At 34.9% G+C, this 72,089-nt stretch overlaps 1 pseudogene; it reads left to right on the forward strand.

The window, feature by feature from the left end:
• The first annotated feature begins 22,058 nt into the window (after positions 1–22,058).
• Positions 22,059–42,593, forward strand: LOC141522852 (palmitoyltransferase ZDHHC3-A-like; annotated as a pseudogene).
• The last annotated feature ends 29,496 nt before the right edge of the window (positions 42,594–72,089 follow it).

A 72,089-nucleotide genomic window follows, 5' to 3' on the forward strand; every position in this document is an offset into this window, starting at 1 on the left:
AGTACTTAGAAGGAGTTGTTTTAGAGACCATTAGGATCAGTAGCTAGACTCCTATTATTGAAGCTTATTTTCTCCAAGGGGTAGAATTAATGCCTCTGAGACTTCTTCCAAAGTTCAACCAATACTGCCAGAAAACATTGGATCTCCAACTTTCTCAAAGGCAAGATTTTCTCCATAGCTGAAAATGTCTATATTAGAATCAGTGGTCTTTCATTAATGCTAAGAAAAGAAATATGTCAAATATGTGGTCTGTGGGTATCATTGTGTCACCCAACAGTACTGTGTGAGACTTGAACCAGATTAAAATGTAATTAGAAAATATTTAACAAAATTTTTAAAATTATATTGAATTATAGGTAATGCTAATTTGTGGTTTTCAAAGTCAATATTTGACTCACAGAAATTCTTATGTATGGTTTTTCTTATGTATGGTTTAGTAGGCCCCATTTCTATAAGTTTGACATATTGTTCTAAACCAACTTATGTATATTAGCTGTTATGTGCTTAAAGTTTACCTTTTCTACCAGGACAGTGGAAGGACCCCCTCTTATAGGTAAAGGCTCAAAGGGATCCCTTTGGGCAGAGGAGAACAGAGAGAGATCTAGAAGATTGGGCCACTCTTTTCAAGGTTCATTATATGGGTTCCTTGACTTAAAAGACAACCTTCCTGATGCAGCCAATCCTTGTCATTGTAACAGAAGCAAGAATAATAAGGAGTCCCTAAATCCTAAAATATTCAATTATGTCATGACAGGACCAAGGCATAGCCCTGGCCAGAAATATTCTATTACATATTCTATGACATATATTTTAATCCAACCACCACTATACCTATTAGTAAATGTCCTTCCATTCAGAGGTAATTAAGGAATTGTCACTTCAGCTTAAGTAAAACTTAATTCTAACTCTTGGACCTAGCTTATAATTATTTTATACAATGCCTTTCTTTGAATACTTGTCAATTCTTTTACATCTCAAAATTTGGAAATCAAATATAAGATGGGGTTTTGATAAGACCTTGATCAATTTTAAGTGGATTGAAGGAATTGCCTACTAGCTCTTAAAAATTTCATTCTTGTTAGTGAATAACAGTATGTGTAAAATACTGTTATAATAATTAGCTCATTTTAAGACTTTGATAAGGCCCTGATCAATTTTAAGTGGATTTAAATAATTACTTATAGTTCTTAAGTATTTCATTTTTGTTAGCAAATAAAGGTTCCATATTAGTATTTGTAAAGCCCTCTAATAATAACTAGCTCATTTTAAGTCTAGAAAGCAAAATAGGACTCTCAAAATACAAATGATTCTCTCCCCTTTGGCTTTGGAGAGTTTGTGAAAAGTTATGAGTTCAAACACCATTGCTCCAATTCCCCCAGGTTGGAAAGTTCCTGACATGTAAGCAGAGAAAGGACTCTGCCTAATTTTAGATCTATATCAATCTCTTTTTAAATCCTAGACATCTTCTCCTTCAAGTCAAATTGAGTTTACTGGAAACACTTGGGTGATTAAAAATATATTATAGTGTCTGAGGATAAAGCAGAAATTAGAAGTGGAAGCTGGGAGGGGGGAAAGATGACCTTTTCTTGGGCTTTCCCTTAACCTTGATATTTTGCTCTGAAATGCCTAGAGATCTGAAGAACTTCTTTAATATCTGAAATAAAGGGATGGCAGTGATTATAGAAATGCAATAGTAAATCTGAAAGCTATTTTTTTAATAAATGATTTTCTGAGAACATATAAGTAGAAAATAGAAAAAACTAAAATTTAAATTTTGACCATCTAATTCTAAACCACACTCTAGTTCAATTAAACCCAAGTATTAATGATGATTGGATAAGAAAAAGAGATATCATGTGCATGACAACATACATGTTCAAAGATTTTAGCATAGAATTCCCAGAAGAATCTTTCTAAAATCATTGCCTCCACTTTCTTACCAGCTACTATTTCTCAATCTTTTGTAATATGGCTTCTGCCATGATTACTTAACTGGAACTAATATTTCCAAAGTCAGCAATGATGCTTTTATTTCTAAACCTAGTGCTATTTTAAATTATTTTTTGACCCTCTGCAGCACGTAACATTGACAACTATCCCCTGACTCTTGATTGTTTCTCCTACCTGTGTTTACATGAAACTTTTCGATCATCAGTTTTCTTCCCACCTGAGTGATTCTTCTTAGCCATCATCCATAGCACATACTTTAGGTATGGATTTTCTCTTAGACTCTGTCCTGGGTCCCCTCTTTTTTTTCTCCATAACTTCTCTCTTAGGAATCACATTAATTCCTATGGATTTAACTATTATCTTTATAAAATCTATATATTCAACAGTCATTTCTTTCCTGAGATTCATTTCCTCCTCAACTGTTTCCAATATACCTCAACTTCAATGTTCCATAAGCACTTTAAATAATATATACAAAATATAACTCATTATCTTCTTATACTCACCCTTCTTCATAACTTCCTATTTTTCTCCAGGTCAATACAATTCTTCCAGCCATACAAGTTTGCAACCTAGAAATTATTATTGGCTCTTTTAAAAATTGTTTTATTTATTTTATATTATGAAATAACACACACATTTCCATAACAGTATAATAAAAAAGATGATTGCATATGAAATTGTGTCTATTATATACAACTTGTTGTTCCTTTTAAATATATAATGAAGTTATCATGTAAATTTTTTTTTTTTTCTTTTTTCCTTCTTCCCCCCCCCTCCACTCTAGAGGCCACCATTAGACACAAATGTGCGTGTGTGCGTGTGTGTGTGTGTGTGTGTGTGTATGTGTGTGTATGTGTATGTGTAAATCAATATATATATGCCTATTTATCAGTTCTTTGTCTGGATACAGGTAACATCTTCCTTATGTCTTTTTAAGTTATTTTGGTTATTTATAATGGTTAAAATTACTAAGTTGCTCAAAATTTTTCCTAAATCAATATTGCTTTTATTGTATACAGTGTTCTTCCGGTTCTTCTTATTATTAACTCTTACAGATCCTTCAACCTCCATTTCCAAATAGCTATCAAATATTATTAGTCATAGGATAATATCTCTCACACCTGTGAGTAAATGAACATACATTTATTAAGTTCTCTCTATAAGCCATAGACTATGCTAAGTTCTGGGAATACAAAGAAATCAATGAAACTGTCTTACCTTCAAGGAGCTTACACCCAATTTGTTAATAAATATTTAATAATCAGGCACTGTGCTAAGTACTAAGGATACAAAGAAAGATAAAAGACAATCCCTACTTTTAAGGAGCTCAGAATGTAATGGAGAGGGAATAACTATGCATATACAAGCTCTATTCAGAATACATTGGAAATAATCAATAGAGGGAAAGCATTAGATTTAAGAGGGATCATGAAAAGCTTCTTGTAGAAGGTGAGATTTGTAGCACAGTTTTGTAGGAAACTAGAAAAGCCAGCAGGCAGAGAAGAGGGGAGAGGGCATTTTAGTCATGGGAGACAACCTGTAAAAAAAAATGCCAGAGAAGAGAGGTGAAATGTCTTGTTTGAGGAATATCAATGAATCCAGTGTCACTGAATTGAAAAGTACATAATAGGGTATAAGGTGTAAGAAAATTAGAAAAGTAGAGGATGCAGATTTTGAAAGAATTCAACTTTGTTCACAAGGTCCTGTAATGAGTGAATAAGTATAGCAATAAGGAATTTAGGAATAATTGCAGTAAGCCTTCATTGTGCAGAAAAGAATGAAGCTTTGTGAAGGAAACCATTTTTATAGCCTCAGTTCTCAAATTTCAAAATCACCATCAGTCCCAGAAGTTTGCCATATTATTATATATTCCACCTAGATAACTTAATTACTTTCTTTTGAGGATGAGGTATGAACAAGAGAGGTTTGTAACATATCTTACTGACTTTAGAATGTAGCAAGGTCTACCTTGTTTCATTGAGTGCACAGTTGAGATTAAGTAACCTGAATTTGTAGTGAAACAGTTGACATGATTACATGACTCCATGCAACAGTGGATAGATATGAACAAAGGACTCAGGTGGTGGGAGTTCTCCAGGGTTGGAATTGGGAAGGTGTGAATAGTGAGGACAAGGGAACATGAAATTCAAGAATAAAAGCTAATATAAAGGGAAACTGTTTCTTTAAGAAATTGAGATTGGAAAGAAAGGATAGAATAGAGATGGTAACCTGGCAAAGTCCTAAGAGGTTAGTCACTTAATCAGCAAACATTTATTATGTACTTTCAATGTGGGAGGCACTGTGTTAAGTGCTTGGGATGCAAAGAAATGTATTAGTAGTTCCCTTTTCTCAAGTTGTTCTGAATGAAGATGATATTATACAAATAAGTATTAGAGGTAATGATAAATCTAAAGAATAGATTTAAGAGAAGTAAAGATTAGAAAATGAATAGAATGGTTTGAGATTATGAATAAAGGAGTTTCAGAGTCCTTAACTATGGAATAGAAGATTTCTGGGTGATCAAAGATGAAGGATATGATCTTTCTTATATGTAACTAGGGGCAACTAGGTGGTACAATGGATAGAACTTGGAATCAGGAAGACTCATCTTCTTCATGAGTTCAAATTAGATCTCAGATACTCATTAACTCTGTGTCCCTGGGCAAGTCCCTTATCCCTGTTTGTTTCAGTTTATTCATCTAAAAAAATGAACTGGAGAAGAAAATGGCAAACCACTCCAATATTTTTGCTAAGAAACCCCCAAATGGGGTCATGAAGAGTCAGACAAGACTAAAACAACTGAACAACAACAAAAGTGTGTAGCTGAGGTAGAATGGAGAAAGATCAAGGGAGTTAAATAGATTGAGGATCTTGAAGATTAGGGTATTGAAGGTAGTTTATTCAACATTGAAGTTCCCTAGAATGAGAGCAGAATATTGTGGTATCCCCTTTTACACCATTACTTGATTGAACAATTATAATAAATTTCTTATTGGTCTCCCTGCATCCAGATTCTCTCCACTAATCCTTTCTCTGCAAAGCTGTTTTTATCATGTCATTCATTCCTCTTCAAGAATTTCCTTTGGTTCCCTATTGCATCTAAAACAAATGCAAACTCTCAATTTGTTTTCAAGTACCTTTCTAGGGTGCTTGTGCATTATTTCACATCTCATATTTTTCATTCTCCACTTTTTCTCTCCTTACACAACATTTCTTCTGCCACCTTTATACCTTTGTGCAGATTGGAAAGTTAAAATCTGGAATATTCTTCTTTCTCATCTCTGCCTCTTACAACCTAGTTCCTCACTTCCTTTAAGGTACAGTGTCATTTTCTTCAAAACACCTGACAAAGTAGGTGGCCATTGAAGGAATGGCTAAGCAAAATGTAGTACATAAATATAATAGGATATTTCAGTGCAGTGAGAAATGATGACTATGATGAATACAGAGAAACATAGGGAGATTAAGATGAACTAAGGCAAAATCAAGTAAGAAAAACAATACAAATGAAAAGAATAACAACATAACAATTGTTGTGAATTAAAATGCCCAAATTTAAACCTAAAGAAGAGGTTTGACAAGGCATCATTCCTTCTTTGCCTTTGGGAGTGGGAGGAAAGGCAACAGGTATCATGTGGAACATTGTATATTTTGTCACACTATTTCAATATATTGGTTAATGTTGATATTCCCCCCCCCCCCATTTTTAATTCATTATAAAGAATGACTCTCTGGGATCAGGACAAGGAAGGAAAACATTGGAAAATGCAATTGATATAAAAACAAGCCTTGTCAATCAAAATACTTTTTTAAAGATCAGGTTTTTTCTAGACACTATTTGAATTTTGTCTAGTACCTAGCACAATGTCTGGCAAATATCAAGAAATTAATAAATGCTCTTGATTATTTGACAATCCCTGGAAAGAATAAGAAAAATCAAGGAAAGTTTTGTTTTTGCTTTTAAGGAATAAAGAAACATGAATATATTCTAATAGCAGAAGAAAAGGAGTCTATGGATTCATTATCAAATGAGATAATTAGTATGTATGGCTTTTTGTAAATTATAAAGTAAAAAAAAGAAATGTATTTATAAGTACTATAACTGTATAAGAATAAAAGAAGAAAAAAAGGTAAAGAAAATAGAGTCAAAGGTAGAGGCCTGTTTGAGTAGACCAGGATGGAGAAACAAGACAAAAGAATGTGCTTGTTTGTTGTTTAATTTATTCTAGTCAGCCTTGTGACAGGCTAAAGGTTTGGGGCAATATTTTGCTCCTTGTTTTTCTCTGATTTGATTTTTTTTTATTTTTGTTGCTGATGTTATTAAATTTATAATGAAAAAATTACACACACAAAACACATAATGAAGCAACTACGTAAATGTCAACTGTGATTATTTTTCTTTCACTAAAGTCTTGCTTCCAGCGCCTCATTGTGGTATGGAAGTGACCCTGGAGCCTCAAAGGCCAGGGCAGCACAAGCCCTGGAAAGCTGGAAAGCTTCCAGATCTGTTATCTGAGAACCAGTCCAGTTATATTCAGACTCATTATCAATTTGGTCTCAAATTGAGGAATTCATTGGCCATAACAACTCTAGAAGTCCATCTCCTAAGTTACTGAGGGATTGTGTTCTCTCTGTGTGTAAGGAGTAGCTATAATAATGAAATTATAGATCTTTTAAGTAGGTAAGAAATATTGTTTTTGTTGTTGTTACTCTTATTATTTCCATCACCATGTAAACTGATTTAATGACATGATGCATTTTGATAAAATGCCTTAGGAGAAAATGATTATTTGATTTGCTATCTGAAGTAGAATGAACTTTTTTTTGAGGGGGGAATCTAGTAAAGACAGTCCACAATTCTGACCTATAAGTGAAAAAATATGGAAAAATTAAATGTGGCCATATAAACCTATAATTAAAAAACTACCTACTACAGCTTAATTCTTGTTTGTTAGTTGATATTTCAACTATAACTTCTGCTGATCCTACCCAGTGCTACTATTTGCACACATATTTGTCCTTCCCTCACACAAACCCACTAGCATAGAAATGTTCAACAGAAATGAGGTATAGGATGAAACAGGTCTTATCTCAAGCACCCAATGGATCATTTTGTCTTATTTAATCAAACTTCTTTGGTACAAGATAGGGAAGAATCAGTGGGAACAATGAGAAATAAAGTGACATTTTCTTTAAAAATCAATAAAACATATAAACACACATACAATGTGTATATATATTCTCATATATATGCAAATCTATGCATAGATAAAGGTAAGAACAAGCACAGTGTGTTTCTTCATGGCTATACAACTCTTTTATAAGTACATCAAGGGATTTTTGAGACTTGTGCTGTATCTTAAAAAAAATTCCAAGAATTTTTATTTCTATAATATCTCTACAATCAAAAAAGCATAGTCATTCTGGACTTTTCCTTTAATAAAAGTATTCTTTTTGCACTGTATTTAGACATCTACTCTTGAGAGTTTTTCTGGCAATAGCTCAGGAAGTCAAAGTCAATGAATGACCTGACTTTCAGTGAGCACTGATCGCTTTCCCTTTTACCTGAGAGCTATAGAAATTGACAGGCTCTTCAATGAATGTACCTCTCAAATACTTCCAGCAGATGGCAGGTACAGTACTGCAAACCTCTCTACATGAAAAGAAACTCAATTTATTTTTTTTAAATAGAGCATTGCTATGTTTTTAATCCGAAGGAGAGAAGAAAGAACCAAAACTTATGTTTATTATGAATCTAGTATCCTATTACCATATAAACATCTTCTTATTTTTATCTTCCACTAAAAATACAAATGTAGCAAATGAAAATATGTCTTTATCAGAAAAATGCCCATGATTCCAGATTGCAAATTAAGCATTTAAACAGTGAATAATATAATCACCATGTTATAGATGTTAATTAAAGTGCTTAGTGAACAAAGATACATGTAACAATTTTTAAATATAATATTTTGGGGGATGAGAAACCATTGTTTCATAGGGATTGTGATTTAATATGCTTCCATTTACATTGTTCTTATTTTTTCCCCCAGAATCATACATGTCAGCGATGAAAAAGACCCATTCAATCTCTTATTTCATCTCTGTAATTGTTTTGTGTAAAACAGTTTTCTACTACTCCAGTTTTCTATAGGATTACTTCTATAAAAGGAAAACATATTCTGGTATTTGGAACTATTTGCTTCTTTATGCATAGAAACAAAATGTAATAATTAAAGGACATTAAATGCTCAGATTCTTAAAAGTGGAAAACTGATAGAAGTCATTTAGTTAGGCCATTTATCCTGCCTCTACCGCCTACCAGTGAAAATTATTTTCCTGAACTGAGATGGATGTGAGTTTTCCCAAGTAACCTGTTAAATATTCCTTTACACACACACACAAAATGTTTTACACAGGAAATGTGTGCATATGCATACTAAAACAGCTTAAGGGCCCCTTAACTAAGAAAATACTTTCCAAATCATTCAAAACACATTCACCTTTAGTATATTGTCAGGTAAACTGATTTCTGCCTGAAGAAACCATCTTCTTGGTGTCATATTCAAGACTTCCTTGACATGTCAATCATTTCAATGTTCAGTGTATTTTTGAAAAAAAATCTTTATTTTTGTATTGTGAACGAGTTGATTTCATTGGTAAGTATATACCCACATTCTTTTCATGACTTTCATTCTTTGAAATTCTAATCTATGTTTTGTATAAATCTTCCATGTGGTGACTCAGGGAAACTTTTAATCATGACTTTCTTAAGAATATTTGAAAAAATTTTAAGATTTCAACATTAGTTGGCAGTGTGATGAAATGGGATGAGCTCTGGACTTGAGTGTTGAACTGGGAGTGGCTAGTTGTTGTTCAGTCATTTCAGTCAAGTTCTGACCTGATTTGGGGTTTTCACAGCAAAGATACCATAATGACTTGCCATTTTCTTCTCCAACTCATTTTTCAGATGCAGAAACTGAGACCAACAGGATTAATTGATTTGCCCAGGGTTGCACTGCTAGTGAGGCACTGCTAGGTCCAGCACTTTATCCACTGCACCTAACTTCCCTGGAGTCTCTAGACTGAGGTCTCATCCCAGTTTTGCCCATTAATGCCTCAACAAGTCACTTAAAATCTATGGGCTACAATTTCCTTATCTGTAAAATGAAGAATTTGAACTTAGATGCCCACTGAAATCATTTCCAGTTCTAGATTCATAATGCTTTGAACTCCTTTCTAAAATTACCACACCTTTCAAACCAGATTTTTACTATCAAGAGCATCAATAATTTCAAACCTTATACTTTATATAGTATATGGTTAAGAAATTCTATAATATACCTGTCACGAAACACTGAGTATTAGAGTCATCTATGTCTTTGTTTATCACCCTGCTCAAAGTCTGAGACTATCAATCAACTCCATCCATGATCTAGATTGAGCACTGTAAAAATATACTCTCCTGGAGGCAATAACATTGTTTTTGTACAAAGAATTTGTTAGAGAGAAATGGATCATGGAAGCAGATATTGGAAAAACTTTAAACTTATTAATCTGTTAATCAATACTCTTTCCACCTTGAGGTTTATTTATTTATTTTTTTTGTTGAAAACTAGGTGGACTGAACTAATAAAGAAAAAGACAACCTTGCTTTAAAAAGATATATTTAGTTGTCACACCTAGCTAGCTTATAGATGTCCAAAAAGAAATTCCTGGTACAGCATACACATACAAATGCATGGTTTACATGAATATATTTGCAATGACAAAAATTAGAGTTTTATGTAATAATTCTAAAAATATGAGAATTATTTCTGATAAGATGATGGCAATGAATAATTCTCATTGGCCTACCTTGACAAAAACTATATGGCTCTCCCAGTTCTTATGAGGGAGAGAGAAAAGGAGAGAAAAAGATTGATGGTCGTTATTCCACAAGAATAGATTTCAATCTACTATTGACTACAGGGAAAGTCAAGAACTATGATCCTTTTTTTTGTTGTAGAAGAAAAGAAGGAATATAGAAAAAGCACAACTAAAAAAAAATCTCTGTCCTCTTGACTGCTGAAAAGAGAACAAGAGAATAGTGCCCATAAATTTCTACTTTCTTGCTTAGCCATTGGGGGCTGGGAGCAAGAAGTAATCTGAGAAAAAAACTGTCTTAAAACTCCAACTAGTACTTCTGTTTAAGTCAAGTCACCTGTTTCAAGTCATGTCTCCTCTTCAAGGCATGCTCAGCTCCCTCCTCTTAAGAGAGACAAAGTTGTCCTGGAGGATATATATACTTTACTAGCTCTGAAGGCCAAAACGAATGTACCTTTCAGAAAGATAAATTTTGAATAAAGTTTCCCTGTTCAGTTGTTTTAGTTGTTTATGACTCTTCATGCCCTTGTTTGGAGTTTTCTTGGCAAAGAAACTAGAATAATTTGCCATTTCCTTCTCCAGTGAATCCAGGGGGTCATTTTGCCAGGTCATCAGAAGTTGTGACTTGCTTAGGTGACAGAGAGACAGTATCTGAGGTTGTAATAGAGTTCAGGTCTTCTTGCCTTCAGGTACAGTACTCCTGAGCCAGCAGCTGCCTCTTAAATCAAAGTATTATCTTGTTCAAAAGGAGAAAACTACCTCCTCCCACTTTTCTTGGGATTTATTGGTGAGACTGAATCCAAGTTGGACCTCCTAGAACAAATAGCAAGAAGTTGTGTCAGCTGATAATTTATATATCGCCAAGGATGGTTGAATTGGCAGATTCCTAGCAGGAGCTTCATGAGGACAGAGAGCATAGCATATCTAAGCTCTCTATTATTATCAACACAGTTCAATTAGTCACCAAGTTGTCTGGATAGAGTGTGCTGGGCCTAGAGTCAAGAAATTTAAGTCCAAATATGTCCTTAGACACTTATTAACTGTTTGACTAAGGGTTGTTTACCTCAGTTTCCTCAACCGCCAATAATCATAGCACCTACACCACAGGGTTATTATGAGGAACAATAGAGATATTTGCAAAATATTTAACATAATGTATAGCATATCATAGGTCCTAAATAAATGGTTATTCTTTTCCCTTCTCTAGTATTCTGCACAAAGTAACTGTTTAATAAACCTTCGTTGAGTGACTGACTGAAAGAGTCTAGGTTTCTTAATAATAAGGATTAGGATTTATATTTTGTTCTTTAAGGTAACCAGTCTATTTCTCTTCTTTCAAACTCCTTCACCTGATCTGTTTGGATGGGGCTCCTGGAGGCCATCCCATGGAGCACGTGTATAGTTGAATACATGGCTTGATTTCTTGGGACCCTTGATAGGGTCATTTCCAGGGACAGATATGCTTTGGCACCTTTTTGAAAAGGTCCTGTATAAATAAGAGCTCTTGATTAATCTGTTTCTTGAATGCCCATCATAGTAAACTATATTGCAGAAGATTTGTAACTGAGTGGAAAGACCTTATTCACTAGACTTTAGGAGGAGTGATTCTGTATCTTCTCCCTATCCCCCATCCCCTGCTTCCTTTGTTCATCACTTGAGATCCAAGTAGCCCTTCTTGAAATTCCATTAAAGACAGGAAGAGGATCTCTCTTCTCTCCCCACCATAGCAATGGACTGCATAAACCACATGCATATGATTGAAGATCCAGGCATTTTCATATGTTCATCTTCAAGTCCCTCACTGCCTCTTCAGCTTTGTATTTCTTTCTCTGAACACAGATGATGGAACAGCAACATTAAAATGACTGTTTCTAACTTTGGTGACTACCTTATAATGCCAAGAATTCCTGACTATGGACTGGCAGCTGGGGGTGTTTTTGGCAGCCATACACTTTTGAGAAAAAATGACTACTACCAAGATGATGAGATATATATTAGGCAGTCCAGAAAACACGAACCTTGAGTAAGTTATTACTAAAATAGTCCAGACTTGCTGAAAGTGAGATCTATTCCACATTCCCATAAGTCCTATAAAAGTCTTTGCCTCTCAAATAAAGATGGTGGGTTTTTAGGAGTCCTTTGAGTACTTCATGTATTTCTACATCTAGTTAGGGACTCATTAGTGTATCCCTGGTGTTTCTTGTTTTAGATATTTTACTTGGTTTTTTTTGTTTGTTTGTTTTGGTTTTTGCAAGGCAAATGGGGTTAAGGGGCTTGCCCAAGGCCACACAGCTAGGTAATTATTAAGTGTCTGAGGCCAGATTTGAACTTAGGTACTCCTGACTTCAGGGCCGGTGCTCTATCCACTGCACCACCTAGCCGCCCTTTTTTTACTTGTTTTTCCAACAACATGCAATGATAGTTTTCACCTTTTTTTGCAAAGTATTGTTTTGCATTTTTCTCCCTCACTCCCATTTCCCCCTCCCTCCCATTTCCCCCCTCCTTCTGACAGAAATCAATCTAATATAAGCTCTATATATACAATCAAGCTAAACATAGATTCAGATTAGTCATGTTGTGAAAGCAGAATCAAAACTAAAAATAAAAAAAGAGAAAAAAGACATAAAACATAAGATAATTTTTAAAAACTGAGCATAGTGAGTTTTGGTCTGCATTTAAATTCCACAGTTCCCTCTCAGGATATGGATAATATTTTTCATCTCAGGTCTTTTAGATATGAGTTTGATTATTGTACTGCTGAAATGAACAAGTCCATCATAATTGATCATCACACAATGTTGTTTCTTTAGTATATATAATGTTCTTCTGGTTCTGCACACTTCATTCAGCATCAGGTTATGTCTTTTCAGGTTTTTGTGAAGTCCCATCCATCAGGATTTCTTATAGAACAATAGTGTTCCATCACACTAACATACCACAGTTTATTCAGTCACTTCCTAATTTGCTGAGAATTCCTTCAATTTCCAATTCTTTGCCATCACAAAAAAGAGCGGCTATGAATATTTTTGTACTTGTGGGTTTTTTACCTTCTTTCATGATCTCTTTGGAATACAGATCTGATAATGGTATTGTTGGATCAAAGAGTATGCACAATTTCATTGCCCTTTGGGCAATGAAATTTCTTTGTCTTTTAAGAAAATGTAGTTTCCTTCCTAACCCTTTTAATGATATCTATTTTTACTTTTGCTTTATCTGAGATCAGGATTGCTACCCTTGATTTTTTTTTACTTCAGCTAAAGGATAATATATTTTGCTCCATCTTTTTTACCTTTACCTCTCTGCTTCAAATGTGTTTTTTTTTTCTTTTTAGGTTTTTGCAAGGCAAACAGGGTTAAGTGGCTTGCCCAAGGTCACAGGGCTAGGTAATTATTAAGTGTCTGAGACTGGATTTGAACCCAGGTACTCCTGACTCCAGGGTTGGTGCTTTATCCACTACGCCACCTAGCTGTCTCCAAATGTGTTTCTTGTAAGCAACATATTGTTGGATTCCAGTTTTAATATATTCTGCTATCTGCTTCCATTTTATGGGACAGTTCATTCCATTCATGTTTACAGTTAAGATTACAAATTCTGTATTTCTTTCCATGCTATCTTTCCCCATTTATATTTTTTCTTTCCTTTTCTCTTATTCCTCCTCACCAAAGGTTTACTCCCTTTTCCCTTTAACTTTTCTTTTAAAATTTAACTTTCAGTTTATTCTCACTTATACCTTCTACTTCCTTTTTCTCAGTCCCTTCTTCGCTTATCTTTCCCTTTCCCAGCCCCTGTCCCCTTCCTAGATTTTGAAGCCCAAATTGGAATGTGTCTTATTCCCTCTTTGGGCCAAATCTATTAAATAGAATTTATTCAGTATTCACACCCTCCTTTCTCTCTAAAATTATAAATCATTGTGCCTCTTCACCTGGTGTTATTTATCTCTGAAGTACTATTAATCAGCTATCTTCAATCTCAGCTTGATTAATTGATTGCTTGCTAAATTCAAAGTACTGTCAAAGTACTATTACAGATTGATTGATTGATTTGTTGCTTGATTGTATGATAAACAGCACTGCCTCAAAGTCACTAAGTGCCTTTGCAGAAGTTTATTTCCTGCTTTATTTTCAGGTTCTGCCTATGCAGTGGTTTGTTCCCAACCTAGTCTTGTCTTTTGCCCTAGTATTCCCAGGGTTCACACTTTGTTTGGAGTTGGGGCTCTCCCTGCTGGCCTGCTGTCTAGCTGCAGGGACCTATGCTGTTGTCAAGCTGTTGGAACCTGGACTGCATTGTGATTTAAAGATCCCCTTTGGCTTTTCCTCTCTTCAGCTGGCTTTACTTCCCCTTTTCCCTGAAAGAGACAGACCTTCACTGAGGATCCTCTGTGATTTTTCCCTTGAAAACTTCTTTGGATCTTCTATTTTTCTTGGTGGGATCTGTAGCTTTAATTTCAGTGCAGAGGTTTCATTTATCTTTGGTAGGGAAAAGCTCCCAGGAGCATGTTACCTTCATGCTGTCAGCTTGGCTCTGCTCCTTCCAATAGGACTTTAAAAAGTTTCATCTGTTATTCAATGTACAAAGTAAATTGGGCATAGGATTACCATGTATTTCTCTTAACAACCAAAAAAATACACGAAGTACAAAAATCTCAAAAACATTCATCAAAGTATGGCAGAAGTTAGGTATAGACCAACATCTCATACCCTATACCAAAATAAGATTAAAATGGATACTTGATTTAGACATAACGGGTGATATCATAAGCCAATTAGGAGAACTAAGAAAGTTTATCTATCAGATTCATGGAAAGGGGAGTGGTTTATGACCAAAGAAGAGATAGAGAATGGTACAAAAGACAAGAAGAATAATTTGGATTACATTAAATTTGAAAAGTTTTTGCACAAATAAAACCAATGTAACCAAGATTAAAAGGCAGGCAATAAATTGGGAAATCATTTTTACAACTAGTGTCTCTGACAAAAGACTCACTTCTAAAATATAAAGAGAACTGAGTCAAGTTTATAAGAAAACAAGTCATTTCACAAAAATGGTAAAAGGATATGGAAAGGCAATTCTCAGATGAAGAAATTGAAGCTATCTATAGTCATATGAAAAATTGCACTAAGCCATTATTGATTAGGAAAATGAAAATTCAAACAACTCTGAGGTATCACTTCACATTTATCAAATTGGTCGATATAACTAAAAGGGAAAATGAAACCTTTATCAGAACTCCTTGTTGTGATGATTGTTTCCCAGCTTTCTGCATTCCTTCTAATTTTAGCAATATTGATTTTATTAGTGCAAAAACTTTTAAATTTAATATAGTCAAAATCATTAATTTTGTAGTTTATCATGTGCTCTATTTTGTTTGGTCAAGAGAGTAATTAATAAAATTGAAAGCAAGAAAACCATTGATCTAATAAATAAAACTAAGAGTTGCTTTTATGCAAAAGCCAATAAATAGATAAACCTTTGGTTAATCATATTTTTTAAAAAAAGAAAGAAGATAACCAAATTACCAATATTTAAAATGAAAAGGGTGAACTAACGACCAATGAGGAAGAAATTAGAGTTAATCTGGAGCTACTTTGGTGAACTGTAGACCAATAAATTGGATAACCTGAATGAAATGGATGAATATTTGTAAAAATGCAAATTGCCCAGATTCATATGAGGAAATAAATTAATTAAATAACTCCATTTTAGAGAAAGAAATTGAAGAAACCATTAATAAACTCCCTAAGAAAAAGTTTCCAGGTCCAGATGTGTTTACAAGTGAATTTTAACAAACATTTAAGGAATAATTAATTCCTATTCTAGATAAATTATTTAAAAAATTAAGAGGAGTTCTGTCAAATTGCTTTTATGACAGCAACATGGTGCCAATATCAAAGCCTGGAAGAATAAAAACAAAGAAAATTATAGCTCAATCTTCCTAAGGAACACTGATGCAAAAAATCTTAAATATAATTTTAGCAATGATTTACAGTAAGTTATTATTAGAATAATATATCATGATCAAGTAGGATTTATATCAGGTAGGAAGAGATGGTTCAATATGAGGAAAACACTCAACATAATCGAACATATCAATAACAAAACCAACAGAAATCATGATTATCTGAATAGATACTGAAAAAGCCTTTGATACAATACAATATACATTCCTATTAAAAAGACTAGAAAGTGTGAGTAAATGGAATTTTCCTCAAATAATATGTAGTATCTATCTAAAACATCAACAAATGTTATATGTAATGGGGATAAACTCAGACCATTTCCAATAAGATCAGGGTGAAACAAGGATGTCCATTATCACCATTACTATTCAATATAGTATAAGAAATGTTAGTTTTAGCAATAAGAGAAGAAAAAGAAATTGAAGCAATCAGAATTGTCAATGAGGAAGCAAAACTTTCACTCTTTGAAGATGATATGATTGTATATTTAGAGAACCTGAGAAAATCATCTAAAATCTCTTTGAAACATTTAACAAATTCAGCAAAGTAGCAGAATATAAAATAAATCCATATAAATCATCAGCATTTCAAAATATGAACAACAAAGCCCAAGAGCAAGAGATAGAAAGAGAAATTCCATTTCAAGTAATTGTAGACAAATACTTGGGAATCTACCTCCCAAAACAAACCCAGAAACTAGATGAAGACAATTATAAAACACATCTCACCCAAATTAAGTCAGATCTAAATAACTGGAAAAATAGAAATTGCTCATGGTTAGGTTGAGCTAATATAATAAAAATGACAATTCTACTCAAATTAAATAACTTATTCAGTGCCATACCAATCAAACTACCAAATAATTACTTTACAAAACTAGAAAAAAAATAGTAAAAATAAATTCACTTGGTGCAGTAATAGCAAGGAAATTGATGAAAAAAAAGTAAAGGAAAGTGACCTAGCTTTACTAGATCTAAAACTATACTATAAAGCAGCAGTCATCAAAGGAATTTTTGTTTAAGGAGTAGAGTAATGGATTAGCAGATTGGGATAGGTTCAAAAGAAATAGTAGTAAATGATTATAGCAATTTCCTGGTTGATCAACCCAAAGACATTAGTTTTGGGGATAAGAACTCACTATTTGACAAAAATTGTTGGGAAAACTGAAAAATATCATGGCAAAAACTAGATATCTCACTCTATTCCAAAATAAGATCAAAATGGGTACAAGATTTAGACATAAATGGTGACATCAGAGTTAGATTGATAGATCAAGAAATATTCTATCAATCTCATTTATGGAAACAGAACACATTTATGACCAGACAAATAATAGAATACATTATAAACTGCATAATGAATGATTTTGACTATATTATGTTAAAAAGTTTTGCACTAATAAAATCAATCTTGTCAGAATTAGAAGGAAAGGAGAAAGCTGGGAAACAATCTTCACAATCAGGATTTCTGATAAAGATCTCATTTCTAAAATATAGAGAACTGTATCAAATTTATAAGGTTGCAAGTCATTCCCCAATTGATAAATTGTTGATATAAATGGAAAATTTTCAAATGAATAAATTAAAGTAATATATAATCATATGAAAAATGCTCCAAATCATTATTGATTAGAGAAATGCAAATTAAAACAATTCTGAGGTTTCACTTCACTCCTATCAGTTTGGCTAAGATGACAAAAAGGGAGAATGATTAATGTTATGGGAGGACTGGGACATTAATGCAATGCTGGTAGAGTTGTGAGTGGATCCAAACCTTCTAGAGAGCAATGTAGAACTATGGACAAAAAACAATAAAACTATTAGGACCCAGCAATTTCAATTCTGCCTATAGCCAGAAGAAATCATAAAAAATGGGAAAAGTCCCACATGTTCCAAAATATTCATAGGACCTCTTTTTTGTAGTGGCAAAGAATTGGTAATTGAGGGTATGCATATCAATTGGGGAATGGTTAAACAAGTTATGATACATAAATATTATGGAATACTATTGTTCTATAAGAAATTGTAAATGATCAGACTCTAGAGAAGAATGGAATGACTTACAGTATCTGATGTTCAGCGAAGAGGCCGAATTGAGAGAACAGTGTACACATTAACAAGAGCATTGTGACATAGTCAACCCTGATGGAAGCAGCTCCTCTCAGCAATTCAGAGAGCTAGGACAACCCTATGAGATCAACTATGGACAATGTTATCCCTATCCAAAGGAAGAAAAAGAAAACAAAACAAAACCCTTTAGAATCTGATAAACACTACATTCACTTTTTTAAAAAATTCATTTATTTAAATCAATGGGGTTAAGAATGACTTGGGATTAAAGTCATACAGTTAGGCAATTAATAAGTGTTTAAGGTCATATTTGAACTAAGGTCTTCCTGACTCTAGGGTTATTGCTCAATCCACAGCACTACCTAGCTGCCCCTTACATTCACTTTTTAAAATTAAATCTCTTAAGTATTTCTTTCCCTTAATCCCAAATTCTTAAACAGAAAATGACTAATCTGTAAACATGTTTAATACATATGTATATGTACAATATTAACCTGACTGTCACTGAGGAGAGGGCGTTGGGAAGGGAGTGTGGAAGGAAATTTTGTATCTTAAAAATATACATGGGTATATGGATGAATGTTGAAAAACTTCCATAACATGTATTTGGAAAAATTAAATATCAATTTAAAAAGTTCTATTGATCCTAGGCAAGAGCTAAACCTTACCTTTCCTGAAATATTTCTCCAGTATTCTAAAGGGCTATGCCATAATGAGCCTGGGGATAAAGGGAAAACTCCATCCCCTTTCTTTAAGGTCAAATTTCTCTTTGACTGAACCTGATTGATATGAGCCTTGAACTTGGACCCCTTGCTAGAAAAAGGGTAAACTATACCCTACTATTATGGCATTACAGTTCTACCACTTGTTGCTTACATGAATGTGAATCATAGGACAATGTACAATGATGAACATATCCAATGTCTACTAGCTATTTAATTTATTTCTTTAACATTTACTGAATTCAAATGACTAAATGCTCAGAAAATATCTAAGATGTAGTTGAATGAACGGACTCTATTTATTTTTCCCCAAATCAGTTTTTATTCTATTCATTTTTGGTTATACGTAAGTTTCAAATTGTCTCCCTCCTTCATCCTTCTCCACTTCACACCAAAGAATGTTGATATAGATTTTAAAATATATTAAAAATCATTCTATGTAAAACAATACTATAAGCAAATTAGAAGATCAAGGACTAGTTTACCTGTCAGATCTATGGAAAGTTTATGACTAAGGAAGAGTTGGAGAACATCACCAAAAACCAATTAGATGATATCGATTACATTAAATTGAAAAGCTTTTGCACAGATAAAACCACTGTAACCAAGATCAAAAGAAATGTAGTAAATTGGGAAACAATCTTTACAACTAATGATTCTGACAAAGGACTCATTTCTAAAATATACAGAGAACTGAGTCATATTTTTAAAACTAAAAGCCATTCCCCAATTGACAAATGGTCATAGGATATGCAAAGGCAATTTACAGATGAGGAGATCAAAGCAATCCATAGCCATATGAAAAAATGCTCTAAATCATTAATTATTAGAGAAATGCAAATTAAAGCTTCTCTGAGGTACCACCTCACACCTCTCAGATTGGCCAATATGACCAGGAAGGATAATGATCATTGTTGGAAGGGTTGTGGGAAATCTGGGACACTATTACACTGTTGGTGGAGCTGTGAACTCCTCCAACCCTTCTGGAGAGCTATTTGGAACTATGCCCAAAGGGCAACAAAAATGTGCATACCCTTTGACTCAGCAATATCACTACTGGCTCTATACCCTGAAGAGATGATGAAAAAGGGTAAAAACATTACTTGTACAAAAATATTTATAGCAGCCCTGTTTGTGGTGGCAAAGAATTGGAAATCAAGTAAATGTCCTTCAATTAGGGAATGGCTTAGCAAACTGTGGTATATGTATGTCATGAAACACTATTGTTCTATGAGAAACCAGGAGGGACTGGATTTCAGGGAAGCCTGGAGGGATTTGCATGAACTGATGCTGAGTAAGATGAGCAGAACCTGAAAAACACTGTACACCCTAACAGCAACATGGGGGTGATGATCAACCTTGAAGGACTTGCATATTCCATCAGTGCAACAATCGGGAACAGTTTTGGGCTGTCTGCAAAGCAGAGTGCCATCTGTATCCAGATAAGGAGCTGTGGAGTTTGAACAAAGTTCAAGGACTATTTCCTTAATTTAGAAAAAAACAGATATCTTATTGTCTGATCTTGTTACCTCTTAGACTTCTCTTCTTTAAGGATATGATTTCTCTCTCATCACACCCAATTTGGATCAAGGTACAACATGGAAACAAAGTAAAGACTGACAGAGTGCTTTCCATGGGGGGTAGGGGGTGGGGGAGAGGGAAGCAAGATTGGGGGGGAAATTGTAAAACTCAAATAATATCTTTAATAAAAATAAATTTTAAAAAATCATTCTATGTGTACTTCTATTTACCAGTTCTTTCTCTGGTGGTGGAAAGCATATATAGGTCTTTATAGTTAATTTAAGTTTTTATAGCAATCTGGAATTATGCCCAAAGAGTTATAAAGTTTTTTTTTACTCCTTAACTCAGTAATACAATTAGGTTTGTTTACCAAGGTGATCTGGGGAAATAGGAAAAGAACCTATATCTTCTAAAATATTTCTAGCAGTTCTCTTTATGAGGGAGGCAAATCAATGGAGGAATGGCTAAATAAGTTGTGGCATATGACTGTGATGAAATACTACTGTGCTATAAGAAATTATGTTCTGGTTGATTTTAGAAAACCATGGAAAGCCTTGCTTGATATAATGAAAAGTGAAGCAAGCAGAACCAAGAGAATGTTGTACATAGTAAAAGCAATATTTTTCTAAGAATAATTATGAACAACCAAACTAGTTTGATTTATAAAAATTGACAGTCTCAAGTAAACACATAGGAAAAGTGAAGAGAATGTGTGACGTACTCAGAGAATGCAATGAACACAGTTAATCAACCAGTGAAGGAATTTGACTTCTTTAATAGTGTTATCTTTAGCCTTTTTAATCTAGAAAATTCAATTCAACATAGTAACTAATTAAGAGCCTACTATGTGCAAAACTCTAGAGATTTATAGACGCAATAAATTCAACTCATGTCAATAATTTTACAGTTTTATGTCAGGGAATTACATGGCCACAAATGATAATGATATAAGGGATGATGAGATAAAAACAATGAACAAAAATACAAGGGGAAAGATTTCTGTGAGAGGAAAAGGAAACTGGTGACTTACCTGGGACCTCTCCAGACCCCCCGGAATTGACTTTGGATGAAACCTTGCCCTTTCATTATATTTCTTAGTAAAAGGTTAAGAACTCTTAGGTGTTTTATTTAGTAGGAGAAGGTGGACTGGAAGGGAAGAATGAGAAGGAAAACCGAAGGAAAGCTACTGGAAATATAAAAGAAAGGATAAAAGGCTAAAGTCTATGGGATAAAGCTCAAGTGAAAAACATAACTCACAAACAGGTAAACTAAAAGAAAATATCATAAAGGGGGGAAAGAGCCAAGATGTTGGAGTGGAAGCAAGAATTCCTGGAACATTTCCCCTCAAAACTCCAAATACCACAATTATGACTCTATCCAAATTTTAGAGGAACAGAACCCACAGAAAGACTGAGTGAAATAATTTTCCAGTACAAGACAACTTGGGAGATCCTTGGGAAATGTCTAATCTACCAGAACCAGGGTTAAAAAGAGCTGCAGCACAGCCTGGGTCTCAGCTGCACATTGGAATAAACCAGTTCCAACCTTCTAGGAACAGCCCATGGGACACCTGGGTCCCTGAAGGCGCCTGGGTCCATGGCACCAGGAATGGTTTCCAGACCTCTTGGCTCTGGGATTTCTGGGGATGGCTTGGTGGTTCAGTGGGAGAACTCTGCCACAATAGAATGACGCAGAGACCAGGGCAGTGCAGACTTCAGGGCAGCCTTGGGAACCTACAGAACCATGCAGCAGCTGCTTCCAGAGCACTCAGTCCACAGATGTTAAGAGGGTGATGAGAGACTGCAGATGTCTCCATGCTATCCCTGGGGCAGGACTCTGCTGCTTTGCCTATACTCAGATTCAGGACCCAGTCTGGGCCTCCATTCTTCCATAGAAGCAGGAGCAGGGACCCTCCTCACAGGTCTAGGGCAAAGGGGAGTATCCGTGGTCATCCACAAATCAGAGTACGGATGAGGAGAGCAGTCAGAGCCTCTCATAAGACATTGAAAGAATTACGGTCCCTGGGGGAGGGTAGTAAACCCCCAAAACTTTGGAAATACATTAATATTAGGCCATAGGCTGAGGTAATATGAAAAAAGGAGGTGGGGGGGGAGAATGTGACAAAGTTGAAACTTCTGTATCCAAAGCCTCCAAGAAAAATAGGAATTCATCTCAGTCTAAAGAAGAACTGACAAAAGATTTTGAAAAGCAAGTAAGGAAGGGAGAGGAAAAATAGGGGAAGAGAAATGAAAGTGTTGCAAGAAAATCATGAAAACCAAGTCAGATGCTTGGTGAAGGATATACAAAAAACTTGAAGAAAATATTAATTTAAAAAACAGTTTAGGGGGCGACTATGTGGTGCAGTGGATAAAGCACCAGCCCTGGAGTCAGGAGTACTTGGGTTCAAATCTAGTCTCAGACACTTAATAATTACCTAGCTGTGTGGCCTTGGGCAAGCCACTTAACCCCATTTGCCTTGCAAAAACCTAACCCCCCCCCCCCCCCCAGTTTAGGTCAAATGGAAAAAGCAGTCCAAAAGATCAATGAGGAGAACAATGCCTTAAAAAGCAGAACTGGTCAGATGGAAAATGAGATTAAAAAAAACTCTCTGAAGAAAATAACTCCTTCAAATGAAGAATGGAACTAAGAAAAGCCGATGACTTTGTGAGAAGTAAAGACACAATAAAACAAAAATTAAAAAAAAATGAAAAACCAGAAGAAAATGTGAAATATGTAATTGGAAAAACAACTGACCAGGAAAACTGAACCAGGAAAGATAATTTTAAAATTATTGGTCTATCTAAAGGTCATGACCAGGAAAAGAGCCTAGACTTCATTTGTCAAGAAATAATCCATTCACAATTGATAAATGATCAAAAGATATTAATAGACAGTTTTCAAATAGAGAAATTAAAGTTACATATAATCATATGAAAAAGTGCTCCAAATCATTATTGTTTAGAGAAATGCAAATTAAAACAACAATGAGATATCACCTCACAACTATCAAATTGGCCAGGATGAGAAAAAGGGGAAATGATCAGTGTTGGAGAGGTTGTGGGAGTATTGGGACATTGATGCATTGCTGGTGGAGTTTTAAACAGATCCAGTCATTCTGGAGAGCAATATGGAACTATACTCAAAGAGCAATAAAAATGTTCATTACTTTTGACCTAGCAATTGCAATTCTAGGACTATATCTAAATGAAATCATAATAAATAGGAGAGGTCTCACATGTTTCAAAATACTAATAGCAGCTCTTTTTGTAGCAGCAAAGAATTGGAAATTGAGGGAATGCCTGCCAATTGGGGAATGGATGAGCAAGTTATGGTACATGAATACTATGGAATACTTTTGTTCTATAAGAAACCATGAGTGGTCAGACTCTAGAGAAGCAAGGAATGAATTACAGGATCTGATGCTGAGCAAAGGGAGCAAATTCAAGAGAACATTCTACACGTTAACAACAACATTGTGACATGAGCATCCCTGAGAGATGCAGCTGCTCTCAGCAGTTCAGAGAGTTAGAACAACCCTATTAGATCAGCTATGGACAATGATATCTCCTCCAGAGGAAGAAAAACAAAACAAAATAAAACAAAAAAAAGAATCCTTCAGAATCTGATGAACACTGCAGTAACTTAAAAAAATCTCATATATTTCTTTCTCTTAATCCTAATTCCTCATACTTAAAATGATTAATCTGTAAACATGTTTAACACAAATGTGTATGCACAATATTATTCTGACTGTTTACCACTGGGGGAAGGGGGGGTGGGAAAGGGGGGTGGAAGGAAACTTTTTAACTTAAAAATTTACTTAGGCATATGGATGAATGTTGAAAAACTTTCCTAACATATATTTGGAAAATAAAATATTAATTAAAATAAGGTGTGTCTCAGAGAGGAAACAACATATACACTCAATCGGATATAGAAATCTATCTTACCCTAGAGGAAAAAGGAGAAGAAGGGATTAGGTAAGGGTGGCAGGTGGAGGGGAAGGCAGTGTCAGATACAACATACTTCTGAAGAGAGACGGGAACTGGAGGAATAGAATGGAGGGAAATATAGTTATAACTGTGTCAAAAAAATATTGATGCTGCTTTTCTGATAGACTTAGGATAAAAAATGCAACCCATCCCAGAGACAGAGCTGGTGGTATCTGAACATAGACTGAGGGACATTTTTTTTCTATCACTTCATTTCTACTGAAGTATATCTCTTTTTTTTGGGGGGGAGTTTATGTTTACTTTCACAACAAGATTATTATAGTAATGTGGAAATAAATATATAAATCATTAAAAAAGGATCATAAAGACAGAAGGAAAAAATGACTAAAAATTCAAATGAACCCAGCATACTATTAACAATTATTTTACTAAAAAAGAAAAATGACCCCCAATTTTCCAAATAAAAAGGGAATTATGATATCCCCCAAAACCAACTTCCCCCACTAAAAGAGGATAGAGGGGCAGCTAGATAGAGCACCTATCCTGGAGTCAGGAAGACTTGAGTTCAAATGTGGTCTCAGACCCTTAATAATTGCCTAGCTGTGTGGCCTTGTACAAGTTTCTTAACCCCATTGCCTTAAATAAATAACATTTTTTTAAAAAAAAAAAATTACCTAGGTTTGTGACCTTGACAAGTCATGCATTCCATTGCCTTACTAAAACAAACAAACAAAAAAAGATATTCCCAGACCATGGGCCAATATTTTGATTCTACAGAATGATGCAAAAGAAAAGCAAAAATTTTCAATAACATAATTAGTACAGCAAGACACATTCTGATCTCACTTTTCCAGAGTGTAGCTGGTTATATCTGCCCTTCAGGATAGGGAGTGCTCTTGAATGACTTCCTCTAATCCTGTGACCTTAAACCCTTATTCTGTTCTCCCTTCCCACAGTTAATGAAGAGTGTTTAGTGGCCCACTGTTGTTTAACCAGTTAACTAACATCAATTAACTTCTGCACAGGATTATTTATTGTGAAGATGTGGCAAGAATGGTCACATTTTTCCTATATTCCCTTATTACATAGGTAGGATGGGCTTAGACTTAACTACCTGACATTTGCTCCATTAAGTACATTTCCTAAATCTGCATTACTGATATACCTATGAGTTTAGTCTGCTACTGTTAGACTGGGTGGGGCAGGTTAAAGCTGTCTGGTTTCTAGAAAATCCCAGAATGGACTCTGCTCCTGCATTTCTGATGGCTCACTCATTTGATCTTCCAAAGCTCACAAAATTGTAATTATCTCTAATCTCCTTTGCTTAAAAGTAGGAAAAAATAGAAACAACTGAGAAGTAACAAGACCTTTAGTTCTTGCTCTATATGACTCCAGTGGGGAAATAAAGTCCTGAACCTTCTCCCTACTCAATGCTTAGTCTTTGTCTCCTCACTAGAACACAACTAGGCAGATCTGATCCAGAGCCAAGAGATTGTTAGCTGGTTAGTTATTTCCTTTGTTTTGTTTTAATGTACCCCAGTTCCTGCCAGTTAGCCTATCTGTTTCTCCATCGTGTGATTAGCAGACCAGAACCACTTACAGAATGTCTTTACATGCTCCAATTCAGGAACAGGTCATATCATAATTTAGTTCTAGAAGGAAACTCAATAGCCTTTTCCATTGCCCCACATTACAGGAAAGAAGTTAAACAAGCATTTTTAATATCCCTACTATGTGCAGGGAACCAATAAGTACTTTACAAATATCTCATTTGATCATTACAACAATTACAGAAGGTAGGGGCTATCATTATCTACATTTTTCAGGAAAACTGAGGAAACTGAGACAGAGGTGATATGATTTATTTGCACTGTGTCACATTGTTTGACACTGAATTTAATCTTATATTTTCCTGATTCTATGCCCAGTGATCTCTCTACTGTGCCACTTAGCTGATTCATTTTACTAGGAAGGAAATTAGTTTAGGAACCATAACTCTTTTTTTTTCAAGGCAATGGGGTTAAGTGGCTTGCCCAAGGCCACACAGCTATGTAATTATTATGTCTGAGACCAGATTTGAACCCAGGTACTCCTGACTCCAGGGCGGGTGCTTTATCCACTACACCACCTAGCCACCCCAGGAATCATAACTCTTAACACAGAATTTAAAAATTAGAACATAGGATTTAGAAAGAAAGGTAAAAAAATATTTCTGTAGAAGTAGAGACCTGGAAAAAGAAAAAATGAAGATGAGAAAGGAGGGGAAATTTGGCAGAGAGGTGCAAAATAGCAGGAAATAAATGGGAGATGCAGAATAATCTTTTTTAGTTAGTCTATATGAGTTCCTGAAAGGGATTTGTAAGAGATTTTGCTGGGAATACAGGTTAGAGTTATGTTGTAGAGAAACCTGACTTCTAGGACAAAGAGTTTATACTTTATTCATTAAATACTGGAAATGATTTTTTAAGCTAGAGGAGTAACATGGATCAGTGAGAGGGCATAGCAGATAAAGTACCAGACTTGGAGTCAGGAAAATCTAAAAATCTGACCTCAGATACTTATTAGTTATATGACCCTGAACAAGTCACTTAATCCTGTGTGCCTCAGTTTCCTCATCTGTAAAATGAGCTGGAGAAGAAAATGGCAAATCTCTCCAAGGTCTTTGACAAGTAAAGATATCAAGAAGAGTCAGACATGACTGGAAAAAACAAAACATAGCCAAGCTATTTCATTAAGGTTGTAGAATCACAGAATTTGAAGTGATTTCAGTTCAAACTCATCAAAATCACTGTCTTACAAATGGCTATCAATATTCTACCCAAAAAAGAGGAGGAATTTTCCTACTTCTCAAGCCAAACCAATCTATTTTGAGGAAGGTCTAATTAATGTTTTTTTCTGATGTAAAACCCAAATTAATCTCTTTGCAACTCCTATGCTTTCTTCTTGGTTGTGTCTTTTGGGACCAAATAAAACAGATCTTATCTCTTCTCCATATATAGGTTTTAAAGCTAGAACATAGCTATAATTTTCCCCCAAATCCTCTTCTCTTTAAGTAAACTGCTCATTGATTGAGAAGATCCTCCTAGAATATGAATTCAAGACCTCTCCTCTGAATAATCTTCATTTCTTCAGTGTCCTTAAACCATGGCACTGAGAACTGAACACAATACTCCACATGAGTTCTGATGAGAGTAAAGTATAGTGAGACCATCTTTCTTGAAAGCTATGTCCCTTTTAATGTGACCCAAGATTGCATTGGCTTTTTCTATAATACCATCACACTTCTAATTCCGACTAAACTTGCATTCCATTAAACTCCAGCCCCTCCATGCTTTTTCAGAATTACTGTTGTCTAATCATGGGTCCACCATTTTATAAATATGAAGCTGAAATGCAAATTCAAAACTTTATTCTTTATCTTTATAGAATTTTTTCCTATTAGAAACAAGCTTACTAGATTCATCTGGGAGTGTATTAATCCCCAGAAAATAGTGATCCCACTCTGAGTGTTTTATTTAGAAGGTACTGTTTCTGGAGTCCTAGGTCTCTCTTATGTAACCACCATTTCCCAAAGCTACCCCCAATTAGCCCATTGCCTTCATAAATTCATTCCTTAATCTTGGTGTAGTTCTCCCTGCAACATAATCCAATATGGATTCTGCAAAGCGGATAGCTTTTTTTAAAAAAAAATTCAAATAAGCCACCAAAATGAGATTATAAAAGCAATTTCACAGGTCTAGTTCCTTTAATCTGCTGAGATCCCACAAATTACATATACTCTTCCTCCTTTGCCATTTTCAAGGTGGAAAAAATATAGGGAATTGATAAAGAAAACACTAACTTTCTTACATAACTGTTACACTAGAAAGGGAGATTCTGCAATTTGTCCTAAAAATCTGGCAAAGTGTTCAAACAGCACTAATTGTCAGAAAATTTTCATTTATTGTAATCTACTCTCTTGGGGGAGGAATAAAACTAAAGTTTAATCTCTTTTTTTTAATGTTTAGAAACCTGAAAGTATCCCACCCTGGATAATAGTGAGCTATTGAAATAAAGAGAGAGGGAAGAAAACACAGGAGCTTCATACCTTCTGAAAGAAAGGAGATGGAAATAAGGAGCTAGAGCCAGAGCAGAAGAGTAGAATAATGTGAATGAAGATCTCAAAATGTCAGTAAATAAATTTCTGAAGAATGAATTTCATTAGAAAGAAAAACTTAATCTTAAATGTTTGCTTAACAGTTCAAAAGTTGGAATTATATCTATATAGTTATGCACCATCTGTTTCAGACAAAAGAATAATTAGAGAAATTGTATAAAGAAATGGATAAAAACCCTTCAAATTAACATATATTTTGATTAGTGATTTTTAAAGCAATGTTGGGTATAGATAAAAATAGTAAAAGATATATTTTTTAATGTGGTTCAGGTTTAAGGAATGAAAGAACTAATGGATCATAGGCCACATAGCTATTCCAAAGTGGAAGACTGAGCCAAGAGAAAAAAAAAACATTAGAGAAGGTGTACTACATGGTTAAATAGAGTACAGTTTAATATTAACAACTGTTTTTAAATCTAGAGTTGCCTTCAAATGTCAATTAAGGAAAATTACTGGTCATTTGGTTCTGTCTACCTTCTTTTCCTGTTTTAAAAACATGCAAATAAACCACTAAAATGTAGCATTTGTGTCAACCACATAAATATAACACTAAAGTATTATTAGAATTTCTCTTTACTTAATAATTCACCTTATAGTCAAACATTCATTAACCTAAATCAAAACAACAATTTGGTTTGAAATCCCATATCATTAACACATTTAAAATGCATGTATAGCTCTTAATTGACATTCCAGTAGATAAACATTAACCCAAACAATATTATAAACATCTACTCTTAGACTCCTTTAAATTCTAGCTCTTTTCTGCATTTTCAATCAGTTGCTTGTATTGCAGTGTCATATGGTTGTTTAAAAATTAAAATTAAGCAAAGATTTGCTCTTAATAATGGCCACCCATTTTAAAAATTTAAACTGTTTATTCAATTTAAAATTGAATCTTTCCCATCCTTTACCCTGAAGAACTTATTTAATTAATTTTAACATCCATTTAAAAAAATTTAAATTCTCTCTCTCTCTCTCTCTCTCTCTCTCTTCTATTTCTTTTTCTTTATTTCCCAACTCTTTGAGAAAGCAAGCAATTTGATATCCAACATATCTTTGAAATCATGCAAAAACATTTCCATATTTGACATATTGAAGAAAAGAAATAAAAAAGTGGGAAAAGTATGCTCCAATCTACACTCAAAGTTCATCAGTTCTCACTTTAAAAATCGATAGCATTTTTATCAGGAGTACTTTGGAATTGTCTTGAATCATTGTATTGATCAGAGTAGCTAATTCTTTCACAACTGATCATTGTTACAATATTGCTCTACTGGGAACAGTGTTCCCAGTTCTACTCATTTTACTATACATCAACTCATATAGATCTTCCCAGCCTTTTCTAAAACCATTACCTTGCTCATTTCTAATATCACAATAATATTCCATCTCAAACATATGCCACAACCTGTTCAATAAGGACCTAACTGATGAGTATCCTCTCAGTTTCCAATTCTTTGTTACCATAAAATGAGCTGCTATAAATATGTTTATACATGTAGATCTTCTTTTTCTTTTGTTTGATCTCTTTGAGATACATAATTACAAAAATACTTAACAGTATTTCTGGATCAAAGAGTATGGACAGTATCATAGCTCTTTGGACATACTTTCAAATTTTTCTCCTGGATGATTAGATCAGTTCATAACTCCAACAGTACATTTGTGTCCCAATTTTCCCACATCCTCTCCAGCATTTGTTATTCTCCTTTCCTGTTATTTTCAGATTAGGTAGTTAATCTGATAGGTGTGTGATGGTATCTCAGATTAGCTTCAATTTGCATTACTCTAATTATTAATGATTTAGAGCATTTTTTTCATATGACTAGTGATAGATTTGATTTCTTCTTATGAAAACTACCTGTTCATATCCTTCAATCATTTATTGAAAGGGGAATGACTTTTTTTAAATAAAAATTTTTCTTAGATCCCTATATATTTGAGAAATGAAGGTTTTTAGGAGAAACTTGTTATAAATTTTTCTCCCCTTTTCCTGCTTTCCTTCTAATTTTAGCTGCATTGGTTTTGTTTGTGCAAAAAATAATTGAAATTCACATGATCACAATTATCTTTTTTTATGCCCAGTGATCTTTTCTATTACTTGTTTGGTTTTTATAATGAACATTCTAACAATATATTTATATATTTAGAATTTTATAATCCCATAGCTAAAAGTCATATTAAAAGTATGTTCTCAGGGGGAGCTAGGTGGTGCAGTGGATAGAGCACTGGCCCTGGAGTCAGGAGTACCTGAGTTCAAATCTGACCTCAGACACTTAATAATTACCTAGCTGTGTAGTCTTAGGCAAGCCACTAAACCCCATTGCCTTGCAAAACAAAAAAGAAAAAAAGGGGGGTTCATAAAAAAAATTCCTAGAAGGAAAAGACCCTAACTCAGAGAGACCTAGAACATCTGAGGAGAATATGATCTGGTCTCCAGCACAGAAAGACTTCCTTGAAATAATCAGAAAGGAGCTTAAAAATCAATTGCAAGATTTGAGAGAGACAATTAACACCTTGCAACAAGAAAACAAATCATTGGAAAATACAATGGGACAAATGCTAAAAGAAAATAATTCTCTTAAAACCTCAATTGGTCAAATGGAAAACTCTTTCAAAAATAGCATTGTTCAATTATAAAAGGAGTTGCAAAAAGGTAAATGAAGAAAATTCTTCTCTAAAAAAAAGAATGGAGTCTGTGGGAACTAATGACTTCATGATACAACAAGAGCCTGTTAAAGAAAACAAAAACAAAATAGAAGAAAATGTAAAATACCTCATTAGCAAAACTACTGACCTCGAGAACCAATCATGAAGGGACAACATGAGAATTATTGGTCTTCCTGATAACATTGAAGAGAAAAAAAAGTCTGTACTTGATATTATAGGATTTATTGATGGAAAACTGTCCTGATGTCAAGGAACCTGAGGGTAAAATTATTATTGAAAGAATATATTGATCCCCTCCAGAAAGAGATCCTAAAATGAAAATACCAAGGAATGTTGTGGCCAAATTCCAGAACTATCAGATAAAAGAGAAAATACTACAAACATCCAGAAAGAAATAATTTAGATACCAATGAGCCACAATAAGGATTACACAGGACCTGGCTGCATCAACATTAAGGAATTGAAGGGCCTGGAATGAGATATTCCAAAGAGCTAGGAAGCTTGGAATGCAGCCAAGAATCCACTGTCCCACAAAGCTGAGCCTTCTCTTCCAGGTGAAAAGATGGACATTTAATGAAATGGGAGACTTCCAACAATTCCTGATGAAAAGTCCAGAGTTTAATAGAAAATTTGGACATCAAAGAAGAGGCTTAAGAGACACATGAAAAGGTTAAAAAAAAGAGTAAAGAAAAAAATCTGCTATCCAATAAGATGAAACTGGCTATATCCCTACCTGGTATAAAAACTCTCAACAGTTGTAATTCTGTTAGAGAGAATATACTTAGCCAGAAGTGATTGGACACTCATGACTTTTATGTGGCTCAGATAGGATGATTTAAAAACAACATCTCCTTAAAAAGGGGGACACCAAGGAGAGAGGAAGAGGGAGGACATTGAATGGCATAAATCTCATTACATTAAGAGGTACAAAAGACCTATTGTAATAGAGGGGAAGAAGGGAGAAACAAAGAACCAGCTGAATCTTCCTCTCATCAGACTTGGCTTAAAGTTAACTTACACAAACACTCAGGTAAGTTAAGAAACTTATCTTACCTTGCAAGTATTAAAAGGGGGAAAGGGAAGGTAGGAGACAGGGAGGGGGAGAAAAAGGGGAACTAGCAGAAGGAAGAGAGTAAAGAAGGGATAAAGGGAAAGGCGAAAGAAAGGGTAGGGGGCTTGACATAGGAGGGCAAACACACTGAAGGTGGTGGTATCCAGAAGCAAAATATTAGGGAATATGGATAAAGGGAAAAAAGAGTAAAAGTACAAACAGAGGGAAGATAGCATGGAGGGTAATAAAGAGTTAGTAATTATAACTTTCAATGTGAATGGGCTGAACTCTCCCTTAAAACAGAAACTAATAGATATGATTTCTCTCGCATTACATTCAACTTAGATCAATGTATACCATGGAAACATTGTAAAGTCTAACAGACTTTCTTCTGTCATGAGAGGGGAAGGAAGATGGGGGAAAATTGTAAAACTGAAATAAAGTCTTTAAAAAAATACATTCTCACATCTATCACTGGATTACATACTGTAGCAACTCTGAAAAACTATCACCTAATCTGGCCCAGGCAACAAATTTCATTGTTGTACTACTTTAATTGTAATAAATGTAATACTCTATATTCTTGAGAGAGTGCTAAGAACCATAACTTTGAGACCATCTTTAAAAAATCACTTAGCTTTTAGCACACCAAATATGTCATTGGTCACTGATATGCATCAATAAACTACCAGGTATTAGCTGATATTTTTACTATAAGCAAAATAAGAAGACAAGAATATTTCACCTAAATGGAAGGATGGCTCATAGGTTCTCCCTGCAGAAGAAAATTAAGGAGCTGACTGAATATCACTTATCTAGTCACTAAGAATCTTCATTTGATGGAACATTTGTTATTTCACATATCAATGTTAATAATTAATCTTTATAAAAAAGATCATCATGATAATAATCTCAGCTTATGTGTCAACACTTATTATAAATGAGGAGGAGATTGAGGAATTGTAAGAACTTGATAAAAAGCCCTTCAGTTAATTCAACATATACTTTAACAGTCAGTGACATCAAAGCAAATGGACCAAACAATGGGCATAGGCAAAGACCATGAAAAAACATGTTGAAAAATGTGATTTCAGGAACCTCACACCTTTTCCTCACAATAACTTTAAGAAAATAATTATGTGGCACTTGACATTTTGAGCACTAAATGCAAAGAAACATATCAAATTGATTATATTTTAATGAGCAGTAAATGACACATTCCTGATGTGAGAGTCATTCCTGAATCTTCTGTCCATTCTATGATCAGGCTAACATTAAAAAGGAAAATGAATGAAGGAAAAGAAATTGATACTATATAAATTTCATTCACTGTTATTCATGTAATCATCAATTAGTAGCTATTAATAAATCTATTTTCATTTATATATGAAGTTTTGATAAATATTATCTATCAAGCAGTAAGTTTTTATTATTCTGCAACAGGCACTCTACTGGATCTTGGTGGCATAAAAACAAAGAATGAAATAATTCCTGTCTATATAAACATACATGTGTGAATATATATTTTATATATATATATATATATATATATATATATATATATATATAAACATATATGTGTGTATACCTACACACATATATATGTAGCTAGAAAGACAGGTGTATGTGCATGTGTGTGCGAATACACATATATAGAATCATAATAAGAATATACAGAAAAAATATAAATAAGATAAAACCTGATAAATACAAAATAGTTCTATAGGAGGACAGTAGCAATGGAGAATGTAATAAGTATTCATGTGGAAGATGGTGCTTGGTTGAATCTTAAAGGAAAAGATGGATTCTACAGAATACAGAAGTGAGAAAGAATTTTATTCCCAGGAATGGGAGATGCTTAGTACAAAGGCAATGAGACAGGAGTGCCATGTATGAAAAATGGAAAGAAGGTTAATTTTTCTATGTAACAACACAAGGGATCAGTATGGGTTTGATGTACAATGTAGCAGGAAAGATCAGTTGGAACCAGATTTTGAAGAGCCTTAAAAACTAAACAAAATAATTTATAATTTTCCCCCTAGATAAAGCAGAAAGTCTCTGGGGTCTATGGAAATGAGACAGAAAGGTTAGAGTTACACTTCAAGAGTATCCTTGGGGATCAGAAACAAGATGGTGGCATGAAGACAGCATTTCCCGTGAACTCTTTCCCCCCAACCTCCAAAAAAAACCAAACAAATGATGGCTCTAGTCAAAATTTAGAGGGGTAGAACCAGAGAAAGACTGAGTGATACAATTTCCCAGTCCAAGATAACTTAGAAGTTTCCTGGGAAAGGTGTGTTTTACCAGGACCAGGAGTTGGGAAAAAAAGCCACAGCAGCAGCACATCCCAGCTCGGCCCAGAAATCACCAGCAACAGCTTGAAGGGGTGGACAGAGAACTCTGGTCCATTAGAAAGAGTGTGGAGTGAGGAGCACTGGCCCAGAATAAGGGTCAAAATACTCAATCTGAAGATGAGAAAGTCCAAACTTCTTCCTCTAAAGACTCCAAGAAATATAGACATTGGACTCAGGCTATGACAGCTCAAAAAAGGTTTTGAAAATCAAGTAAGGGAAATAGAAGAAAAGTTGGAAAAGAAATGAGAGATGTAGGAAAAGCATGAAAATGAAGTCAAGGAGATCCAAAAAAATTGCTGAAGAAAATAACCTGTTAAAAACCAACTTAGGTCAAATGGATAAAACAGTTCAAAAAATTACTTAGGAGAAGAATGATTTAAAAAGAAGAATTGGCCATATGGAAAAGGAGATAAGAAAGCTCTCTGAGGAAAACAAATACTTCAGATGTAGAATGGAGCTGGGAGAGAAATCAAGACACAATACTTCAACAACAAAAGAACGGAAAAGTAGAAGAAAATGTGAAATATCCTCATTGAAAAAACAGCTAATCTGGAAAACAGATACAGGAAAGATAATTTAAAAATTATTGGGGTACCTGAAAGTCATGATCATTAAAAGAGCCTTGACCTCATTTTAAAAGAATTCCTACAGGAAAATTGCCCTGATATCCCAGAAGCAGAGGGCAAAATAGAAATTGAGAAAATCCACCAATCTGCCCCAGAAAGAGAATAAAATAAAAAAAAAACCCAACCCCCCAGGAATATTATAGCCAAGTTCCAGAACTCCCAAGTCAAAGAGAAAATATTATAAGCAACCAGAAGGACACAATTCAAATATCATGGAGCTGCAGTCAGGATTACACAGGACTTAGAAGCAACTATATTAAGGGCTTGTTGGGAGTGGAATATAATATTCCAGAAGGCAAAAGAGTTTGGAATGCAACTGAGAATCAACTACCCAGCAAAACTGAACATCTTCTTCCATGGGAAAAGATGGACTTTCAATGAAACAGGGGAATTTCAAAGGTTCCTGTTGAAATGACAAAAGCTGAACAGAAAGTTTAATCTTCAAGGGACTCAGTTGAAGCATAGAGAGTGGAGGAGAAGGGTAAATTATGAGAGACTTCAAGATGATGAACTGCATGTATTCCTGCATTGAAAGATGATACTGGCTGAGTGAGATGAGCAGAACCAGAAAAACACTGTATACCCTAACAGCAACATGGGGGTGATGTTCAACCTCAAAGGACTCGCTCATTCCATCAGTGCAACAATCGGGAACAATTTTGGTCTGCCTGCAAAGGAGAGTGCCATCTGCCTCCAGATAAAGAGCCATGGAGTTTGAACAAAGTTCAAGGACTATTCCTTTTAATTTAGAAAAAACCCCAGATAACTTATCGTCTGATCTTGTTACCTCTTGGACTTCTTGTCTCTTCCTTAAGGATATGATTTCTCTCTCATCACACTCAATTTGGATCAATGTACAACATGGAAACACAATAAAGACTGACAGATTGCTTTCCATGGGGGGTGGGGTGGGGGGAGGGAAGTAAGATTGGGGGGAAAATTGTAAAACTCAAATAATATCTTTAATTAAAAAAATTAAAAAAAGAAAGATGATACTGATCATACTCATATGAACCTCAATTAATGGAGTATGTAGAAGGAGCTTTTATAGATGAAGCACAGGTGAGAGCTGAATTTGAAGATATAATATATGATAAAAACAGAGTCAATGAGAGTAAGAGAAAGGAGAGGTAGAATAGGCTAAAATATTTCATATAAAAGATATTTCATGTAGCTTTTGCAATGGTATGGAAGGAGAGAAGGTGAGGAGGAATGAGTGATCCTTCATTCTCATTGGAAATGACTCAGAGAGGAAACAGCATACACACTCAATAGAGTATAAACATCCAGGAGAAAAAGGAGAGAAGAGGGATGGAGGAAGGGAGGTGGGGATGTGGGTGATAGAAGAGAGGGTAGATCATAGGAGAGGATTTTTACTTTTTTGCAGGGTTCTGGGACTGGGTGGTCTGTCCAGGACCAAGAGGCTGGGTAGTTGCTGGTTCTCTTGGGTAGGATGTGGGCTTGGGCCTCTTGGCCCCAGGGCTGATGCTTTGTCTGCTGTGCCACTTGGCTGCATCACAGCACATTTTTGAAGAGGGACAGAGTGAAAGGAGAGAGAAAATATAGGTGGTAGTAGGGAGGAATGGATGGAGGGAATTACAATCAGCAACAACAACTGTGGAAAAATATGGAAGTAACTACTATGATGAATTTATGATATAGAAAGTGATCCACCCAGGACAGAGCTAATGGTATCAGAACACAGACTGAGGAGCATCCAGCAGGTACCATGGATCAAGCACCAGCCCTAGAGTCAGGAGGACCTGAATTCAAATCCAGCTTCAGACATGTAATAATTACCTAGATATGTGACCTTGGGCAAATTACTTAATCCCATTGCCTTGAAAAACCAAAAAAAAAAAAAAAAACAATAGCAAGGGCAGAATGTTCATTGAGGAAATAGTATTGAATGGATCTTTAAAAATAAAAATCCAACTTATATATAAATTATACATGCATACATATATACATGTATGCATATAACTATATATGTTTTTAAGATACACATACACTCACTTCAAACACATTCTCATATCAGTGAGTACTCCATCTAGACCAGGATTAGTCAGTAGAGTGTATTTGATGAGATGGGTGCCACGAGCAAAAAATATCAGTGACATCTGGTTCAACCTCTTCATTTTATATGTAAGAATATTGGAAAACAGGGATGTTTGGTGACTTGGAAAAGTTAAGGATGTGAGAGATCTGGACCAAATCATGCTAGGTCTTAAGGTCAAATAGCAATCTTCCTTCACTGAGCCAATGAAGACATGCACACTTTTCTTTATCCTCATACAAATATAAGGATAAAAATGTGTTCTCACCTTAGTATAAACCTGAAATTTTTCAAATAGTTAAATTAGAATTTTTAACATCATAAAATAAACCAACTATAAAGTGATTAATATCTTTTGACAGACTAGTCAGGCTTTTAAAATTGTTTTTGTTTTAGCTTTAGGTATATTCTCAGATATGGAATAGTCATACTGTGTAGGGAATTCATTTCTGGAGAAAATTCATGAGTTACCAAAATTCTACCAATTCTGTATTCATGCATGTATGTATGTATGTGTGTGTGTATTTCCCTTGGTTCTACTCACTACCTTCTGCATGAATTTATAGAAATCGCCTAGCTCTCACTGAAGCTGTTCCATTCATTTAACATAGTGATATTCTATAACATTTCTATATCATAAGTTGGTTAACTATTTCCCAATTGACAATCATTCTTTTAGTTTGTAGTTCTTTGTTATAAAAAGAGCTATCCTAAATATTTACATATATATATATATATATATATATATATATATATATATATATATATAAATATATGAATCTATGAATCTCTTATGGTCTTCTAAAATCTCTTTTAAATGAAAGTCTATTTCTGGGTCAGAGGGTACATCTCTCCTTCAGCATAGTTCCAAATTACTTTTTAAATTTTTTTATTTTTCCCATATAACTTTATTTTTTTTTGAAAGACTTCATTTATTTTGTTTTACAAATTTACCTCTATGCTTGCTTTCCCCCCACCTCCAACAGAAGGCAGTCAGTTAGTCTTTACCATGGAATGCATTGATTTAAGTTGAATGTGATGAGAGAGAAATCACATCCTTAAGGAAGGAAAATAAAGTATAAGAGATAGCAAAATCACATAATAAGATAACAGGTTTTTTACCCTCAAATTGAAGGCAATAGTCTTTAGTCTTTGTTCAAACTCCACAACTCCCTCTCTGGATACAGATGGTATTCTCCATTGCAGATAGCCCCATGATTGTTTCACTGATGGAAGGAACAAATCCATCAAGGATGATGATCATACCCATATTGCTGTTAGGGTGCACAATGTTCTCCTGATTCCGCTCATCCTACTCAGCACCAGTTCATGCAAATCCCTCCATGCTTCCCTGAATTCCCATCCCTCCTAGTTTCTTTCTCTCTTTTTTTTTGGTTAATATGACTTTATTTATACATTACTAAAATATTCTTGTTTAGGAGTAAGCATAATACCCTCCCCCTACAAAAACATAGAACCTCATGAGAAATAAAGAAAAAGAAAGCAAAAAAGAAATGTATTTCAGTCTGTGTTCTGATACTGTCAGCTCTGTCTCCAGTGGATCACATTGTTTATCATAAGTCCATCACAGAAGTTACTTCCATATTTTCCCACAGTTGCTGCTGCTGATTGTAATTCCTTCCATCCATTACTCCCCACTACCATTTATTATATATTCTCTCTTCTTTCACACTGTCCCTCTTCTAATGTGTGCTGTAGGGTAGCTGAGTTGTGCAGTGGATAGAGCACTGACCCTGGGGCCAAGAGGCCCCAAGCCCACAGCCCACCTCAGAGACCCAGCAGCCACCCAGCCCCTTAGTCCTAGGCAGACCACACAATCCCAGCCCCTTGAAAAAAATAAAAAAGAGATGTGATATATCTGACTATTCTCTCCTATGATCTACCCTCTCTTTTATCACCCACACCCCACCTTCTCCCTGTCCCCCTTCTCTCCTTTTTACTCTAATGTCTATACACTATTGAGTGTGTATGCTATTTCCTCTCTGAGCCATTTCTGATGAGAGTGAAGGTTCCCTCATTCCCCCCTCATCTTCTCCCCTTCCATATCATTGCAAAAGCTCATTGAAAAAAAAATCTTCTATATGAAATATCTTAGCCTATTCCACCTCTCCTTTCTATTACTCACAGTACATTTCCCTTTTAGCCATTGGCTACATTTTTACAATATATTATATCTTCAAATTCAACTCTCTCCTGTGATTCATCTATAAAAGCTCCTACTACCTGCTCTTTAAATGTGAAGGTTCATATGAGTATTATCAGTATCATTTTTCTATGCAGGAATACATGAAGTTCATCATCATTAAGTCCCTCATAATTTACCCTTCTCCTCTACTTTCTATGCTTCACTTGAGTCCTGTACTTGAAGGTCAAATTTTCTGTTCAGCTCTGGTCATTTTAACAGGAACATTTGAAATGCCACTGTTTCATTGAAAGTCTATCTTTTCCCATGGAAGAGGATGTTCAGTTTTATTGGGTAGTTGATTCTCAATTGCATTCCAAGCTCTTTTGCCTTCTGGAATATTATACCACTCCCAACAAACCCTTAATGTAGTTGCTGCTAAGTGCTGTGTGATCCTGACTGCAACTTCATGATATTTGAATTGTGTCCTTCTGGTTGCTTGTAATATTTTCTCTTTGACTTGGGAGTTCTGGAACTTGGCTATAATATTCCTGGGGGGTTGGGGGGTTTTTTTATTCTCTTTCTGGGGCAGATTGGTGGATTTTCTCAATTTCTATTTTGCCCTCTGCTTCTGGGATATCGGCAATTTTCCTGTAGGAATTCTTTTAAAATGAGGTCAAGGCTCTTTTAATGATCATGACTTTCAGGTACCCCAATAATTTTTAAATTATCTTTCCTGAATCTGTTTTTCAGATCAGTTGTTTTTTTCAATGAGATGTTTCACATTTTCTTCTAATTTTCCATTCTTTTGGTATTGAAGTGTTGTATCTTGTTTTCTTGTAAAGTCATCAGCTTCCTTTAGCTCCATTCTACATCTGAAGTATTTGTTTTCCTCAGAGAGCTTTCTTATCTCCTTTTCCATATGGCCAATTCTGCTTTTTAAATCATTCTTCTCCTAAGTAATTTTTTGAACTGTTTTATCCATTTGACCTAAGCTGGTTTTTAACAAGTTACTTTCTTCAGCCTTTTTTTGGATCTCCTTTACTTCATTTTCATGTTTTTCCTACATCTCTCTCATTTCTTTTCCCAATTTTTCTTATATTTCCCTTACTTTATTTTCAAAATCTTTTTTGAGCTCTGTCATAGCCAGAGACCAATTTCAATATTTCTTGAAGTCTTTAGATACAGAAGCTTGTACTTCACCTTCAGATTCAGTATTTTGATACTCCTTGGGATCATAGACAAAGTATTTGTCAGTGATCAGGTTCCTTTTTTTTTTCTGTGTACTCATTTCTCCAGCCTGTGCCTGGTTTTGCTGTACTTACTGAGTTTTTGAGTTTTATTGGGATACCCCCACAAGGACCTCAAGATTTGAGGTTCTAACTACTCTCCTGGTCTGTGAATGACCATAAGTGCACCCCTCTGCCATGGGGTTGAGGTGGGGGGAGGGCTCTTGTTCTATGGGGGGCCTAGACTGCAAGTAGGATCTAATGTGGTCACAGTCCCAGACTATTGTTCCAGGGACAGAGGACAGACCTCAGCAGTCTCCCTCCACTCCCTTAACTTTGGTGGGCTGAGCAGTCAGGGTGCAGCTCCCTAGAGGCTCCTGCTTGCTGGCTCCATGGGCCTGCTTCTGTTTTCTGGATCTGGGCAGGCTGAGCACTGCAATAGGCTGAGGGCCTGGACTTCGTGTGCCTGCTCTGGCAAAGATCTCCCTGCTGATCTTCCAAGTTGTGCTTTGTGCTTCCTGGGGTGCAGGTCAGGAAACTGCTTCTGCTGCTGAGAGCCATGGCTCCCTGGTACCCTGGGGCTGTTCCTAGGAGACTGAAGTTTCTTCACTCTGGTGGGGCTACCCCTCTAACCCCATGGAACAGAGTTTTTCCACTATTTTCCAGGTTACCTTGGGCTGGAGAATTGCCTCACTGAATCTTTCATGGGTTCTGTCTCTCGAAAATTTAGTTTTAAGATTTTTGAAATTTTGGAGAGAGCACCTAAGAGAGGCTCTTCTCCTGCTGCCATCTTGGCTTTGCCCCATCCCCAAAATACTTCTTAAACCAATCCTATAGTAACTAATAACAAGTGAGCCATGAAACACAGAGAAATATGTTTGACATAGAACCATAGATCTCAAAGTCACGGTAAGATTTTACTTTAAGTAGAGAGGTATTTGATTGCTTATTTATCTAAATAACAGTCTGCTTATTGGACTAAGTTGCAAAATATAGCTGAATCTTATCAATCCAGTTCAATCCACAAATAAATAAATAAACACGTTTATGAAATGCTAACTGTGGGCTTGGAACTGTGATAAATGTTGGAGTTATAATTAATGAAAAAGAAAAATAGTCCCTGCCCTCAGAAAGTTTATAATCTAAAGGGGGGAAAACAGCACACAAAAGAAAGCAGGAAAAGAGAAACAGGTAAATAAAGATCCAGAAGATGTGGGGGCATCTTGTTCTGTGGAATTCAACCTAGGCAAAGGTTGATCCTGTCACCACTGGGGTTGCTGCCACTACTGTTCTTGCCTGGATGCCAAATGGCTTACTCCTGCTGCCCACCCTGGAATCAGGATGCAGGTATAATCAAAAAAGCCAATCTTTTTTTCTCAACTTCAGAGAAATTAAGAGGACTCTTGAATAGCTCCACTCAAAAATTTGTATTATCTCCTCCTTAACAGAGTTCTCTCAGATCTATATAAGTTATCTATGATGCCTGTGGTATTTCACAGGTTATCATCACCTGACTCCTGGTCCTATAGGCAGATTTTGTGGTCCCCTTTGACACACTAATTTCATCAATAAATTATATTTAGGGATAGCATTTAAAATTCTTGCTTCCCTGACTCTGGCTTCCTTTTCTCCCTTCCTTTTACTGGGCTATGCTTCCAGTCCTAGGTGCAGTGCCCAAAGGAAATACCACACAAATTAAAATCATCAAAAGCTTACAATTGAAACCAGGCCAAGTAGAATAGAGGTGTCCAGAGTGCTGCAGCATGAAACCTGATAGATCCAATCATTTCATTGTAAGAAATGCATTTGAAAGATGGATCACCACTGTCCCTGGGTGAATAACTGTGTGGAAGACAATAACCAGAAATACTTCCTACTGTTTCCAATGAATGTAGTACTTATTTCTTTGCATACCCTCATGTGGGGGGGATTTCATTGGCTTTTTTGCTTTGAAGAAAACTGTATTGAATGTAACATTTTTGCCCCTCCCTCCAATAGTGATTCTCCTCATCTTGCTATATTTGTCTTTTTACTCATTTTTACATCAGTCACAAATGAAGACCTAACTTGGGAAAGGACTTTCAGTTGGAAAGAAATGAAAGCAGAATTTGGAGGTAGTTTCTCACTGAACTGTTTTAACCCTTTTTTAAGGTCTAGGCAACAAGACAAACCTATATCTTGCAATATTAAGACCAATGATGGCATCAGGAGTCATAAAAGAGTGCTCAGGAGAATTTCATGGATTTGAGGAAGTAAAGAGATAAAAAGAATCATCCAGATGTTATTTGGATATCAAAAAACCTGCAGTACAGTTTTTTGATGTAAGTTGTATTTTAGTTTTTCCAAACACATGTAAAGCCCATTTTAAAAATTCATTTCTTATAAAATTTTGAGCTCCAAATTTTTCTCCTTCCATTTGTTCCATTCTCCCTCACCAATATATCAATCAATATGATATAGGTTATACATGTGTAATTGTATAAAACATATTTGCAGGGATACCACTTTTAAAAGAAAACCAAAAGCAAGAGAAAAATAAATCAACATTCTGCACCTAGAGTTTAACTTAAAGGATTTCCTTAAAAACTTCATGTATGAAAAAAATAACTTTTTAAAAAAATTAAATATTTTTATTTATTTTTTCAACTGCATGCAATGGTAGTTTTCAACAATCATTGTTCTGCAAAGCTTTAAGTTTTGCATTTGTCTCCCTCCCTTCTCTCTACCCTCCCCCTGGTAGAAAGCAATCTAATATAAGCTATACATGTATAACCATGCTAAACACAGATCCTTATTAATCATATTGTAAAAGAAGAATCCAAATAGAAAGAAAAAAAAATAGTGAGAAAAAAGACATAAGAAAAATTTTTTAAATTGAAGATAATAACTTCACAGTTCCTTCTCTGGTTATGGATGGTATTTTCTATCACAAGTCTGTTAGAATTGTCTTTGATTTTTAAACTGCTAAAATGTGCAAGTTCATCATAGTTGCTCATTACCCAAGTTTGCTGTTAGTGTGAATAGTGTTCTTCTGGTTCTGCTCACTTCTCTTAGCATCAGTTCATGCAAGTCTTTCCAGGCTTTTCTGAAATCCCATCCCTGGTGATTTCTTATCAAACAATAGTATTCCAACATATTTACATACCACAATTTGTTCAACCACTTCCCAATTGATGGACATTCCCTCAGTTTCCAATTCTTTGCCACTATGAAAAGGATGCCATATTTTTTCACATGTTGGTTTTTATCCTTTTTTGTGATCTTGTGATCTCTAATACAGATGTAATAGTAGTAGTATTGTTGGCCCAAGGGCATATGCATAATTTTAATGCCCTTTGCTCTCCAGAAAGGTGAGAATAGTTCACAACTCCACCAACAATGCATTAGTGCCTCAGTTTTCCCACATCTCCTCCAACATTGATCATTTTTCTTTTTAGTCAAATTGGTCAAGGTTGTACCTCAGAGTTGTTTTAATTTGCATTTCCCTAATTAATAATGATCTAGAGCATTCTCATATGACTATAGATAGCTTTTATTTCTTCATCTGAGAATTGTCTTTTTATATCTTTTGACCATTTATCATTTGGGGAATGATTTGTATTCTTATAAATTTCACTCATTTCTCTATATATTTTAGAAATGAGTCTTTGTCACAAACACTATTTATAAAAATTGATACACAGCTTACTGCCTTCCTTTTAATCTTTGTTGAAACTGGTTTTGTTTGTGCAAAAAAATTTACAATTTATTGTAATCAAGATTACCCATTTTGCATATTATAAAGTTCTCTATCTCTTTTTTGGTTATAAACTGTTCCCCTTTCAATAGGGTGATAGGTAAACTATTCCTTGTTCTTCTAATTGACTTTTTAAAAAATTAATTTTTTCATCCATATGCACATGTATATTTTTAAGTCACAAAATTTCATTCCACCCTTCCTTCCCACCCCCCTCCCCTCAGCAGCAGCGAACAACCAGGTTAGTATATATATATTTGATAAATGGGTTTACAGATTATTCATTTCCAGTATGTGGAATTAGGATTAAGGAAAAGACATACATAAGGGATAATTTTTATAATGTGTTCATCAGATTCTGATTGTTTTTCATTTTTTTTTTGTTTTGTTTTGTTTTTCCTTCCTCTGGATTGGGATCACATTGGCTATGGTTGTTCTAAAATGGTTGTTCTGGCTCTCTGAGCTGCTTCCATCAAGGTTGATCATTGGTTTTGCTCCTTTTACTCAGCATCAAATATTGTAAGTCATCCCATATTTCTCTAGAGTCCGACTATTTATGGTTTCTTATAGAACAACAATATTCTATAGTATTTAGGTACCACAACTGTCTATCTAAAATACTGATGGACAAACTCTGCTACATGTTATCGTCTGGAAAGAGGTATTCTTCATCAACTTGGTATTTTTCTGAAAGGATAATTAGGCCAAATATCTGAGTGATTATGGATCTTACTCTATTTTAAAAGTGCTGCTCTGCCTTTATTTCAATATCACAGAACAAGTAACCCCTCCCAGGATAAGCTCATGCCTTTATAAACTTACCACCATGCTGTCAAGCATTGATTGACACCACAGTCCTACAAACACCTTCTTTTATGAAGGGCAGAAACTGGACTCTTAACTAACTCTACTAACCCTCCCTCCCCTCAAAAGTTAGCCAAACCTCAAGAGAAATGAAATGAAAGGGGAAAAAAGTGTACTTCAATCTGTGTTCAGACTCTTTAGGCTCTGTCTCTGGGATGAGTTGCCTTCTTCATCATAAGATCTATCTGACTACCCTCTCTCGCTTTGTTCCCTCCAAACTTCTATCACCTGCTCCCCCTATCTCCCACAGTCCCCCTTATCCCATCCCTTTCCTCTCATTTTTCCTCTCAGGTAACATAGATTTCTATACCCTATTAAGTGTGTATGTTATTTCCTGTTGGAACCATTTCTGATGAAAATGAAGGCTCACTTATTCCCTCTCACCTTTCTCCCATCCACTCAATTGCAAAAGTTTTTTTCTTGACTCTTTAATGTAGAATATCTTAGGCCATTCTACCTTTCCTTTATCACTCATTGACTCATCTTTATACTATATTATACCATTATACTCAACTCCCTCTTGTGCCTTGTCTATATATGCTCCTTCTAACTACTCTTATAAATGAGAAGGTTCATATATCAGTATCTTCTTCCCATGCAGAAATATATGCAGTTCAACATCATTAAATTCCTCATAATTAGTCCTTCCCATCTACCCTCTCTATGCTTCACCTGACTCCTGAACTTGGAGATCAAACTTTCTTTTCAGCACTGGTAATGCAACAAGAAGTATGAAAGTCCCCTATTTCATTGAAAATCCATCTTTTCCCCTGAAAGGGGATATTTGGTTTTGCTGGGTAGTTGATTCTCAGTTGTAATCTAAGTTCTTCTGCCTTCTGGAATATCATATTCCAAGCCCTACAAGCCCTTAATGTAGACATTGGCAAATCCTATGTAATTCTGACCTTAGTGCCATGGTAATTAAATTGATTCTTTTGGTCTTGTAGTATTTTCACTTTGACTTGGGAATTTGGGAATTTGGCTATAATATTCCTGGGAGGATTTTTTTTTGAGATCTCTTTCAGGAGCTGACTGGTGAATTCCCTCAATTTCTATTTTTACTCTCTGTTTCCAGGATCTTAGGGCAATTTTGCTAGATTATTTTTTTTTAGTTTTTTTCAAGGAAAATGAGGTTAAGTGACTTTCCCAAGGCCACACAGCTAGGTAATTATTAAGTGTCTGACACTGAATTTGAACCCAGGTACTCCTGACTTCAGGGCCACCTAGCTGCCCCACTGGATTATTTCTTGAAAAATAAAGTCCAGGCTCTTTTCCTAGCCATGACTTTCTGGTAGCCCAATAATTTTAAAATTATCTCTTCTGTTTTTTTTTTTCCTGGTCAATTGTTTTTCCAATGAGATATATTATACTTTCTTCTAGTTTTTCATTCTTTTGAGTTTTTTTTAATTGTTTCTTGATTTTTTGCAAAGTCATCAGCTTCCTTTAGCTCCATTCTACATTTGAGGGAGTTATTTTCTTCAGAGAGCTTTTTAATCTCCTTTCCCAACTAGCTAATCCTGCTTTTTAAGGCATTTTTCTCCTCATTTGCCTTTTTTTGGACTGTTTTTTCCCCATTTGATCTAAACTGGTTTTCAACACGTTATTTTCTTCAGTTTTTTTTAAATATCTCTCTCATTAAGCTACTGACTTGGTTTTCATGATTTACCTTCATTGCTTTCATTTTTCTTATCAATTTTTCCTCTACCTCCCTTTACTTATTTTTGAAGTCCTTTTTGAGCTCTTCCATAGCCCGAGTCCATTTCCTACTTTTCTTGGAGACTATGGATACAAAAGCTTCGACTTTGTCATATTTTGAGCATATATTTTGTTCCACCAGGGACCAAAGTAATTTTCTATGGTCAGGTTCTTCTTTTACTGTTGTTTGCTCATTTTCTCAGTCTATTTACCACACTTCCAAAGTTTTGGGGGGGGGGGGATTGGGACCTCCCCCCAGGGACCTTAATTCCTTGACTGTTTTATGAGAGGCTCTGACTGCTCTCCTGGCCTTTGCTGTGGTCTGTAGATGATCACAACTACAACCCTGAGGTTGTGAGGAGAATCCCTGCTCCTCTATGGTAGTATGGGGGACCAGACTGCAACCTGGATCTGAGTGTGGACATACAGCTGACCTGCCCCAGGGATAACAAAGAGACTATTGTAGTCTTTCCCCACCCCCTTATTGTCTATGGACTGAGAGCTCTAGAATCAGCTGCTGGGTGGATCCTCAGGTTCTGGCCATGGGATTGTGGTGCTATGCTCACTCTGGTGTGGCAGAATTCTCTCAAAACCTATTCAAACTGTCCCCAGTGAGACCTGGTCCAAGAAGTCTGGAAATTTCCCCCATTGCCACAAGACTCAGGTGCCCCCAAGACCCAGATGCTCGGTGGGCTGTTCCTGGAAGGCTGGAACTGGTTTTCTCCAGCACCCATGTGACTGCAGCCTGATTGTACTGAAGCTTTTTCTAACACTTCCCCCCCCCCCCACCCAATAGACCTTCCCCAAGGATCTTACAAGTTGTCTTGGACTGGGAAATTGTATCAATCAGTCTTTCTGTGGGCTCTGCCCCTCTAAATTTTGGCTAAAGATGTTATTTTATGGCTTTTGGAACTTTTCAGGGAAATGAGTTTCTGAGAATCCCTGTCCTCATGTTGCCATCTTAGCTCTGCTCTGCTTATAGATTTATTGACTTATCATAATTCCTCAGATCCTGGAAATTTGTAATCCATGTTTTAGAGACAACAAAGATCCCTTCAGCTCTAAAATTCTATAATGCAACATAGAGATCACACGAATATTTGATTGTATCCTGAATTAATATACTAATACTTTACTATCTACTCCCTACTTGCTTCCCTTCCCTATATGTCTTGAAATTTTTTTTAATTTTGGAATATCTAATTTACTCTCCTCACACTGTTTTTTCTTATTTTAAAAAGAGGCCAGAAAAACTTCTCTAATAAAAAGGAGCTTTGATCTTGACAACACCCCTCAAAAAAAAAATCTTGAAGTAGCAAAAAAATACTTGTTAGTAGTTGAAATGCTAGAGAGGAAGAAATAATCAGGTATTATTGTCCCTGCTTTAATTATCACAAATGAGTCACCTTTAAATCATCCCCTAGAAAAGACCTTAACCATATTCTAGTTTGTCTACTTCTCCTTCCCCTGGAATCAAGGTGGTAAATTGTCAGATTATTTTCAGTACTCTATTCCTCTGGGGAAAAGTTTCACAATCTTTCAATCACTAAGAAATTATCTGCCTCTCCATTTCTTCTTTTTTTCATGAACAAACAAACACTTCTTTGAAGCAATAGGGAGGAGTTGCTGAAAATAATACTGTTAAGACATTTATATTTTAATTAGTTTTGTCAGTAATTAATGAGTAACTGGGAGAGTCAGTGTTTCTTAGTAAATAGGGGTCAGAAATTTTTAAAAATTAATGAAGCTTATCAAGTGTAACAGCATACTGGTCCTGAGATGACTGCAGAATTCCCTCTTCCCTCTGGATTCAGAATAAAAATAAAGGGAAGAAGAAGAAAATTAAAGCCATCAAAATTATGAAAATTTTCAACTAGTAAAGATTTTAGGGATTTCTCATATCCTAATTAAGCATCTCTGTCCTTGCTGATACTTTTATTCCTCCATTTCAGGCACCTTAAATATCAAAAGCCCTTAATATCCAATGGAATCACTGATTATTTGTGATATTGCAATCACAGTAATGTTTCAGTAAAGAATACTGTGGGAGCAGAACAAAGTCAGAAAAGTGAGTCTTCTCACAAACCTCCCAGTAGCATTGTATGTAGAAAATACCACCTCGGGGCAGCTAGGTGGCACAGTGGATAGAGTACCAGGCCTGGAGTCTGGAGAACCTGAGTTCAAATCCGACCTCAGACACTTAATAATTACCTAGCTATGTGACCTTGGGCAAGCCACTTAACCCTGTTTCCTTGTGGAAAAACCTTAAAAAAAAATAGCATCTCAAAGATGTACTCTGGCCATAGCCAGAGTAAATGTGAGTAAATGTGAGTAAATGTGAAATTATATCTGAAAGATAGCATCATGGAGTAAATAGAGAAAGCTAGCTGTGGATTCAGGAAAAATATATGTTTATGTCTTGCTTTTAGCACAAACTAAATGTATAAACATGGTCAACTTACTACATTTACATGTTCTAGGCAACCTTTTAAGATGTGTTATTACAGATCAGGTAATATCCATAGAGAGGAGGGAGATTGCACATAGAAATATAGGCATGTTGATAAAGTCCGAAATCCATTTGCTTAGATATATTCTTTAGTCATGGCTGACTTTATGTGACACCATAAACTTTGTCCATGGGGTTCTCTTGCAAGGATACTGGAATGATTTCTTTCTCCAAAGTGTGTTTCCATTTTACTGTGGGGAAATGAAGTCAGTAGGAGTTGAGTGAATTCCCAGGGACATACAGATAAATAAATGCCTGAAGCAAAATTTGAACTCAGAGCTACCTGACTCCAAACTTGGTGTTCTATCCACTGTATTACTTAGCTGCCTTTTGTGTACAGTTATTATTGTTATTTTTCTTTCAATTCCTTTCTTTGATCTTCATGATTTTTTAATAAATGAAATATACAATCTAAAATATGCAAATTTTATTTTTACATGCATGAAAATTTCAATTTAAGAACAAATAAGATTTAAATATAAAAGGTGATACCATAGATAAATCAATAGACTAGGAAATATTCTATCAAACTATGGAAAGGAAACAAATTTATGACTGAAAAAGAAAGAGTACATTATAAACTGCAAAATGAAAGATTTTGATTATATTATATTAAAAAGGTTTTGCACTAATAAAATCAATACTGCCAAAAGCAAAAATCTGGGAAACAATCTCACAACTAGGAGTTCTGATAAAGGTCTCATTTCTAAATTAGAGAACTGAATCAAATTTATACGGTTGTAAGTCATTCTCCAATTGATAAATGATCAAAAGATATCAATAGACAGTTTTCAAATGAAGAAATTAAAGCTATATAACTGTAAGAAAAAATGCTCCAAATCATTACTGATTAGAGAAATGCAAATTAAAAAAACCGATGAGGCATCACCTCACACCTATCAGTTTGGCCAAGATAAGAAAGGGGAAAATGATCAATGTTGGAGAGATTGTGGGAAGATTGGGACATTAAGTAGATCCAACCATTCTGGAGAGCAATAGGGAACTATACCCAAAGAGCATAAAGCTATCTCCATCTGAAGGAAGAAAGAAAAAAACAAAGACAAAAAGTAAACAAAAATAAAAACCATTCAGTATCTGATGAACTTTATAAAAATTATTTTATCTATCTCTTCCCCTTTATTAAAATTCATCATACCAAAGATGGTTAATCTGTAAACAAGTTTATCAAAAATATGTATGTACAATGTTAACCTGACTGTTCACCACTGAGGGGAGATAGGTAGGAAGGGAGGATAGAAGGAAATTTTGTAACTTAAAAATATGCATACGCATTTGGATGAATGTTGAAAAAACTTTCATTACATGTATTTGGAAAAATAAAATATCAAGAAAAAAAGAAATTGAAATGCCAATAGAATGATTAAAAATGTAAAAATCTATCAGAATTTACCTTAGCACCTTTCTTATTACATTTTTAAAAGATGGTTTAGAGTAGTTACCTAGTAGAGCAGTGAGCTTAAGACATTTAATATATAGAAAGAGGAAAAATTTCCCCAGGAATGATATATATTTGGGTTAAAATATTTAACAATTTTGCTACATTGTTTCTTATAGCTTTTCTGACAGATTTTTTAAAAACCTACACACTTGCTGTTCTACATATCTGTTTGTAATTAAAATGATGACCCCCACTCTAATTACTCTCAATATTACTAGACCTAGAAAATACAAATCCCTAGAGTTAAATACATTTAGAAATTCAACCTCAAACAAATGTGTTTTTTTACTTTATTTATTTTTATTTTTTTATCGATATGCACATGGATATTTTTAAGTTACAAAATTTCCTTCCATTCTCCCTTCCCACTAGCCTCCCCTCAGTGGCAAACTTCAGGTTAGCATTGTACATACATATTTTTGATAAACATGTTACAGATTAGTGATTTTTGGTATGAGGAATTAGGATTAAGGGAAAGAGATACATAAGAAATAATTTTTATGGTGTTCATCAGATTTTGAAGGGTTGGGTTTTTTTTGTTTTGTTTTTCTGCTTCTGGATGGGGATAACATTGTCCAAAATCAGTCTAATAAGGTTTATCAACTCACAATATTGTTAATGTGTAACTTTGTTCTCTTGGTTTTGCTCCCTTTGCTCAGCATCAGATCCTGTAAATCATTCCAAGCTTCTCTACAGTCCCAACCATTTAGGGTTTCTTATATTCCATAGTATTCATATACCATATCTTGTACCATTCATGTATTCCTATATCCCCACCATATCCCCAATTGATGGGCATCCCTTAAATTTCCAAATACTTGCCACTAAAAAAAGAAATGCTATGAATATTTTGGAACATATAAGACTTTTCCCACTTTTTTATGATTTCTTCTGGATATAAATGAAGAATTGGAATTGGTGGGTGAAAGGGAATAAACATTTTATTTGATCCATATAGTTCCATATTGCTCTCCAGTATGGTTAGATCCATTCATAACTCCACCAGCAATATATTAATGACCCAATCCTCCCTCAACTTCTCCAACATCGATCATATTCCCTTTTTTCTCATCCTGGCCAATCTGATAAGTGTGAGGTGATACCTCATAGTTGGTTTAATTTGCATTTCTCTAATCAATAATGATTTGGATAATTTTTTCATTTGATTATATATATATATTATATATATATATATCTTTAATTTCTGAAAACTGTCTATTCATCTATTCATATCCTTTGACCATTTATCAATTGGGGAATGACTTGTGATCTTATAAATTTGATGCAATTCTCTATATATTTTAGAAATGAGACCTTTACAGAACTCCTAGCTGTGAAGATGGTTTCCCAGCTTTCTTCTTTCCTTCTAATTTTGGCAGGACAAAACTTTTTTAAATTAATAGTCAAAATCATTTATTTTTAAATTTATAATTACTCTAATATTTGTTTGGTTATAAATTTATCCCCTTTCTCTAGATCTGTTAGAGTATTTCTTGGTCTATAATTTATCTATGGTGTCACCCTTTTGTCTCAATCCTGTACCCATTTTGGCTTTATTTTGGTATAGGGTATGAGATGGGGATAGTTTTTGCTATACTATTTTCCAGTATTCCCAATAATTTTTGTCAAATAATGAGTTCTTATCTCAGAAGCTGTCGTCTTTGGGCTTGTCAAACAGGAGATTGCTGTAGTTACAGCAACTTCTTTTGAACCTATCCTAATCCACTGATCCATTACTTTATTTCCTTAACAGTACCAGACTTTATAGTATAGTTTTAGATTTCATGGAGCTAGGCCACCTTCCTTTACATTTTTTTTATCAGTTTCCTTGCTATTTTTGAACTTTTGTTTCTCTAGATGAATTTTGTTACTATTTTTTCTAACTTGATTAGTATGGCACTAAATAAGTGATTTGGGTAGAATTATCATTTTTATTTTATTAACTCTAACCACGAGCAACTGACTTTTTTTCAATTATTTAGAACTGATTTTATTTGGGTGAGAAGTACTTTTTAATTGTGTACATACAGTTTCTTGGTTTGTCTTGGGAGGTAGATTCCCAAATATTTAAAATTGTGTATAGTTACTTTAATTAGAATTTCTCTTTTCTCTCTCTCTCTCTTGCTCTTGGGCTTTGCTGTTCATATACAGGAATGCTGATAATTTATGTGGATTGATTTTATATCTTGCTATCTTGCTAAATTTGTTAATTGTTTCAAGGAGTTTTTTTTAAAAGATTTTCTTTGTTTCTCTAAGTAGACCATCCTATCATCTGCAAAGAGTGAAAACTTTGTTTTCTCATTGCCAATTCTAGTTTCTTCCATTTCTTTTACTTCTCTTATTGCTAGAACTAGAATTTCTAATTCTATATTGAATAGTAATGGTTATAATTGGCATTCTTGTTTCACCACTGAGTTTATTGGAAATCCTCAAAATTTACTCCCATTACACAAAATATTATTGATTATTCTAGATAGATACTACTTATGATTTTAAGGAAAACTCCATTTATTCCTAAACTTTCTAGTATTTTTAATAGGAATGGATGTTGTATTTTATCAAAGTCTTTTTCGGCATCTATTGAAATGATGATTTTTATTTGTTTTGCTATTGATTTGTTCAATTTTACTGAGTGTTTTCCTAACTTTGAACCATCTCTGCCTATTTGGTATAAATCCTACCTGATCATGGTGTATTCACCTAGTAATAACTTGCTGTAAAATGATTGCTAAAATTTTATTTAAAATTTTTCATCAATATTCATTAGGGAGATTGCCTATAATTTTCTTTGTCTGCTTTGGTTCTTCCTGGTTTAGGTATCAGTACCAGGTTGGTGTCATAAAAGGAGTTTGGGAGAACTCTTTCTTCTATTTTTAAAAATAGTTTATGTAAAATAGGAAGTAATTGTTTCTTAAATTTTTGGTAGAATTCATTTGTGAATCCATCTGGACCTGGAGCCTTTTTTTAAGGTAGTTTATTGATGGTTTCTTCAATTTCTTTTTTCAGAAATGGGGTTATTTAAGTAAGTGATTTCCTCTTCTGTTAATCAGGGTAGTTTGTATTTTTGTAAATCTTCATCCATTTCACTAAGGTTATCCAATTTATTGGCATACAGTTTAGCAAAATAGCTCCAAATTATCTCTTTAACTTCCTCCTCATTGGAGATGTTATTTTTGATACTGGTAATTTGGTTATCTTCTTTCTTTTTTTTTTTACTCAGCTTAACCGAAGGTTGTCTATTTTAACTGGCTTTTTCATAAAATCAACTCTTAGTTCTCTTTATGAGATCAATGTTTTTCTTGCATTGAATTTTATTAATCTCTCTCTTGATTTTCAGAATTTCTAATTTGGTATTTAATTGGAGATTTTTATTTTGTTCCTTTTCTAGCTTTTTTATTTGCATACCCAATTCATTGATCTCTTTTCCCCTATTTTATTCATATAGACATCTAAAGATAAAAAGTTTCCCTCAAAACTACCTTGCTGAATCCCATAAATTTTGATGTCACATTAGGATTATTTTCTTGGACATAATTATTAATTATTTCTATTACTTGCTGTTTGATCCACCCATTATTTAAGATAAAGTTATTTAATTTTCGATTAGTGTTTGGTTTATCTTTCCATGACCCTTTATTACATGAAACTTTTATTGCATCATAGTCTGAGAAGTGTGTAGTTGTCATTCTGCCTTTCTGCATTTCATATAAGGTTTTATGTCCTACTATATGGTCAGTTTTGGTAAAGATGCCATGTATAGCCAAAGAAAAAAGTATAGTATTTTCTATCCCCATTTTTTCTCTAGAAGTCTACCATATCTAAGTTTTATGAGATTTTATTCACCTCCTTAACTTCCTTCTTGTTTATTATGTAGTTAGATTTATCTATCTCTGAGACAGGGAGATTGAAGTCCCTCATTATTAAAGTTTTGTAGTCTATGTTTCCTTGTAATTCACTCAGCTTTTCCTCTAGGAATTTAGATGCTATACCACTAGGTGCATACATATTTACTAATGATATAGCTTCATTACCAATGGTGCCCTTTAAGAAGTTGTAATTTCCTTCCTTATTCCTTTTAATGAGATTGATTTTTGCTTTTACTTTATCTGAGATCAGGATAGCTATCCTTATATTTTTACTTCAACTGAGGCATAATATATTTTTGCTCCAACCTTTTACCTTTACCCTATGTGTATCTCTATACTTCAAATGTGCTTCTTGTAAACAACATATTGTAGGATTCTGGTTTTTAGTCCATTCTACTGTCTGCTTCTGTTTTATGGGACAGTTCATCCCATTCACATTTAAGGTTAAGATTACTAATTCTGTATTTCCTTCTATGCTATCTTTCTCCATTTGTATTTTTTCTTTCCTTTCCTCTTATTCCTCACCAAAATTTTCCTCTCTTTTCCCTTTGACATTTCTCTTAAAATTTAATTTTCAGTTTATTTTTACTTTTACCTTTTCCTTCCCTTTTATCAGTCCCATCTTCCCTTATCTTTCCCTTTCCCATCCCCCCTTCCCTGTTTTAAACCCCAGTGGGAATATATCTTATTCCCTCTCTGGGCCAAATCTATTCAATAGAATTTACTCAAGGTTCACACTCTCCCCTCTTTCCCCTCTAAAATTATAAATATTTGTGCCTCTTTCCCTGTTGTCATGTATTCACTCAAGTACTATTATTCAGGTATCATCAGTCACAGTTTGATTATTTGATTGCTTGATAAGCTCATATTATTATCAAGTATCATTAGAAATTGATTGCTTGATTGCTGGATAAGCAACCTTGTCTCAAATTAAATCAAATTATGATTATAATTATAATCATTTTTTACCTTACCCCCTTTTCAAGAACCCACCAAGGATACATAATCCTCCTCATGAGCCAAAGTATCATCCAAAGCCAAATCATTTCTTGAACTATTTGTACCCCTCCCTCTAGCCCTATTTTCTCTCACACTTTACCCTCCCCTCCCCACCCAGGGTACTTAACCCCTTGTTAAGTGTGTGGATTAAGTCAAATTCTGACTTAATTAACTAGAAGAATCTTAAAAGACTCTAAGTACTGGGAAGCTCTGGTGGTCTCATTTTGAGAACTTCACAAATGATTGCAAGTTATGGGAGACACTTATTCAGGACCACCATGTTTATCATGTCCTCATCAGACAAAGTACTAAGCTTTGTCAGCACAGCAGAATTAAAGTGGGTCAAAGGATGATGAAACACTTAAGTTTAAAGTTAACACCCCTGCTTTTTATCAAAGCTTTTTTGTCCCAAACATAGTGATGTCATTTTGGACCTCTTCAATAGAGAGACAAGACCCAACTATACCCATTTCCTTTAAGTCCAATCTCTTCAAATATAATCGACTTTTTATTTATCCTAAGAGAAGTATAGTTCTAAAGAAGTAGATGTGTTATATATTCCCTTTAGGGTTGTATACAATTTGATGGTCTTGATGACCATTTGTTTTGATTTGTTTCATTTTTTCCTTCCCCTTTCCATTTACCTTTTTATGCAGCTCTTGAGTCGTGTATTTGGTGATTGAATTCTCTGCTCAGTTCTGGCCTTTGTGTCAGGAAATTCTGGAAGACATCTATTTTGTTGAACATTCATCTTTTCCCCTGACAGTATATGCTGAATTTTGCAGACATTCTGGGTTTTAATCCCAGGTCCTTTGCTCTCTGATATATAGTATTCCAGGTCTTCCAATCCTTCGGTGTTGAGGCTGATAGATTCTGTGTGAGTCTGATGGTGTTTCCTTTGTCTTTGAATTGTTTTCTCTTTCTACTTGCAATATTCTCTCCCTTATTTGAGAATTCTGGGATTTGACTATAATAGCTCTTGGAGTTTTTATCCTGGGATCTCTTTCTGGAGGGGTTCTATGGCTTTTGTATTTTGCAAGGCAAATGGGTTAAGTGACTTGCCCAAGGCCACATAGCTAGGTAATTATTAAGTGTCTGAGGCGAGATTTGAACTCAGGGACTCCTGACTCCAGGGCTGGTGCTCTATCCACTGTGCCACGTAGCCACCCCCTGTTCTGTGGATTCTTTCAAAGGTTATGTTGTTTCCTTGTTCTAGCAGATTTGGACAGTTTTGCCCTTGCAATTTTCTGCATGATGTTTTCCAGTTTCTTTTTTGATCTAGCCTTTCTGCTAGCTTGATGATTCATAGATTGTCTCCCCTGGATCTATTTTCCAGGTCATTTGTTTTCCCTAAAAGATACTTTACATTTTCATTTTTTTCAACCTTTTTATTTTGTTTGATGGAATCTTGTAGTCTCATAGATTTATTGGCTTCTATTTGTTCAATTCTAATTTTTAGGGTTTCATTTCCTTCAACTGGCTTTTATGCTTCCTTTTCCAGTTGATTATTTTGACTTTTAATGGAGTTGATGATTCATGGAGCATATTAGCTTCACATCTCCATTTTTGGCTCCCCTCCAGAAGTCCCCTCTTCAGTTACCTTTTTTGCTTCCTTTTTCAAGGTATTGAATTCTCTGGTCAATTTTTCATAATTTTCCTGCATTGACTCTCATTTCTTTTTTCCATTTTTCTTATTCATCTCTTCCTTGGTTTTAAAATTCTTTTTTAACTCTTTGATGAACTTTTGTATTTCAGTCCAATTTGTAGACTGTTTTGATACTTTCCCTGTGAGTGATTTTTTTCACTGATTTTTTCTCCAGACATGGCATTGTTATCATCTTTGTCTGTAAAGTAGTTTTCTATAGTGAACACTTTTTTAGCTTTTTTGCCCGTCTTTGTTCTTTTAGCTCTGCTCCTGGAGTATAGGAAGTATAGATACAAACTTTTTTTTTTTTTGCTGGACCTGGGATCTGATCCCTGGCTTGTCATTGACCAAGTTGTTGCCTATGCAGTTCAGGCCTTGCTGTTGCAGAAATTTATTTCCTTCTTTATGTCCAGGTTCTGACTTAGCAGTGGTTTGTTCCCAATCTAGTCCTTTTATCTCAGTATTCCCAGAATTCAGACTTTGTTTGGGGTTGTGATCCTCCTTGCTGGTTTTCGATCTAGCTGCCAGGACCTCTACTGTTATCAAGCTGTTGGGACCTGGATTGCACTGTGGCTAAAAACTTCCAGCTGGTTTTCCTGCTTTCCTACCTCCTGGACTTTAATTTGCCCTTTTCCCCAAAGAGACAGACCTTCACTGAAGAACCTCTATGATGTCTACCACTGAAAATTTCTTTGAATCTTCTCTTTTTTTTGGTGGGATCTATAGCCTGAATGTCAGAATAGAGGCTTCACTTATCTTTGATAGGGAAAAGCTCCATGAGCTAACATGCTTCATTTCACCATCTTAACTCCTCAAACAAATGTTTGTGGAAATATTAACTAAAAACATTATAGGAAATAGCAAGAGAAAAGATTGAGTTCTTTTTAATTGTCCTCCTACAGATTTTTGACTAGATCAGATAATAGTTCCATATTTGAATTGGCATGGAAGAAAATAGAGAAGAATACTTTACTGACTATTCTTTGCCAAGTTAAGCAGTGCTTAATGCTTTTTGAAATGATCTTCTCCAAGAGTCAAATGAAGGCACCCTAAAGCAATGTATTTTTCCTCAGATTACATCATTTTCTGAGCCAATCAGTTATGCTATATGACATCCTTAAAGTATTTAAGTAACATGATATACCTACTTTGGGAACTATGTAGAGGGAGATAGCTATAATAATTATTATATTAATATGTTGATTTTGTAAGTAAAGGAAGTTTCATTTCATGGAACTGTGATATGGAACACATTCTATGTCCTTTCTTCCTGTGTAGTCTTTGTCCATGTACTCCTATAAATTCTTGATGGGAAGTCTTCTCAAGATGCTTGGGAATATCTTACAGTTTTCTCAATATATTATATAAACACCAGCAGAGCACAGGTTCAAAATCTGTCATTTTATGTATATTATTCTTAAGAATGCTTAAACTCTGATCATCAAGGATCTAGAAGATTGCATAGAACTGGAGAGATGCTCATCTATGAGAGTATTGTGACTGATTGACAACAATAGGGTAGTTGTCATAGGTTGGAATATGGAGTAACACTGTTTTGTATCTATTTTATCTTATGTTAAATAATTCTTAAAACACAACTTGAAGCAATTAAAGAAAAATAACTTCTTAGTTTTAACATCATTAACATTGCTGTAACCTAGCAACAGAATTATTTAATTGATTATGAGGCTCTTAAGAGATCAATACCAGAATATTTTTTGATTTTTCAATGCATCCCATAACCTGCTGTAATAGAACAAGCATAGGAATGAGAGTTGGGAGACCCTCATTCATTTCTCTGTAATTATCTACCTATATTAACTACAACAAATCACCTAACCTCTTTGTCTTGATTTCATCATAAATAAAATGATGTGGCTGGACTGAATTATCATTAACATACCTTCTAACTAAATTTTTTATCCTAAAATTTCACACTCTCCAAAGCCTTTTGCCCACAAAAACAGAAATGGGGGGGGGTAGTGGATGTGGAGAGGGTTTCCAGTTGTACTCTGTTCTTTCCAGAAATAGTAATAATGTAGTACTGATTGTATAGTAATGCTCAACTTAAAAGCCTAAAAGATATATGTTTTCACCAGTGAGTATTATTTCCTCTGCAAAGATCAGTACCCTCTTCACATTTTATTAAGCGATTTATGAATTGCTGTTTTTGAAAGAATATATTATCTGGTGGCTTAATATAAAATATCTCTATATTCCCCTTTGTTGGGCTAAACCAGATAGCTGCTACTTCTGTCCATAGTATTGATTGTATACATTTCCTCACCTCGTCCAAGAAAGTGCCTAAGACCTCCCAACTAGAACTGTCTCCTTTAAAACTTTAAAACCGAAGAGGCAGCTAGGTGGCACAGTGGATAGAGCACTGGCCCTGGAGTCAGGAGGACCTGAATTCAAATCCGGCCTCAGACACTTAATAATTAACAATTAACTAGCTATGTGAACTTGGGCAAGTCACTTAACTCCATTGCCTTGCAAACACACACACACACACACACACACACACACACACAGACAAACTTAAAAACAGAGAAGGGCAGAAAACTAATGGTTTTCATGTTTAGGAAGCCCATTTGTCATTCTCTAGGTCATACACACTCTTAATAACCAAAGTACACTAACATCTTACCTTTGTGATGATAAGCCCCCAAATTCCTATATCTCCTACTTTCTCCCCAGTTCCACATGCATAAAGGCTGATTCTTTTCATTGTTGCTGTGACAAATAGGGGAGCATGCCAATCTGAAGTTTGAAATGTGTATATAAATTTTCCCCTCCCTAAAGCAGCCTAAGCTCATAAAATGCCAGATTTTGTTGCTGAATGCCCATTCATTCATTCATTTAACAGATATTAATTACCTACCATACTTTTGGCACTATTTTGGCCCTAGCAATACAAAGAAAAAAATTAAAAAGCCCTTACTCTAAATTAACATATATTCTACTGCTGGAAAACAATCCATGCTTAAAAAAATATAAAATTCACACAAAGTAAATGCATATTGAATTTTAGTGGTACTAAGGAAAAGAATTTCAATAATTGGAGAGATCAGGAAAGATCTCACATAGGGTATCAGATTTTATATCAACCTTGAAGGGAACTAGAAATTATAAATGAGGTAATCTTAAGTGAGAGAGAGGGAAAGGAGAATATTCCATACAAGAAGGACAACCTGTTCAAAGAAATGAAGGCAGGAGTTTGAATACTGTTTGCAAAAAAAAAAATAATAAGGAAGACAAAATGTTTATATGGTAGAGTGTCTGAGGCAGATAAAGTGAAATCAGGCTAAAAAAGAGGTAACGGCTTTAAGTGTCAAATAGGTGAGTTTGTATTTTGTCCTGAAGGTAAAAAAGAGCTTCTTGAGCAAGAGAGAGTGATGTGGTTAGATTTATATTTTAAGAATATCAGTTTGATATTTGGAAGATGACTAAAAGTGAATAGCAAATGAAGACAGAAGGAAAAGTATAAGACTGTTGCAACAATCGAGTTGAAAGGTTATGAGAAATTGAACATTGGAGGTGGCCTCAAGGCTATAGAAAAGGAGACAGATGCAAAATATGTTTTAGAAGCAGAAAAGACAAGATCTTCAACTGTTTGATTATGAATGGAGGTAGTAGTAATGGAGAGAGAGACAGATAGACAGAGAGAGACAGACAGACAGAGAAGAGTGAGAAGAAGAAGGAGAAAAGATGGGAAGGAGAGGGGAGGAGAGGGGAGAGCAGAGGAGGGGAGGAAAGGGAGACCAAACAGAATATGGCAGTAAACTTTATATAGGGCAGGACAGGCAATGGTCAGTAGGAATGGACTGACAGACTGTCTCCATATTGTGTTTATCATTAGACCATATACTTTCTATCCAGTACATCCAGTCTCTTTCCTTTCTCTTTACCCTACACAGGTAAATGTACATACCAAAGGAATGAGGGATGTCAGTATTAAGGGAGTAAGTCCAAGGCAATGATAAGAAGAGGTTCATTTAACCTTCCTGGTTTCTGACAAAGATATATTTGTGTTGCATGTGTGTGTGTGTGTGTGTGTGTGTATACACATGGAGAGTGAGAGGACAGAAATTTATGCATATCTACCATATATATATATATATATATATGTATACTATCATCTATACATACTACCATATTTTATACATATCAAAGAAAATTGAAAAGAAGTAGTCAGAGGCAGCTAGATGGCATGATGGATAGAGCACCAGTCCTGGAGTCAGGAAGATTTGAGTTCAAATCCTGTCTCAGACACATAATAATCACCTAGCCGTGTGACCTTGGGCAAGTCACTTAATCCATTGCCTTGCAAAAATAATAATAGTCAGGAAGACAATAATGTAGTTCTGATTGTGTAGTAATGCTCAACTTCAAAGTCTAAAAGATAAATGTTTTCACCAGTGAGTATTATTTCCTCCACAAAGATCACTACCCTCTCCACATTTTACTGAGTGATTTATGAATTGCTATTTTTGAAAAAATATATTATCTGGTGGCTTAATATAAAAAGTCTCTGTATTCCCCTTTGTTGGGCTAAACCAGATAGCTGCTACTTCTGTCCGTAGTATTGATTGTATACTCAGGAGAATCAGAATAGGGTAATGTCATGAAAATCCTGTGAGGAAAGAGAAGTGGTCAAAAATGTGAAATACTGAAGAAAGATTAGGAAGGATGAGGACTGAGAGAAGGTCATTTGGTTTTTAAATTAAATAATTTTTTTTGCTAACCTTGGAGTCAATATCTTCAGTTAGAGCATGGCAGTCAGAATTCACATTCCAGCAATCTAGAAGTGGAATGTGAGTAAATGGAGACAATGACTATAGGCAGACCACGTTATCTGTAAGCCTGAAGACATTTGAAAGATGAAAGCACATGTGATATTAACCAATAGGCATTCATTTATTTATTAAGGGCCTCTAGTGTGCCAGGTACTGATATTTTCACACTTAATGAACAGATTTCCATAACTGATCCTTTTCCCCTCATTATTTTTGTTTCCTTCCTTGCTACCATGTTCATCTTAATACTTGCTGATTGGCCTGGATTCCTTTTGTAAGTGTTGCTTCCACTTCATCAAGGCTAGGATTTGGAGAGATTCCAGTATATATTCCAGGAACATAGTTAGGAAGAAACAATAGGCCATCTGAAAAGATAAGATTCCAAGAGTAGGGCATAGTATGTCATTTTAATAGCTATAGAATTAGTAGAGTCATTTTTTTTTTTTTTAGATTTTTCAAGGCAATGGGGTTAAGTGGCTTGCCCAAGGCCACACGGCTAGGTGATTATTAAGTGTCTGAGGTTGGATTTGAACCCAGGTACTCCTGACTCCAAGGCCTGTGCTCTATTCACTGCGCCACCTAGCCGCCCCTAGAGTCATTTTCTAAAACAATTCAGAACTGTAACCCAAAATTTACTAAGCAGTACAAACCATTTAACTTAGCAACACATTACTAAAGAAATAACCTAAAGAGATCAAATAAAGAGGATCATATGTCCAAATTATTTATAGCAATTCTTTTTTGTAGTAGTAAAGGATTGAAAACTAAGGAAATGTCCTTAAATTGAAGAATGACTATATACATTATGGGCATAGTAGATAGTTGGGCCTGAAGTCAGGAAGAGTAATCTTCCTTACTTCAAATCCAGCCTCAGATACTACATGACTCTGGGCATGCCATTTAAGCCTGTTTACCTCAGTTTCTTCTCCTGTTAAATTCAACTGGAGAAAGAAATGGCAAACTACTCCAATATCTTTGCCAAGAAAACCCCAAATGAGTTCAAGGAGAGTTGAACTTAATGAAACAACAATAAATTATGGTATAGGTACACAATGGAATATTATTATACTAGAAAATGGCGAAGGAGGGGTAGTTTCAGAGAATCCTGGAAAGACATGTAAATTATGCAGAGTAAAATGAGCACAACTAGGAGAACAAATTATAAAATAATTGTGCTGTTAAAACAAACTACTTTGATAACCATAAAAACTGATTAATGAAAGAATTATTTATTATTTCAGAGGACCAGTGCTGAAGTGTGTTATCCACTTTCTTAGAGAGAGGAAAAATGGACTCAGAGTGCAGAATGAGACATTTTCTGACATGATCAGTATAGGACTCTGTTTTGCTTGATTATGCATATTTATTACCAGGCTTTCTTTTTCCTTTTGTAATATGAGGTAGGTTGAAAATAGAAAAGTAGATTTTTCTTAATTGACAAAAATAGTTTATTTTCTTTAAAAGAAAGAAAAATTATGCTGCCAATAGGATAGATGGTAACTTAAGATATGGGATCGCAGAAAATTCTTATTATATTTACTAATATTTCAATTATGATATTCCACTGTGAAGGTGATAAATCTTTTAATAATATTAATAGCAGCAGTAATATTTAGCATTTGTACAGCTATTTAAAGTTGGAAAAAATTACAAATTTTATCCTCAAAATAATCCTAGGAGGCAGTGATTAAAAGTCATTTTAAATATTTGATAAATTCATGACTAAAATATACTGAAAAGTGGACCTATTCAAGAAAAACTTTTGGCAAAATTAAATAATTGCCTAGTAAAACATGGACTGAGAATCAAACCTCACACCATTATATCTCAGGTTTAAAAACCTGTGATTTTATCAGTGTAGGAAATTACTAGCATAGATAGGCTCTCCACACAGATCAACAACTCCACATTACCTTATAATCTGAGGGAGTTGACTAGAGCACAAAAGACTAAGCCATCAAAGTTGACATAGATTTTATTAGTCAATACTTGAATACAAATTATCCTAATTGCAAATCTATTTATCTAATAGTCTAAACTAGCACATATTATGTGCTCAAATAACTCTATTATATATATATATGTATGTATGTATGTATGTATGTATGTATATATACATATATGTACACACACATTTAGTTTAAACATTGGAGGATCGGGGTTATCTTACTTGTCTCCAATGAGGAGAGAAGGAACATTTTAATTAAGGAAACAAATTGCTGGACCAATAAAGTCTTAAGGAACAACTCACTTTCTTTTAAGGGAAAACTAGACCAATCTATATGGAAGGAAGAGAAGTTGTTTTTTTTTTTTTAGGTTTTTTTGCAAGGCAAATGGGGTTAAGTGGCTTGCCCAAGGCCACACAGCTAGGTAATTATTAAGTGTCTGAGGCCGGATTTGAACCCAGGTACTCCTGACTCCAGGGCTGGTGCTTTATCCACTACGCCACCTAGCCATCCTCAAGAGAAGTTTATTAGATAGAAATTCTGTCATAAAAGTGACTTCTAATTATTTTTTGGACTGTTTACGGTCTTTCATGCTAGGCATTAAAGAATATTTTATTTAAAATATTGGAGGTAAAATGAGTGAATTTAGTTACACATTTTCCACATAAAAATAGTTCTAAAATGAATGGAAATGAAACATAATTCAAAACATTTTTTTAAAAGTTTGGAAGATATTTTAAGGGAGAGAATTTCAAGACCTGTCTCTTAAAAATATAAACTATCAGTGGAAAGAGTTTTGGTCTTATTATCAGATACCTGAGTTTGAATGCTGACTTTTCTATTTACTACCTATATTACCTTGGGCAGGCCATTAATCTCTATAGGTTTCAGTTTATTCATCTGTAAAATGGGAGGGAAAAATTGGACTAGATGACCTCTATGGTAATTTTTTTGACCAAGAAATTTTAACAATAAGAATCCATAATCTTATACATAGCTGCCTTATTTGTAATAGAAGAAAATACTGAAAAATATATATTTAAAATTGAAGAATTTTTGAATAAGGTGATGTTGCTATAATAGAATTTTGTGGTATTACAGATATTGACAAATATGAAGAACACATGAAAAATGGGAAGAAATCTTGAGACCAGAAGAAACAAAAGACAGCATACACATTGACTATAACTATTAAAAAAATAACAAGAGATAATGGAACACTGCAAGAATAAAGACAAATTTTCAAGGAGACATGTAGCAAAGGTATGTTTTTGCTGGCAGCTCATTGTTCTGTTTATTTTTTTACTATACTCCTATCCCTGGAGATGCAAATGAGTGGCACTGTGATTTACAAAGCTAGAGTTTGCCTGGGTCACTGAGAAGTTAAATGACTTCTCCACTAAGTCACAGTCAGTTTTCCAGATTCCAAGGATAGTCTACTATCAGTAATGACACACTGTTTCTTGTTGAAATCCCTGAAAGTACCACACTCTACTATGGATCAAATATTTTGACCAAAAGTAATAGCATCTCTTCACATTCATTTAATTGTGTGTATTGAATAAAATATACACATGGATGTACTATATGTGCACATGTGTGTATATATATATATATATAATATATATATGTGTATGTGTACTATATGTGTGTGCATATATATAAATGTGTGTGTATATATATATATATATGTATATACATATGTCTTTTTGTTATTGATCAGTCATTTCGATTGTCTCCAACTCTTTTGGATACAATCTGGGGTTTTCTTGCCAAAGATACTGGAATTGTTGCCATTTCTTTCTCCAGTTCATTTTATAGATAAGGAAACTGAGGCAAACAGAGTTAACTTGCTCAAGGTCAGGTAGCTAGTATGTTTCTGAGGCCAGATTTGAACTCAGGAAGAAAACTTCATGCTCAGTCATATAAGTATATATGTGTATAGTCATAGCTACATCTATATGTGTGTGAGACAGTCTATATGCAAAAATACATACACATGGTATGAATACACATAGACACACATACACATATATGTGTGTGTATATATATACATATACATATTTCTATTTACACATATACCACCACACACACACACACACACACACACACACACACACACACACAGAGGATATAACTTCCCCACTGATGGTTATTATCTTCACTATTTCTATCCTGGCATCCTAGTATCTCTGGGTTGTTTTCCTTTCTGGGTTGTTTTCCAGGACTGGTTTATTGAGCCCTGGACTGACTCTGGCAGTTTTTACCTGCTATAACTTCATTGTCTGTTTTTCTGGCTCCATCCTTTCCAACCATCTGGTGCCCCTGTTTCAACCCAATGTTTCAGTCTGAGTGTTTTCTCCAGAGTTTGTCTCATCTTTGAGCCTGGAAAAGCAGCATTTCCTTGTGAAGTCCTGCTAATCTGTTTACAGTTTACATCCCCCCCCAAAAAAAAAATAGAATCTATAACTATGATTTCATTTTTGTAATGAGTTGCTGTGAGAAAACTAACTCTTCTACTGCAATCAGCAAGTCCTCTCCAATTTATTCTCTTACAGATTTACCTGAGGACCCTGAGAGGTTCAGAGACATGCCCAGAATCATAGTCAGTATATCCCAGGGGCAAAATTGTCCACATCATTGCAATAGAGTCACAGCTGTCCATATTGCAGCATTGTGCTATCCTGAGAATTAGAAAGTGCAAGTAATTTTTTATATGTTTGGTCTGCATGTATGATTTGTAATTTCATCAATGTAGAAATTTCGATTTGATTTGAAAAATGTGAAGAACTTTTATAGATCAACAACTTATAGTTATGAGGTACTGAGAGGTGTGATTAATAGCCTGGTGTCACATTGTTAATATGAATTAGAGATAGAAGTTGAACTTCCATCTTCATGACTCCACTCTTGGACTTCTTGATCTCTCTCTCTCTCTCTCTCTCTGTAATCAGGGTTACATGATTTGTCCAGTGTCACACATTTAGTAAGTGTTTTTGCACTCAGGTCCTCCTGACTCTCTGACTGGTTTTCTCAGCAACAATTTTTCCATCCCCTACACCATACTACCATCCCTATTAAGGCACATTCCTTAATACATTGTCTCATTAACAGAGCTAATTAATACAGATAGTTTATGATGATGATGCTCTAAAGGCTAGTGCCTATCATTTAATTATAATGATATTTCATCTTAATCAAAAGCCTTGCAATGTAAGGGAGGTTAACAAGCTGTATTATAGAATACAAATTTTCCCTTAATTTACTTGCAAATGACTTTCTTCTTAACTTGCTGGTGTCCATTCTCTGACCTACAAAATTGTGCCAATGAAAAATTCTTTTGTTTATCTTACCACAGATGTGTGGCAGGTCCCTAGGGAAGAGCTCCACATGCCTTGCTTTCTCAATGAATGATCTTTCTCTGAAAAATTCAGGTTTGTCTATAAAAATAAAAGAGGAAATACCTGTTTCTTATCTAGAGCTATGGCCCACCCAATGGGTCTGCATCCCACCGTTCACACATCATCCTGTCTTTCTTTGTGCTTCTGATAGCATCTATCATTTGCTGATAGCAACATTCTGATGTGACAGCTGCCAGCAGCTCTTTCCCTCTAGGATTGTGTTGATCTCATGTGAAAAAAGCCAGCGACAAGCTCCATTGATGGACATACTCAGTACATTCTCTCATTCACTGGAAATTAGAGTTTGAGTTGTTGTTATGTAAAATAACTGGCCTATCAAGTTCAAGGTATATTGCAATGCCAGAAACTGCCTTCTGTCTAGTCTGACATTTTTCTTGTGAAAAATCAAAGCTTTGATTATAAACCAGCACAGGAAGGAAAGTGAATATTGTTTTATAATATGACAATTTAGACAATTACTTATCTTTGAACAGTAATTTATTAACCTTCACATCTTCTTCAGTTTCAGTTATTTTATCTAAGTTTCTGTGAGATACTCACTATTAACCATTTGAATTTTTATTATGTAAGAAGATCCATTGATTTTTTTTTACTATTTGATTGTTACTTATATTTTGTTTCTTCTGTTTTGGGCATCCAAAGAGAATGCCTAATCCTTCCTTCCTTCCTTCCTTCCTTCCTTCCTTCCTTCCTTCCTTCCTTCCTTCCTTCCTTCCTTTCTTTCTTTCTTTCCTTTCTGCTCCCAAAGAATCTCCTGGAAGGGTTTTATCCACCTGCCTTGGGCTCAGCTCCTCCCAGCCAGTCTCACAGCACGGGGGTATCTCAGAAGGGAAGATGAGAGATGGACATGAAGAATCACGGTCCAAGAAAAGAAGGGAAGGAGCTATCTCTTCCATTCCTTGCTTTTTCCCCTCAGAAAAACACAAGTTTTTGGAAAAAAAAACACTTTTGTCAGAGGCCTCCTCCCTTCTCCCCTGCTGCCCAAAGTTTTTGTCCTGGGAGAGGCCTAGGTTAGTGAGGGCCAGCAAGAGAGTCCCTAGGAGATGTCCCATCATAGCATGTCAGGGAACAGGGACACTAATGTCCTAATTGTCCTCTGTCACAATTTCTTGTTCTTTTGCACCTTGTTGTTCCTCCAGATGTTCTGTTTTCACAGGAGCCACCAATACTCCCAGCTTTCAGAGTCCAGCTCCTCCAATGATGTCTTGGGTGGCCCCAGGTTCATCTCAAAAAGCCAATCCGGATACTCTGAGTCCAGCTTCAGGACTGTATCCTTGGCCCTCTTTGTAGATGTTGACCCCCATGGAATGTGTAATAAGCAGGATGGAATCCTTGCATACATTTGGGTCCTTCAGGGTCTCTGTGGGTAAAGTTTTACCTTTGCCTCCTTTTATGACTAGCTTCTTAGCATATCCCCAAAAAGAGAGGCTATAAGGGGTGCTGGGACCCCATAGCGAGGATCCACACAAGCTCCTCCAGCTCTGGGGGACTCTGAAGACAAATTGCACAGCCATAACACCCTCAGATCACCCACACTATATTCATCACAAGGGATTGCCCAGAACTGACCCCATGTTTTTATTTTGTTCAATATCTGTCTCTTGTTTTATTTTTTTGAAGTCTTCAAGGCTACAAATTTATACTTTCTCCCTTCCCCCTAGAAAAAACCTCTTGCTTACATGTAAGCTATGACGCAGTTTGACTAATTTGAATGGCAGCCAGTATCTTCAATTTTGAAATAATTTCTGGAGTACATCTGGTGGACCAGGAAAAATTAAGTAATGAAGTAGGAGGCATAGTTTGGGTTAGTATAGTTTGTTTTCTCACAGAGCAAAAATAATGACTGGCTTAATGTCAAAGCTGGATTTGTGTATGTCTCTGACAATCCACATATTTCATGGATTATTGTAGTCCAAATCAGAGGAAAAATGCTTAACACCTTGAATCAATTTAATTTAATGTTGCCCCTCCTTCCTGATTCCCTCCCTAATTCCATCATTCCATAACCTCTTACCCTTGAAGTTCATGCAATTCTTATTCAATCAAAATTCAATCAAAATCATGGAAGTTGTTGTCTATACATCTCCCCTTCTTTCCTCAATGATTATAGTACTTGGCTCACAATATCTTTTTCCTCTCCAACTCCTGTACGTGACTCTTGAGTGTATATTGACTCTCCCTCAAACACCTTAACCACTCAGTTCCTCATATTACTCATTCCCCAAGATCTACTCTACACACCTCTGCTACTCACAAAGATGGCCATAGCCTTGGTATTGCCATCACCTACAAATGCATCACCTCCATGATCAAGAATCCCATTATCACCTCATCTGACCCCAAAATCTCTTGACTTTTCACTTCTCTCTGAATCCCTTACAAATCCTACTCTTTATCCACACTGTGATACCAAAATCCCTCAACCTTTCAGTTCTCTTCCAGATCATCTCCCTTGCACTAGTTAATCTCTCTTCTTTTCTTTTTTTCCCCCAACTTGACTCTTTGTAAACCAATTCAACTCTACACTTGTCCTCTTGAGTGCTTGCCCTCCTTATCATATTGCCCAATGCTCCCTGACAACCCGGTCTTGGATTATTCCCACCATCTGCCATGTACACTTCTACACATGTGCTGTTGAAATCATGCCACTATTCACAGAGTACACTACAGATTTATGTTGCACAACCTCAACTGGACCCTCACTGTTGCTAGGCAATTCTATTATACCTCCCTTATAAATTCACTATCCCACTCTACACAGTGCCTCTTCCAAACCTTTTTATGTCTCCTCAGATCTCATTCCCCTCACCCTCTCAGCAAAGAGCCTTGCCTCATATTTTACAGAAAAAAAAATTGAGGCCATTCACTATTTCTCTTATTTTATTTCATATGAACATTTCAACCTCTAAAGTGCTTGTCCTTGGAATACTCTCTACCCTCATCTCCACCTTTTGGTTTCTTTGGCTTTCTTCAAGTCCCAACTAAAATTTTGTTTTTTTACCAGGAAGCCTTCCAATCTTTCTTCATTTTACTGTCTTCCTTCTTTAATTATTTCCCATTTACCCTATATAAAGCTTGTTTTTAACGTATTTGTTTGCATATTGTCTTCCCCATTAGATTGTGAATTCCCTGAGGGTAGTAAAATGATTATAGAAAATGTCTGAGGTTAGATTTGAATTCATGAAGATAAGAATTCTTGACTCCCCTGTGAAAATAAATCTGTCTTCAATTAAAATGGTTAAACTTAAATTATCAAGTATTAAAGGAAACATGGATTAAGAGTCCATAGATTTAGATTGTAATTCTGGCTCTACCATCTGGCATCTGGGAGTCACTGCAACTCTGGGGTCCTGTTTTCTCATCTATAAAATTGAACTAAGTGGTCTCTAAAGTCTTTTTTACCTCTTAACTTCACACAGGAATATAGAGACTCAGATTTTAATCCTAACTGTACCATAAACTATTATTTGGATAAGTCAATTAATCTTTCAATGCAAATTTACACATTTGAGCAAAGGGGAATGATAGAATCTTCCTCACATGGTTGGCATGAAGTTCAAACACATACACACATATACACATAGTTATATAATATGTATACAAACATATATATGGATACCTACATAGATAAATGTATATTATCTATGAGGCAGCTAATGACTCAATAAACAGAGTACTAGACCTGGAGTCAGGAAGACCTGAGTTAAAAATCTAACTTTGAATACTTCCTAGCTCTATGGTCCTAGGCAAATAAGTCAATAACTAATTGCTTGACAAAAAGGAACCACTGGATCCACTGGAGAGGGAAACAGAAAACCACTCCAGTATCTTTGCCAAGAAAACACCATGGACAGTTGGTTTATGAGGTTACAAAGAATAGGACACATCCAATCAATTGAACAATAGTAATAAAATATCACATATACATATACATATACATGTGCATGTAAATAAATGTATTATATATTTATGAATATTTAATTTCAAAAACTTTAAAGTTTTATAAAAATCCTTTTTATTATTATTATTACTTTTGTTGTCAAAGTTTCCAATATAGTTAAGCTGAACTTTTTATAATAATGTTTTTAAAAAACCCAGAAAACTATAAATGGTCAGATAATTTTAGTTGCCATTTTTTGCTTTATTCAGTAGTTACAGTTATGTCCAACTTATAATCCCATTTGGGTGGTTTTTTTGGACAAAGATACTGGAATGGTTTACCATTTCCTTTTCTCACTTATTTTACAAATGAGGCAATAAGTTAAGAAAACCAGGTTAAATGATAGCTAAAAAGTGTTTGAGGCCAAATTTAAGCTTATGAAGACAAGAATTCATCTCTTTAGTACAGGCCCTATATCCACAAAACCATATAGTTGCCCCCTATTTGACATTAGTGAGACATTTTCCATTCAAGTCTTATTTAATTTAGTAAACATTTCCTGTGCAGGAATTATTTAACAACTGAAATAAGTAGAAAAATATTGACTCTGCCTTCTAGAGGATACATAAGTCATGATATTAATTAAGCATAGAAAGGCCCACATGATTTATCGATTTATTAATTGAAATGTTCTCTTCTAATAAATTGTTTTCATCTTTTATTGAATTAATTAAACTAGCTATCATTAAAGTAATTGATAATAATAGCTAGTATTTATATAGTACTTCACTAATATCAGCTTACTTTATCCTTCCAATAACCCTGAGGAGGTAAGTGCTACTATCATCCTCATTTTGCAGATGAGGAAATTGAGGCAGATAGCAATATATTAGGTTCGATCTGAGCTTCTGTCTTTCTGGTAACAATTCCATTGCTCTGTACA

This window comes from Macrotis lagotis, chromosome 4, assembly GCF_037893015.1.
Source record: "Macrotis lagotis isolate mMagLag1 chromosome 4, bilby.v1.9.chrom.fasta, whole genome shotgun sequence".
Classification (NCBI taxonomy): Eukaryota; Metazoa; Chordata; class Mammalia; order Peramelemorphia; family Peramelidae; genus Macrotis; species Macrotis lagotis.